We start from the raw sequence: 60,948 nt of genomic DNA, 5'->3' as shown, positions 1-60,948 counted from the left end.
ATTGCTACTATTATAATTGCTTTACCCATATATTAGCCTACCTTGATCATATAATTTAGTCACTTTCTCAAATAGCCTATCTTTGTGTGTAATAAGCACGAGTGTCCCTGAGCGTAAAACCAGTGAATTGAGTGTGTGAGGTCCTAAGCATATATTTAACTACTATTTGTACAATTATGAACCAAGACGGGAGAAATGGAGGGGAGATCAATGAAGCTAGGTGGAAAGAAGCACGAACGGGAGCTATTACTCATTTGAATCAAGTTATTAGTGTCTTGACAAACCGGATAGAGTGAATTGAAATAGCCTTAGGTAATTCTCAAGGAAACAAAGTAATCTTGAATGCCTTTTTGCTGGAAATAATCCTAGGGTAGGGAGAGATGTCGAGGGAGAGGAAGAGGCTGAAAAAGAGTAGAAAAATGTTAGCACAAAAAAGAATTGAGAGAGAGTACTTATATGAGAGAGGAGAAGAAAGAGGAGTCGGGAGAGTAAACCTGAAAAATTCAACTTTCTATGGGAGATTTGATTCAGAGGAGTATATGCAATATGAGAGGTATTGAACGTAAAATAGACTTCATTCTGAGGGCAGTCGTTCCAAAAAAGCCAGCTTATAGAGTCAATCCAACTGAGACTAAAGAAATTCAAAGGCAAGTGGAGGAGCTCATGGAGAAGAGCTATTTACGAGAAAGTTTGAGTCCATGTTCTGTATCAGTCTTATTGGAGCCAAAGAAAGATGAAACTTGGTGCATGTGCGTCGAGAGTCATCAACAAAATCACTGTAAAGTATCGACATCCTATTCCTAGGCTAGACGATATGCTTGATGAATTGCATGGTTCATGTCTATTTATAAAGATTGTTTTGAAATCTGGATATCATCAAATTAGAATGCCTAGAGATGAATGGAAAACAACTTTAAAAAATAAGTTTAGAGCGTATGAATGACTTGTTATGACTTTTGGGTTAACTAATGCTCGTAGTACATTTATGTACTTAATGAATAATGTTCATAGAATATTTGGAAAAATATTTTAATGATATTTTAATTTATTTGAAGATTTTGGTTGAGCATGCTAAATCCGTTTTGATTACAAACTAAATTTCATGCTAATTATAGTAAGTATAGTTTTTTCATCTAAAAAATTCAGCTCATAGTTGTTAAAATTGGAGTAAATTGGAGTAAAGTAGATAAGGAGAAAGTTAAAGTGATTAAGGATTTGCCAACACCAAAAATACAAGTGAAAGTTTGAGTTTTCATGGATTAGTTAGCTTCTATAAAATAGAGTAGGAGTAGAGAAAGTTAAAAGTCACGAGGGATTTGCCAACACCAAAAAATATGAGTGAAATTTTGAGTTTTCATGGATTAGCTTGCTTCTATACGAGATTTATAAAAGATTTTAGCATCGTAGCTGCAACATTGTATGATTTAGTGAAAAAATAATGTTGTTTTTTTTTTAAGGAGAAAGTAAGCAATGCACCATTAATTGTTTTGCCTAACTTTGATAAAACTTTTGAAATTGAATGCGATGAAAGTGGTTTTCACTTAAGTGTTCTTTTATTTTAAGATTGGAAAGCCCTTAACTTATTTTAGTGAAAAACTAAATGAGGAGCATTGAACTATGCTACCTGTGATCTGAACTATCCTACCCATGATAAAGAATTGTTTGCACTTTGATCATGAAAGTTTATCGTAAGGTCAAAGCAAATTGAACGGTAGGCAATAGGTAGAAGGTACAATCTCTTTACTCCTATTAGTGCAAAAATTCTTGGATTTGAGCATATTAAAGAATTATATAGAAATGACTAAGATTTTGAATCTATTTATCAAAAAAAAAAAAAAAAAAATAGTTTTGAAATATTGTTGGTTAGGGAACCTTGTTCTAGTAGAAGGGTTTTAAAATTTTAAGGGAAAATTTGAATGAAAAAATGGAAAGAAACCATATCTACAAATAGTGGGTTTGAGCCAAGTTTCTTATGAATCAAGCCCTATGTTTGTTGTTTGTAGTACAAAAGTGATTGATTAACCAAATATTAAAAAAAGGCTGGTTGTTAAACTGGCATGAAAGTAATGAACTTATATGAACAACAGAAAAAGAAAGCAACTTGGAAAAAGGAAACAACAATAATAAAATGAGGTCACAGAACGCATAAGGAACGAAAAGGAGGTAATAAAGGCTATTCCCTTTTCCTCTATTGTCTGCCCATTTCTCAAACCTAAAAGACAAAAGCTGTCGACAAACAAGAAATCATTGTCGTTTTGTTATTGGTTCCACAATTAATTAAATAATATTTAGAGTGGAAACACAAAAAACAGAGAAACAGGTTGGAAAGAAAATCTGGAAACAATAATTTTTATAACCAAATATTTCACTGTTACATACAAATAATAATATATTACTACAACCCCCCCCCAAAAAAAAAAAAAAAAAAAAAAAAAAAAAAAAAAAAGTCAACTGTCACTAAATGAAATTAAAATGCTGTGTTTTCTTTTATTAGTTTCTATAAATATCTATCGCGGCCTGCCCCAGCTTAGTACCCTGTAGGGAACTCGCAGTTTCCGTACTCTGCAACCAAAAAACGACACCGTTTGTCAGATTAAATATATAATACGGTTATATTTATTGAACTTTCAATTTGGTACTTACGGGGAGGTTGAGTAACGACGTAGGCAACACCACCAAAGTAGCACGTGCCACTCGCACGGCCCATCTTCTGGTAATAGCTATTGAACGCGTACGAAGCGTGTGCCTCAAGTGAGTTAGGATTGTAACACGTGGAACCTGGCTGAATCGCACCACAATCAGCACCCCCCTCTCCACAGGCATAATCCAAACCCTCCCGCAGCATCTCCGCCGCCGCGTTCCCATTAGCCACACACCAGGTATCCCCTTTGGACGGCGGCACCTGAGCCTTACTCCCGTTCATCGGCGTCGGAGTCTCACTCGCCATGTCCGCGAGTGTGAAAGGGATCTGATAAACCTCCTCCTCGTTGGGGTAAAACAAACCGTAATTTCTCTCAGAGGTGGGCCCCGGTTTCTGATTCTCATTGAACAACGCGAACAGAAAGACGTCCAATGGGTCTTCTGGTCTCAAGGGGGTCCCTCTCCCTGTCAGAACTCTCCTAACCAAATTGCCGTTATACGACGCCGCATTCTCCTTACTCGCTCCCACTTCCTTCTCCTCCCCTATCGACGGCCACCCAGTCTCCGTAACCACGACCTTAACGTCGTCGTATTTAAGCGCCATCATGGCGGCGTAAACAGCGTCCACTTGAGCCTCGAAAAGACTGAAGTATTTCAACCCATTGCCGGGGTCCACAACGCCGGAGTTCTCCCGGAAGAGAGCGTAGTCCAGAGAAATCTGGTCGGAGTTAGCGGCGTAAGCGAAGAAGGGGTAGGCGTTAACCATAAGGTAAGATTCGGTCTGGTGGAGAAAGTCGAGCATGGGTTTGATGACTGGCTCGATAAGGTCCGGTTTGAAGGAACCGGAGGAGGTCGGGTAGGAGGAAGCGAGGGCGGTGAGGGCAATGGGGGAGGAGACTTTGATGGAGTCGTGGAGGTTATATTTCTTTAGCGAGGAGTAGACGTTTTTCATGGCGGGGATGAGGAAATTGGTGGTGTTGTTGGGGTCGACAAAGACCTCGTTGCCGACGGCGACGGCGTTGATTTTGGTGGCGGGGTAATAATTAGAGATTTTGGATTGGACCCAGTTGTCGGTGAAGGAAGAATCCGCTGCGGCGGAGGAGAGGAGGTCGTTGGAAAGGGCAACAACGATGGAGATGTTGGAGTTGGAAAGGGCAGTAAGGACGGCGGCATCGGTGTCATAGACTTTGATACGGTGGATCCCTTGCTGTTTGAGGAGATCAACAACTTTGTCGGGCGGGGGAAGGTTGTCGGCGATCCGGCCGTAGTTAACCCCAATCAATCCGGGGTCTCCGAGAGCGGTGGCGGAAAAGAGAAGAAAGAGGAAAGGGGAAAAGGCGATGGGCATGATTAACAAGGTTTTGGAATGGGTTTCCCCCAAAACTGTGATTTTATAGAGAAGAAGAGAAATTGTATTTACACCGATCCTCACCGCCTTACTGATTGGTGTGAATTTGTTGGAGCCGTTTAGTTGTCTCCAGTCCTGGCATTTCGGTTTTTGTTGATTGATGAGCTACTTGCAACACTCATTCTCATCCATTCCCTTTTGCCCCAATTTTTTAAATTATTATTATTATTATTATTATTATTAAAATCTTTATCTCACCTACACATTTTCTCTCTCTATAATATTAATTGCATTCACATAATTTCCCTAATACTTTCCTCTACTAATTCTATTTAAGTCTGCCACTTTCAAATACTATATTTCTTTTTCTTCTTTGTTTTCTGTTAACATGGAAACATCCATAAAATCTCAACGCCAACAAGCCAATATTTAATTCAGATTAATTTTTGTAGTTTGTAATAGATTTTTATTTACTCTACTTTTTACGATATGGTAGAATATTAATATTGAACTCATGGATGTCCAAATGTTTATGTCTCACATCTCAACGAATACCCTTCTTATTTAACTTTTTAAGATTCGTGTAGGGTTGGCGCATATATTCATCATATAAACAAATACTATACACAAAATTTTACAATAATGATTTAAACCTTTATACGTTCAATTATATAAAATACATCTAAACTAGGATGAAAATAGAAAAACAATAAAGTTCATACATAAATTATGTCCTACACTAACATAGGCTCTAAGTAACGATACGCGTTCCAGAAAGAAAGAAAAAAAAAAAAAAAAGATTTTCGGCGAGGGTTGCTAAGAGAACGCACTATTTTCCCCAAGTTCCCACATTAAACCCTAGGGTATCTAAGTAGCTGCCCTTCTATTGAGTCATTGTTGTACGGTGAGAGAGAAGCAGTAAGATTGAGGTGGAGGATCGATAACGCCGCGAGACTTCGGTCATTTGCGAACCTTAGGTGGGAGCGAACCAACGCCGGGGTACGTCGGGACAAGGAGGACAAATGCACCGTTAGGGACAAATGGATGACGACGATCTCACCGGCGACGGCAGTCAGGTTCCGCGATTAGGGTTTGTCGGGACTCTCGGGCGAGGAAGACAGAGCAGCGGGCGCGGGTCGGTTCTTCGGGTATCTTGCGAGTTCGCCTCAGCCAGCGTACGGCCCGTAATTTTATTTTTTTAATTATAAGTACAGTTGGTGCTCAGTTGGTGCTCATCTGATCACGAGAGTATAGTTGGCGACCCTCAAGTGTTTATGTATCACTAATTACAAGTATCATGATACCGCTGAGGAGGATTGATAAAACTATAGATTGAAACCAAGCTGAGGCACAAGCAAGATTGAAGGCAACAAGTAGACAAGAGTGATATGAACCAAGACATCTCAATCATACAATATGAACTTGAAGAAAGTTGTGAAAAATGTTGTTCAAATTACCACAAGATAATGTCAAGTTCTATTAAAGTTGAACTCAAGTTGTAATTAATTTCACATTAAGAAGAATCAAGTCTTCATATATGTAACAAGGGATTCAAGATACTTCAAATGTGACGCCATTTATTCTTAGATGGTTACAAATTTACGATAGATGACTAAAATCTAGATTTCTGATGTTTTATTAATGTATTTTAAGTTTTAAGATTTTTTATTTATTTTTAGATTACATTTACATAATAACTAATTATGGTCATGAAGTATGAAGATTAAAAACTCTTCAAATGACTTATGGAAGGTTAAGGGTTTCATTTTGAGGCTATATAAAGCCGTTATATTTGTAAAGGAGAATTAAAAATGTAGTAAAAAGAGCATTTGTGTTTTTATTTAGCCAATGACTAAGTTTTTTTTTTTTTTTGTAATTCTATGCAGTTTAAGCTACATGTTTAGAATCATTCAAGCGTGACATGATCAATGTTGCTTGTGAAGTGATTTGAATCTCAAACTTGTAATCTGAATTTTACTTTCTTTTGGAGTGATTCCTTATCATTAGGGCTAAATATTCTTACCTTTCTTTTAGCTAAGGGCTAAGTTTCTTTTCAATTATATGTAGTTTAGGTTGCATTTTAGAATCATTCAAGCTTGACATGATTGATCTTGCTTGTGGAGTGATTCGAATCTCAAACAAGTGTTCTTGCCTTAGATGTTCAATCAACAAGATAATCCGCTTCCTTATCAAAGAATGCCAAAAATAAGCTTGATAAGACAGAGCACGACCCCAAGACTTAACCTTAAAAGTCGAGGATCTGGTATGAGTTTTAGCATATGGCTCTGGAGTTAAGTTCATTTATATGAAATATGAATGTTCGCCAAAGAAATGACTACTCACAAAAATCATGTTTACTCTTGTTGAACAAAAAATTTTCCAAAATGTACTATAAAGGAGAGACATGGTGTCACCTTTCAACCATTCCTAGGCCTTATGGCCTAAGTGAGCTACTATGTAACACATACGTGTATCGCAGCATGGCAAGCTTTACAAGACGAGTGTCTTGGGCATTTTCCTTTGAAAATAAGTTTTATGAGAATAGTATCAAATGGTATTGGAGCTATGACATTGCGCCCCAACTCCTATGTCAAAGGTTGATATGTAGACCTAATACCCAATACGGTTTCTGTAAATGGCTCGACATGGAAACAAGAGAGTCATGTCTCGATAAAAATCAGATGTTCAAGATGTCTCGATGATATAGTTGATTCATGAAGTCAATGTCAATAAGTGTTTTTGAGTGAGTAGCAAGGCTGGTGACATCACTTGGGATGACATCATGATGTATGAGCTGTGTTGTTGGGAACCTAGATGACAATATGATGACGAGATGAGATGCAGCATTACACATGAGAGACATTGGTCTTAGAGGCAAAGTCGAGCCAAAGGACTTGACCTAGGGACGAGACAAGTTGATTAGAGTTGTAGACAATTGAACATGCACGCACGAGTGACATGTGTGGCTGAACAAATTTAGATTCCGCATGACTTATGCTTGATTGGCAAATAAAAACTTCGCTTAAGGCCCAACGAAACCACAAAATCGAGTAAAAAAATGTAAAGGAGGCTTGAGTTTTCCTTAAGACTTATGATAAGCATGTCAAGATGAAGACACCACATGATTGAAAATGTACAATCATGATACATGGCATGTGCCTCGTATAAGATCGAACAGGGAATTTGAAATTTCTTGACAGGTTTCCTTTTCTCTCATGTTTGGTGGTCCAATTTTCTTTTCGCTTCAACCATTTTACCCCATGTAAGACTTTTTAGTTTAACTGGACATTTTTTTTTTCTTAGTCTTTGTGTTTGTTCTTAGGGTCTAATTTCACTCCTAACAATAAAAAGAAAATTAGAATTAGAATTTTAATATGAAAACTACGCTATATTCTTCAAGTATTCTTCATGGAAATAGATCGAAAATTAGAGGCTAAGTTTGAATGATATTCCGGAGAAAGGTGAGTAGAAACATCCCACGAAGAATGGAATTAAAGAAAGACAATAAACATATGGCATGGGTGTGGTATTCAAAGTAAACAACACTTTAGGCCAATTATGAATGATGTGGTTTAGTTTCATAAAACATGTTGCCTCACCAATTACTTCAATTCTCTAGAAATATTAGGCTGAGTGTTAGTATTTGGAGTATTGTGGCCTAACATGATGTTGTCTACACCCGGCTATGTCCCACTATTCATAACTTGGTCAATGCAAGACTACAAAAACTAATGGAAGAGGCCAAATAACTTAGTACCCTATGGGGTGAGTTAATTTAATTTGATGACTTTTTTAGCTAAAAATGATACTCCATTGATGTGTTTAGCTAAAAAAAGAGGTAATTTAACTAAAAAAATTACCATAAACTTTTCTTTTTCTGTTGCAGTGAGTCTAATACTAGGGTAGGTGATTCCTTTCTATCAATTACCGAATCTTAATCTAGAAGCAATAATGACAGTCAAGACCCATACTTCTTTTTTGGCAGAGCCGCGATAAAATCTATGGAAACACTTTTTCATGGTGTTTGTGGTACACGATTTGGCACGATTATGCATATAAAAATTTTTATACGGTTATATTTTGTCCATTACCTCCGGAAAACTAAAGCAACTTCAATCATAGTGCACAAAACTTGTTACATAAGAGAAAAAGAAATAATAAGAATAATAATGCACATAATAAAAGTTGGTGGACCTGTGTTTGTCAAATGTATATAAAAATAGTAATAAATGAAGTCCATTTTTCAAAAGCGTGTTTGTTGCATTGAAGACGTTTCTTTAATTATGCCAATTGACAATTAAACCATATTTCATATTCTCAACCATTTATTAGGGAGGTTTGTTGGTTAGCTTCATTCAACTATTTTATTTCTCCCTTCCAAAATCCACCAAAATCAATTTTATTCTAATTTTTAAACTTTAAATTACTAATTTAATTCTTCCACTCTCTCAATTTAATAACAATTAATATTCAATTTCATATCTAACAGTAAACTAATTAAGTTTAGAAACTTATAAAATATTTTCAAGTTTCTCTCTACGAAAAGATTTTCGTAGAAGATTGCATTTAAGAGGTAAGAAAAACGAGTTGTTTATTAAAGCTATAAGACTCTAAGAAATGGGCGATGAATTTGAACTTAAATTTCCAATTTGGTACCTACATCCATAATTGCAAACAAATAATGTGACTAGCAAACTTTAATAAATAAATAACTTAAGGATTACTATTCTTATTTACTATTTCTTAATTTTCCAAAGCCTTTTCCAAATTGTGTACAACTTTTATTTATTTATTTATTTATTTATTTATTTATTTATTTATTTATTTATTTATTAAACCCAATATCAAAATTCATGAATCTAACTAAACCCATGAAAAGTAAAGTCATAAGTAGAAATTGAAATCGTCTTATAACTAACATGTTTGTCTAAGCTAATACATGACCTTAGTTAATGGGAAAGAAACTATTTTAAAGCAATATCCATCACATTAGAAGTCGTCTCTTTCCTTTACTTGAAAAAAGTTTAAAAGTTGGAAAAATAATGAGTGTTTAAAAATCCCCCTACTCCTAAAGTCATGAAATGTAAACATATACCATATGTATTACGATTGTTGGTGGTGTAGTACTTCTCTATGCACGATTCTTGCTCATGGACTCAATATATGAGTTTGTTAATGCACCCTTAGCCTAATTGGTAGAGTATATAACTTGTAACAAAAAGAAAACTATTTTCTCCATATCCCAAAACTCACCACATGATTTCTCCTTGGAGCGTAGTCAATCGTCTTTTTACAGAACAACCTCTCGAGTCTTACGTAGACTCGGTCCGTGAAGAAAAAATCATCTTGGGAAGAGGCCATTATAGTAAGTCGATTTTTTAATCTCTTTTTACGTCTATTTATCACAATTTCGTTACAATCCTCTTAACTTAGCATTAGAAAAAATTACCAAAATCCATTGATATGTTCTAAGAAATTCAGTCACAAATATTTGTAAAAAGGGGATGAGAAGTAAAAATTAGCCTCGCTTCTAAATCTCAGGCTAAGAAACTGAAGATAATTTTGAACCTCAATCTCGCTGCCAGATCACCAAAGCCACAGGTCCGTGACCGAACAAAGCCAGGTTCTAGAGCCCAACTCAAACGTGCGTCTAGCTAGACCGATCCCGATCTCGGTCCAACAACATTTACAACTAAGTTTATTCATGTAACATCTGAGTCTCGATGAGAATTAATTACTAGATTTTTCTTTTTAAATTCGAATTCCATTTTATCAAGGATATTATATGCCATATTTTAATATGATGTAGAAGAAAAAAATGCTTACAAAAATGTTACAGTAACCAAAGAAAAATAAAAAAAAATAGTAAAAAAAATTAGAAAAATGAATCAAAGTGAACCTCGAGAACAAATGGTTATTATGATCTCTTTTCCGAACGAGGGGTTTGGATCATCCAAATCCATAAAAACAAAAAACGAAGAAGATTAAGAGGTATGAGTTTTAAGTTTTTAGTTTCAGTTTTCCTCCGAATTTGAGAGATTTTTTTTTGGAATTAAGATTTTTAATACAGAACAAAAGTTGAAGTTGAATCAGATCAGAAGGCAAAGTTCTTCTGACTATTAAGAACGATAAATTCACGTATTTTAATTTTATTTCTATTTTGAATATGATTATTTCTCTATCACATTTAACAAAATGGAATAAAAATAATTTTGATGGAAACATGGATTAAAACTCTATCATTTTGGTTAGTTTTGGTGAATGAACCAATTTAACTCTAGTTATGTAAGAAAAGATACAAAAATTTAAATAAATTAGAATGAAATGGCAAAACTAGTTGGATTCTAGAAATTGTATGCATAGGCGGCTAAGGAGAAGACACATGTTAGGTATAGAAGCGGTGAGTGCGTCCAGATGATCGTAGGACGTTTGTCATGTTTTGAGTTATGCAATGCATCTAATAACAAGCAATAATGCGCGTCAAGAAAATCCAACTTGACTTGACAACCAAAGCACGACCTGATGTAGAAAACTGTGACCGAATTGATTGCTTGACACTATCTGATTCAGACGCGCCTGTTTGTGCGCACCATGTGTCGCATAAGGAGCACTCGTCTCCTTCCCAAGCGTGTGTGAGGTGATATTTTTTTGTTCGTTCGATCTCTATTCAACTATTTTTCATTCCAATTTTGATACTCGCCATACTATGACTTGAATTAAGACCGGCAAAGAAATTTAAGGAAATATGGAGCTCCTAACATATGAAAAAGTTAGCTCAGGAAGGTACACATCATCCATGTAAGTAGACACTCAGACCTTTTCAAGCAATACTTGTACGGAACGCTAAAACTTGCTAGCATGCGAGAATTTCTTACCTTAGGTCACGAGAATATATATATTCAGGACTTTAGAAGGCCAATATTGGGTGGGAATGTATTGTATATATGTTATGGAAAATTACTGATATGCCTCTAGGATGAGATTTCAAGATGAATGTTGTTTTAAATGCTTTCCGTTGTGTTAGAAAGGAGGATGAGCTATTGTGATCAATGCTTCAAATGATTGATGAGATGTTATCTCCCCGTTGAGTTTGCATGTATGTTTAGTTTATGATTTTGGTGCTTTAGGTGATTAATAGGATTATCTCACCAATAAGCTTGCACGAATGTTTTGATTATAAATACTATGTTCTAGGTGATGATATGATAATCTCCCCAACAAACCATGCGCAAGAGAACCAAGTTAAAAATAGGGCGCTAGAGCTAGAGCGGTTTCTAGTAAGCCAATCACCTAAAGATAGGGAGCAGTGACAAAAGGTGTAAACCTATGTCTACCCAGAAATTAGGTTAGCTACGAGGAGTTAATCCTAAATGTCCTAGAAATGAGAGACGAGAATTAAACTGCCCAGACGTTCTAAAGAATCTAGTTGACCTGGATAAGGTAGCTCACCTGGATATTAAACTACATTCAAGAATCTAGTTGATCTAGAGAATTAAACTACATTCAAGAATGAATAAGGTAGCTCACCTGGATATTAGTAATATGAACGGTCACTCTAGTATTAGTACAATCAAGTTAGGTCTTGGCCGGTCAGGATAGTGCATAAAAATGTCTAAACTGCCCAAACCTTATTGAAGTGACCCAGGGTCTCCTGAACATGGCCTCTGTGCTATAAACCCATCCTGAGAGGAGCGTGAGACCACGAGATTGATATAATAGGTAGTCGACACACGGGCATCGATCCCCCAAAACTTAGACTTTATGATCTTTTGGGATGTGCTAGGTAACCGACCATATCGAGACCGTGACCCATGCACGCACCACTGTTTCATGTCCCACGACCAATCTCCACACTTAACCTGACTAGGTGACATTACCCATTTGAGCTAAACATTTGAATTAATTGATGTCATTAGGTGAATTAAGTTCTTTAATACGTCCTAACTCGATGTTAGAAAACTACGTAAATGGAGCTGGATTTCGAAGAGCTGGTCCAAGCTAACATCAAGGATAATTATTGACTCCGACTTACGCCAACCAAATAAGTGGTCTTATTGTTGAAATGCCTTCGAACTTGGCTAGATGACTTGCATGAAATATGAGTGACACATACCTTATGGCAAATTTACATGTCACATTCTAATGCTCGGTTTATGTAATGCTTACTATGATTATATGATGATATGAGTATTGTGTAATGTATATACTTTCAGTATGTTATGTCATTTATATTATGATATCATGTTCATATTATGCCTTGGAGACATCTTTGAGTCATGCATGATACTAGTGAAAGTGATGTCACGTATATGTATGCATGTTTTATAGAAAAGTGCATCATAACCATGTATTATATTTTTGAATTATGAGACCTCATGTATGTTGTATGTCATAAGTATGGGAGAGTTCTCTACTATGTCTTGTACAAACGCATATACAATGATATGATACACATTCCTTTCCTTCCATTGGTTTCTGGCAACGTGAGTGTGTGCTAGCTCCTAACTAGTTCTAGGGGTATGTATATGAGCTTGCCATGTGAGTTCCTGTGCGCATGCATGAACCGTGTATAGAAAAATACTACACAATAAACATTTCCATAAGATAAAATAGAGCCCAAAAAACAACCATGAAAAATAGGTCCCACACTAAACCATGATTGCAGGTGATTTCATTTTTCAACCCCAATAGTTAGACTATTTACTAAGTATTTTTAAATATTCATACCATGTTTTCTATTTTCCAGGTAAAGGTAAGATACTAATGTACGAATGATGACGTTGCTATGGAAGTCATGAAAATAATGTTAGGATAGTTGTAGTCATAAGTTAAGTTAAAGCGATGCTTTTCGATTAAGTATTTGTTTTATGTTACTTTTCAATTTTAAATGAATTTTGCGAAGGTTGACAACGTTTAAACTAAATTATTTTAAATAATTTGTTTTACACTTAGTAGTCCAGACATGCATGTAGTGGTGATCTTATTTTAAATAAAAAAGTAGGGTTGTTACATAACGGGAGAAATAATCCATTGCTACATGAGCATGCAAAATGCATAAGGTCCCATCACTTAAATGCTCAATTGGGTAATACTGACGTATATAAAATTTTCACACATTTTATAACTTTACCCTTTAATGAGATGTGAACCAGTAGACATTTCAAGTTCATGGTATCTCGTATAGCATACACAATCTTTACAAACGACACCAATGATGTGACGAGTATTTTTTTTTTTTTTTTCCTTGAGTTCAATAAATATATATTTAATTTTTAAAAGACTTTTAAATTATAATCTCATTTTAAGTTATCTTTCAATTTAATCAACTTGTTCATAAAAAAATAAAAAATAAAAAATAATTAAAAAAAAAACTTAATTTTATTTATGTAATATTTGAATTTTGTAAAATGGGAACACATTAAAATATTAATATAAAATATGTGTGATTACTACATGTCGGCATCCGTCCCTCAATCCAAAGAAAATTAGTTTAAGAGGAGAAGGAGTGGGTGTAGGGTTAAGGTCGGCACCGCAGCCTCTGGTGTTTGAAAAGTTTAAAATAATTGGATCACTTGGTTACCAACTTGCCTTTCTCTCTTCGGTTTTTCTCACCTTTCACATTAGCATATTTAATGCAATTTTAAAACAATTTTAAAACAATTTTCAAATGATGTCATTATGATGTATCACATTTTTTTCTTTCTTTGCGTCTCTATCTTATATTATTTGCTTGGATTACTTAATTTGAATATTTAAAACAAAAACAACATAATTATAAACAAATCGAAATCTAGTAAAGCCGGTATTGTTCAAGTTTATTACAAGCATGGAATGAGTTTAGGATAAAAATTTTATACAAGACATAAAATATCCAAAAAAATACACAAACGTAACTGTTGCCTCAGACAAATCTCCTCTCTGACCACCACGTAGCTCCCGAACGCCCTCCCACCTCTACCTACATCCAACAAAAACCTAAAAGAGAAAATTTAAAATGAGATAGGTATAAAATGATCAATAAGTAACATACTTGTAGGCTCTCATCGCATCCAATTTATGATATGTTTCCATGGGTTTTGCTCTAGAATTTAGAAAATTCGAGCCTAATTCTACAACTTGAGCTTCTAAAAAGACTTTGAAGTTTCGAGAGGTTCTCTAACATGTCACAGACTCTACCAGGGCCTAGAAGTTTTTTCACCGAGTTCAAGTGTCGTGGATCTGCTGGACGACGTATCTCATCTCTAGGGTGAACTAACTTTTATGTTCTTTATATTTAGTCAACTTGCATAGCAACAACAGTGAATGACCGATATCCTGGGTGGAGTGACTATGTCCATTTTCAATAGATAAAGACATTTGGTTGTCTTGACACACTATAATATCTAGCCAAAGCCTCATTCAACGATATTGCCCTTGTGCTCCTTCGCTTGGCAAGGAGCTAAAGGACTAATCGAGGCTGTTGCTAACATTAAGGGCGTACCATATGAGATAGGAGGTGGAGACTTAAGTGATACCGTAAATACTTGTCATGAATGTTCACTAGCTTCTTAAGGGCATCTAGGCAGTTTAAATCTCATCTCAAATTTTAAGGCCATTTGAGGCTAGCTCCTCATGACTAATCTAATTTTTAAGCACGAAGTTCTAGACCTTTGATTGTCGTTCCCAATCCTAGAGTGCTTGGTCAACTCAAAACATACTGACCTAGGTCAACGTGAAACTGCTTTAGCTCTAGGACCTTGATTTAACTTGATTCACTCATTCATGCTTTGTTAGGGAGATAACCCTATCAATTACCTAGAATACAAAATTCATAATATAAACATTTATGCAAGCTCAACACGGAGATAACATTCATCAATCACCAGAAGCATAGATAACAATATCTCATTAGAAACAGCATGCATCATATATTCTCATCCTAGGGTCACAGATCACAATGTCTCATTCTCCAAAATTTTTCTTCTAAAGTCCTAATCATGCATATGCTAATCACTTAATGCAAGGAAGGCTCGCATGCTAACATGTCCTAGATTCCTAATAAGTATTACTTGAAGAAAGCTTACTTGGCTACTTACTTGGGTGATGTATGTCTTTCCAAATCCGTTTTTCTACATGTTAGGATTCTTAATTTTGTAAATTTCTTTGCTAGGTCTTGTTTAAGTTAAATGAATGTCATTATTGAAATGGAGATGAAAAAAATAGAGAATGGGAGTTGAAACGGGTAAATAATTTCACCTCACACGCCATCAGGCGAGCAGATGGAATGAGGTCCACGCGCGAGTACCCATGTCATCAGGGAGGGTAGGCACACTCTTGCCTTGACACCTGGTGCGCTGGGATTGGGTACTTCAGCCTCCTATTCTTTGGTTGGAACCGCGCTGGTTGTAAGTCCATGGTTTTTCCTCGTGTCTAATATGTGTCCCTATTGTTGTACGACACGTGTCGTCTCTAGCACCCTGCGTGTGTCCTCTCTAACGTTTGTCACTCGACTTTTCTGTAAATGACTTTTCAAAATTCAATCCAAATGCAAAACTAATATTGTTTATTTAGCCTAAAAAATAATGTTATTTTGCTTAAATATTTCTATGTAGATGGAAGATTACTTTTACTTAATTCTTTTATTAAATAATAACTAAAAAGTTATTTTATTTTAAAAAAATTAAATTAAAATAAAGATAATAGTATCACTTCTTGGGGGAATTTTTGACTATTATTATAAATTGATAAACAAAAAAAATATTCATAATTAGATTAAAAAATAATAAGCATGCAAATAAACTTATAGATTAAAAAGAATAACAATACTAAATGATAAATTAACGTGTAAGAATTATTTGAAGATGGATAGTTGTATTAAAAAAATTCTAAAAATTGATAAAAAAAAAAAAAAAAGTTTAAATTTTAGAAAAGGAGGTGAGCAAAACCAGAAAAAGGGGAAATAAACCCTATATTCCCCACTTTGGCTTCTTCTTTATCCTTCCAAACCCGCAACACAGAACCAAGCCGAGAATGCCTGCAGCCGAAACCTATAAGCCTCAGCTCAACCTACACACTTGGCCCAATCTACAAACTCAGCCTGAGAACCCAAAGCCCAACCTATACGCCTCCGCCCAACCTATACACCCACCCACCCCACCTACAACACCCAACCTGAAACGGCCCAAAGCCCACGCCTCAACACCCCAGTACCCGTGTTGCAACCCGAAGCCACCTGCACATGTGTCGGCCTCTTACTGGACCATGTGGCACACCTGCAGCGAAATCACCCCCTCGGCTCAGTTGGCTTAAACGGCTCGGCTCGGCTCGACTCCACGGCTCAGAACTCGCTCCTTCGGCTCGATAAAGGAAAAGTTAGTTAGTCAATTTCCACCGTTCCAACCAACCCCAAGCTCGATTTGACCTTGTTTAAGGAAAATAAGGTCAATATAAGAGTAAATTTCTCAATTTAAATTTGATTGAGTTAAGAATTCTTAAATTACTAACGAAACCGGATGGATATTCTAATAGGAAATGACGACCGACGATAATTGGAGCAATTTCATGGAAGGAGCGCGAACATACTCAAATTAGGAAAAAAGCTGGCTAAGACCAACCAACTAAGTGGTCTCATTTGGTTATAATTGTGTGTTGTATGATGACACGTGCTCATCGCTTTGCACATCTCATAAGCCCATATATGCGCAAACTGTTATGGACTGATATGTATATGTTATGATATATGATTGTTATGTTGTATTTAGTGTATTGATATGTTTATGATATGATATGTTGAAGACATGCTTGAGATATGTTATGTGACTATTATGATATATGATATGTACATGATGAGAATTTTTATGTATGGAAGCATGAAAATGTTATGATATCACATTATGCGTGTAATATGAATGATATGATATGATTGACATGACACACAGTAAAAGATATGATAAAATATGTGAGAAATGATATGATATGAAGAAAATGCTAGTGGGGTTGTATTATATGATGATGAAAATGGACAAATGTTGGGACCTCATGCATTATTTTGTGCTCATGCATCGGGGGATACCCCTTCTCCTTCACGATAGTACGGATGCGTATGGTACAAGGCAGGAAACGATCATTATGTTTATCATAATGCTTCCCTGACGGTCGCTATTCCTAACGAGTGTCTGGCATCAACAACTACTAGAGAATACTCGCCCGACCAGAAAGGTGTCGAAGAGGTGTGTGAGCTGAGTGGTGAGTCTATACTCGCACATGTGGACTGTGTGTAGAGAAATTAAGTACACATCGAATTGCCTATTTAGGATAGCGAAAATAGACTCTTATGATAAGTCTCATTCATGAAATTATATATTATTGCATTTAACCCTAATAGGGGTGTCACTTATGGAGTATTTCTTATAATACTCAAGTCATGTGCTACTTTCATTTTTCAAGCAAAGGCAATGCTCCCTTGTACGACTGACTTGACATCGCAACTAGGAGACTATGACACATGCTTAGGGTAGTTTCGTAATTTAAATTTAGTAGACTATAGGTTAGAACATAATAGTTGTATTTTCATTTAGTAGCAATAGGTTAGTACAAGGAATTTTTACTCTAAATTAGTTTTCCTTATTTCAATTTGTATTTGTTTGTTTAAAGACCTCGTAATGACTCTAAATTTCCCTATTTAACTTAACACGTCATTACTATACATTTAATGCATAATTACTTTATTGAACTCTTTATAATTTCAACATTAATTCATAGCTCATTTATTACCTCGTGAATAAGCAAATATAAAGAAAAGAAAAGAAAAGAAAAGAAAAACAATACTGAATTAAATACCTTCTACTAATCTATATTTTATTAAATGAAATTATAAACCAACCTATCGATGCTATTAAATTTAAATACAATTCAACCTATACTAACTTCTACTATTAAATGCAAATACAATTCAACATATACTACTAAATTTTGAAATGCAAATCTATGCCATGCATTTGCCATGGTCACGGGATTTGCAATGCTTCTGTTGGTCTCATAGGGGCGCCTTGCCTTTATCTTAAAATGTAGAAGCACGAGGCTTGAATATTTTAAGAATACTCAGTAAGAGACCCCCTATCAGGTTATGCAACAAGAATATGCAAATACAATGACGGGGCCTACCATATCAGTCTAATATTGTAAGGATTCAGATTTTATTTTTTTAGATTTTATGTTTGAGATTTTATTTTTGTTGCAAAAAATGAAAAGATATTATGTTATGCATTTATTCTTGCTAGAAAAGGTGCGCGATTTTCGACAAGAAAATTATTACCTTAATGGAAATGTTATGAGACCCTTATATTCCTATGTTCAACCCTTCTCTTTCCTTAAAAACGATTTTTGTCTCCAAACTCCCTTCTGTGTCTGAGAGAATGGGAACTGTTGTTGTTCTTTCATGACTAGCTAGGGCTTTACCCTTCCGTAATGTAAATGTGTTGAGGCAACTAGCGGAGCCGATGCGAGGATCGGTGGGATGCCGTAGCTTTAAGAGAGAGGGGCGGAGTCTTCACCTATGCCTTCCCTTCTTTCATTGAACTAGGTCAAGCTACTTGCTTCTCTCGAACCTCGGTAAAGCATACATACATACCCGACAACACAGCCAGCAAGACCAACCAACCAAAGAAAGGGGGCTCGATCCATTCTTCAGTTTGATTAGAAAGGCTCAGGGGTTTTTGGCAACAAACAAACGACTTTCACCGAGAGTGTTCGAAAGGAAATTGTGTGGGTTGGTTTGCTGGTTTGTCAATGAGTTCTCAGAATCAGTGGGGTTGCTAATCCGGAGGGAGAATCGAGTGGAAGTAAGCATCGACATAGGGATCGTTGCGTCGAAGAAGGTAGACGGTCGGAATCGAAGAAGAGGACGCTATGTGACTGTCGTAGGAAACGGAGAAGACTGTGTAGTCGTCGGCGGCAGTGCATCTTCGATTAGGGTTTTCAAGGTCTTCCGGGTAAGAAAGATGAAGGAATCGAGTCGGGTTACTTTGGTCTCTAACCTAGCTAACAGACGAATGCGGGCTGCGCTCATTTTGGCCCAATACGAACCCAACAAACGCGTGTATTTGGCTTCGCACGCGTACCTCGTGCCAACTTTGTGTTACAATCGCACTCTTAATGGCAGCGGACTTGCGATTGTGCAGCACTCACTTTCCAACGACAAGTGAGCTAAGCCAATTCGTTCTTACGTCGCCTACGGCCAAGCGACGTATGCTCGAGCCTCTGGCCTCGGTTTAAGAAGAAGGTTTTAGAAAACGAGGGTAGAGAGAGATTTTGGAAAGAGAAATTTTGAAAGAGACATTATATAAGCAAGCAAGAGAGTAACAACAACGGCTCACAGTATATAACCTTTGGTTGGGAGAAGTTGACAACTAGTCATATCCCCCTATAGTACATTCTGAGGCATTTCATGTCTAGCAGACATAGACATGATTTTTCCAAAACGTCATACTTTCTAGAAATACAAAAGTAAAATACTAAAACATGGAAAGACATAAAGGGTTTGGCTTGTCATGGGCATGCGGCCATGGGCAACACGCCTTGGACGAGCATGACCGTGACATCCTCCCCCACCTAATTAGTTGACGTCTCTGTCAACCGACTACTTTCAAACCTGGCGATGTGGGTGGCGGCGAAGTCCAGATCTTCGGCGCGTTCCCAGTTGGTTTCCTCCGTAGGGAGATTCTTCCATTTGACAAGGAATTCACGAATCTTCCGTACAAGTCTTCCTATCTTCCTAACCCTGTCGGCTAGGATCTCCTCTATTTCTTTGGTGTCTCTTTGTTTCAGATCGATGCTTAGTCTAGTGATTACATTTCGTTGGTCGTCATCTGGGTCAGGGTGATAGGGCTTCAAGTTGCTCACATGAATTACTGGGTGGATTTTCATCCATGTGGGTAGCACAACTTTGTAAAAGGTAGCCCCGATCTTTTTAAGGACTTCAATCGGGCCTTCATATTTTTGAACTAGTCTCTGGTCCTTTCGGCTGCGAAATCTGATATGTTCTGGTCTCAACTTGATGAGTACTTGGTCTCCTTCTCGGAATTGGAAGGGGCGACGCTTCTTGTCCACCCACTTCTTCATATGCTTGGAAGCTTTCTCCAAATATGCCCGGGCTATATCTGTTGTCTGCTTCCATTCTCTTGTGAACCTTTGAGCTCGAGAATTTTTTCCTGCATAAGGATGATCAATAATATGGGGCAAGGTCGGCTGTCGTCCACTTACAATTTCGAAGGGGCTCTTTCCCGTAGACGAACTCGTTTGACAATTGAAACAGTATTGGGCGACATCTAGCAGTTGTATCCAGTTCTTCTGGCGAGCGTCGATGAAGTGACGTAAGTATTCTTCGAGCAAGCAGTTGAACCGTTCCATCTGTCCATCGATAGCTCGAGGAGATGTTTAAAGTCGTTCCCAAGAAGACGAATAACTCAGTCCAGAATGTGCCAATGAATCTACCATCCCTATCGCTGATGATGCTCGACAGAATGCCCCATAACTTTACAATGTGTTTGAAAAATAGTTGGGCTGTTAGTTCAGTCGAATAATTTAGGAGTGGGGACGAACGTCGCGTATTTCAAAAATCGGTCTACGATAACTAAGATGGCGTCATATTCCCCGACTTTTGAGAGGTGTGTTATGAAATCCAGAGGCACACTTTCCCAAGGCCTTGTTGGCACGGGTAGAGGTTCCAAGAGTCCCGAGGCTTTAGCTTTCTCGACTTTGTCTTGTTGGCAGATGAGGCACGTCTTGGTGTACTGCATGATGTCGTCTCGCATATTTGACCAAAAGTACCCCCTTTTGATTAGGGCATATGGTCGTTGCCACCCAGGGTGTCCGACCCATAAAGTATCATGACATTCCTGAATGAGCTCCTGCCTCAGTTCTCCTGTTCTTAGGACGTATAATCTGTTTCCTTTTGTCAGTAGAAGGTCTCCCTCGACCCAAAACTGTCGTGTCTTCCCAGCTTTGTCTAGTTTGACAACGACTTTGGCCGATGGGTCTTTATGTAAATGTTCTTTGATGATGTCGCGCATCGATCCATCGATCTTACTTGAGTGAATATGGGCTAACATGCACAGGGCCGCATATTCGCCCTTTCGACTCAGCGCGTTGGCTACTTGGTTACTCTTTCCTACCTTGTGTTCAAATTTGAAGTTGAATTCAACCAACGACTCCTGCCACCGAGCTTGTTTTGTCATCAATTTTGGTTGATCGAAGAAGTGAAAAATGACGCTATTATCTGTCTTCACTACGAACTGTGATCCCAAGAGGTACTGTCTCTAGACTTGTAGGCAATGGACCACAACCAACATTTCTTTTTCGGAGACAGTGTACCTCCTTTCAGCATCATTGAGCTTTCAACTTTCATAAGCGATAGGGTGGTCTTCTTGAATAAGAACAGTAAAAGGAGAGAGGGAGAGATTTGCTGAAGACTCGATGATTATTTCTCATTCAGTTGAATTCTTTAAATAACAAATTTAATGATCAGTTGAATTCTTTAAATAACAAATTTAATCATAAAAATAGAAAATAGTGGGCACAAACTTGCACCCAAAGTTGGCCAAAATGGCGAGCAAAAATTACGCTCTTCCATTCAACGAGTAGCGTGAATTCAGAATTTTCAAGAGTAAAAAATAACTAATGAAATCTAAGAAACCATAGCTTTTATCTAACACGATACACTTCTTGCAAAAGGATGGTGTGATGGGGTCAATCCAAGATGTCTATTACATACCAGATCTCAAGACCAACATATTGAGTATGGGGCAATTCACAGAGAAAGGTTACTCGATATTCCTAAAGGACCACCTGCTACACCTGAAGGATAACTAAGAGCATTTGGTTGCTCGAGTCGAGATAGGAAGATATTGAATGTACAAATTGAACTTAAGAAGCATACGAGAAAAGTGTTTGAGAGTCGCTGCACCAACAAGTGCACTAACAGACTCAGAAATTTTCGATGATGAAGATGAACCACGACAACCCAAAATGCGAAGTTTGCGAGATTTGTACGACACAACAGATGAGGTACACCTTGTATGTCTTCTGGAAGATGCTTAAAATATCAGCTTTGAAGAGGCGGTGCGAGACACGAAGTGGCAAACTGCCATAGATGAGAAGATTAAAGCGATCCATCACAACAACACATGGGAACTGATAGAAGTACCGGAAGGAAGTCAGCCCATAGGTGTGAAGTGGGCATTTAAGAAAAAGATGAATGCTCAAGGCGAGATTGAGCGGTACAAAGTGCGACTTGTTGCGAAGGGATACAAGCAAAAGGCGGGAATCAACTATGACGAAGTGTTTGCTCCCTTGCTAGAATGGAGACAATCCGATTGATTATTTTCCAAGCAGTCCAATTCAAATGGCCGATTTTTCAAATGGATGTCAAATCAGCATTCTTGAATGATGTGTTTGAAGAAGAAGTATATCTCAAACAACCTCCTGGGTACGTGAAAATTGGAGAAGAGAAGAAGGTACTAAAACTGAAAAAGGCACTTTACGAGTTGAAACAAGCACCACGAGCATGGAATACTCGTATCGACATATACTTCAAGGAGAACAGGTACAAGCAATGTCCCCACGAACATTCACTTTATACAAAGAAGAGTGAAGGTAATGTGATACTTGTCGCTCTTTATGTCGATGACCTCATCTTCTCAGGCAACAATGATGAAATGATAGAAGAATTCAAAAACACAATGACGCGAGAATTTGAGATGACGGACTTGGGCTTGTTGAAATTTTTCCTCGATTTGGAGGTTAAATAAGGAGAAACAGGTATTTTTATATCACAGGAGAAATATGCAAAGCAAATTTTGAAGAAGTACAAGATGAAAAATTGCAACCCGATATCAACACCAATGGAACCAGATGCAAAGCTCTCAAAGTACGATGAAGGAGAATGAGTAGATGCAAAAAGGTACCGAAGCCTGGTGGGAAGCCTTCGTTATCTTACATGCACAAGGCCAAATCTTTTATTAAGTGTCGACATAATAAGCTAGTTCATGGAGGAGCCAATTTATTCACATTGGAAGGCGTTGAAGCGAGTCCTAGGATATGTCCAAGGAACATTGTCACTTGGGTTATTCTACTCAAGAACAGAAGATTACAAGTTAGTTGGTTACTCTGACAGTGATTGGTGCGGAGACATAGACGATCGGAAAAGTACACCGGGTTATGTATTCTTCATGGGCAACACAGCATTTACTTGGCTTTCAAAGAAACAACCGATCGTGACACTCTCGACGTGTGAAGCTGAGTATGTGGCATCATCTTGGTGTGTGTGCCACGCAATATGGCTTAGAAATTTGTTGAGTGAGATGGAGCTAAAGCAACGAGGTGCAAGCGTAATACAAGTTGACAACAAATCACCAATTGAGTTGGCCAAGAAATCCAGTGAACCATAAAAGAAGCAACACATTGACGTTCGATTTCATTTTATCCGAGATCATGTGAAGGAAGGAAATGTGGAATTGCTGCATGTGGCAAGTTAGGATCAAGTTGCGGACATCTTTACAAAACCGCTACCCAAAATACTCTTCGACAAATACAAGAAGATGATTGGCATAACAGATGGTAGGAGCATTTAAGTTTATGGGGAGTTTTGTTGGAAATAAAGAGAAAAAAAAAAAAAAAGAAAAAAGAAAGAAAGAAGCAGTTATTAATTTTTGTTTTGAAATTTGAAAAAAAAAAAAAAAAAAAAAAGAAAGAAAGAAGCAGTTATTAATTTTTGTTTTGAAATTTAGTCAAAAGCCAATCGCATTTTAGTAACGCAGTGGTTTATGGATGAGAAAACGGTCATAGTTATGGTCAATTTTAGCCTTAGGAAAACTTATAAATAGGCTTTACTTCTGATAGCATAGCAAAAAAACAGCAGAGCAGAAAAAGAGTAAGAATTAAAGTACAGTGTAATAGAAAACACTTTTGAGAATTCTTTGTCTCCTTGTCTCTCCCCTCTCGACACCCCTTCACAGTTTCATGAGAGTTATCTAAACGAGTTAGTTTCAGAGCGAACGTTTATTTTCTACAAGTTAGTATCAGAGCGGCTTTTAATTTCAACAAATTGGTATCAGAGCGAATTTTAATTCTACGCTTTTGCCTACTTGTCACTACCCGATTTTCGAGGCTTCGAAAAACCGAACCGTGACTAAAAAGATGAAGTCGAAAACAAACAAAAGAAATGAAAAGTGAAGTAAAAGGTAAAAATACCATTTAATTAAAACAAAATAGAGAAAAGTTTTGTTTCAAATTAATAAAAACGAATTACAAATACAAAATTAAAATCAAATATTTCCAACCAGAAATAAAATTATGAAGAAAAATACAAAAGACTCCAAGAGACCGACAAGGGACTGACGCTCCGGAACGACCCCCTCTGTGACTGCACAGCTCTCGAACGCTCCTCCACCTCGACCGACACCTGACAAAAAGGTAGAAAGGAATGAGTATAAAAATTATACTCAGTAAGCCACCTACTTGTAGGCTCTCTTCGCATCTTAATTTGACAGGTTCCCACGATTTCCTAAATCAGTTCTGGGACATCTAGTTCTAATCTCAGTCCCTTGGAGGTTTCCCCTTGGGTTTCACCGGTTCATCGTCCTTTCATTAAACATCTAGAGGTTCCTTACGCCAAGCTAATATGGTCGGTATCTCTCTATGAGGTGCTACCTCTACATGGCTATCTGGGACTACATGGTATCTAGCCTAGGGGTGTGCTGAATACCCCTACGCCCATATAGTCCTCCTATGGGAGGCGCGACCTAACCCGTTCCCATGCAGCTAATGGGCTGTACGACGTGGGGACACATTTCCCATGCGAAATGGCTAATAGCAGTAAGGACTGATCAGGGACCCTTGGTCCTCCCACGAAGCTATAGATACCGTTCTCACGCTAGCAATCTATGAACACTCTGAGGTACCTTGTTGCCGTGGTAAACCGCTAAGTTCCTAGGGGAAAATTAAGTCTGGCTAGAGTGACATATAGCTCCTAACAGTAATCCCCTAAGCTTATCATGGAAATGGGCCCTAACAATTAACAGGGTGTGCATGCAACCGTCTTCTAACATCATAATATACAATTCATGCAAACTAGTCATACTGGCTCAACGAGGCGATGACCTCCATCAAGCACCCAGAGCATGAAGTTCGCGCTCAATGGGGTGAATTCGTCCATCAAGCACCCGAAACACGGCATACACAATTCCAATATAAATTAAACGCATGCATACATACGGCGGAAGCTTAAAGCATACAACAACACTCATGTAATTCACCCAATACAATCATAACAATTAATCTGACAAACAATTTATATGGAGAGCTAATCTGAAGCAAAACCACTAGCATGCATGCAATCCAAGCGAATCCTACAAGTATTTCTTCCTAAATACCGGGTGGTGACTTACCTGGTTGACGCATGCCCTTTTTGCTAGCGTTTCTTTGCCTGTGAGGTGTTAAAAAATACTAATTTCTCTAAATTAGGTCCCTATTCACGTAAAAACAGTATTAGAACTGGAACCGGGCCCAAACTGATGGTCCACGGGCGCTCACCCGCCGGCAATGCGCTGGGAGTGCGAGGTCACGCGCGCGGGAAGGCGCCAGTCGCAGGCCGCATGCGCGCCTACCACGCGCGCTCGCTTTCACGCAGTCGTGGGTCGCCCGATCCGGTCTGGCTTGGCTCGGCTCGCAGTTGCGGTTCGGCCTGGCTTGCAGGCGACACGTATCATCGCCTCGCTGGAGCTGCGTTGCTCCAGCCGACGGTCGACGCGTGTCCGGCGCCTGTCGCCGCCCTCCGCCATTCGCCGGCCGACCCTTTTTTTTTTCTCTTCTCTATCCTTTGAGATCCATAACACCGTCCCTTTTTCCGATTTTCATATCTTTCGATCCGTAGATCGGATCGATATGATTCCTTCCACAAAGTTCTAGATCGTGTTACGGACTACGTCCTAGTATTTTTTTTTGTAATTTTTACTTGACTATCGGACGAGTTAAGAACGTCGGAAGTTCGCTCACCGTTCTCGAACGACTCTAAGATCTTCGCCTTCGGGTTGAGGTCTCTGCCAAACTTCTTCATAGACCGTGCGTGAGTTGTTCCTGGGTGAATTTATCAAGATTTCAAATCTTGATTCACAAAGGAAAACTGTAGATCCGTTCAAGATCTTACCTCGCGGGTTTTTCCGATTTCTTGATGGAAAATGGGAATCCAGCCACCCACATTCTCTTTTCCCTTTCAAGAAAGGCTCCTTGCATCATGGTCTTGACCGGAATAGACTCCGTCGGTAGTTTTTTATGAGTCTTCCGGCCGTTTATTCTTCCTCCTCTCTCTAGGTTGTCTCTAACCCGTTTCTCTCACTATTTCTCTTTTGCAGGACTCTTGATGGATTTCATTTGGACCCCTTAGGTGGTTGGAGGGGCAAATTTACCTATTTGCCCCTCTCTCGACTTTTCCTTTTTTTTTCTTTTTCTATTTCTATTTCTCTTTCTTCGGGTATTACACGCAGTGCGCATCCTTGCTCTAATTTTCTATAATGCCTCGTTTTTAATATGGACCAACTCGGGTCCTATTAGTTCTCGTTCTCCTACTTCGTCCAAGTACATTGGGGATCTACACCGTTTTAATTCTTCAAACGGTGCCATCCCAATTTTTGCTTGGAAACTATTATTGTACGAGAATTCCATTTAATGTACTTTGGTGTCCCAACTTCCCGTGAAATCCATAACACATGCCCGAAGCATGTCTTCTAAGATTTTGTTCAACCGTTCCGTTTGACCATCATTTTGTGGGTGGAGGGCAGTGCTAAAGTCGAGGTAGGTACACAACGCTTTTTGGAGTCCGCGCCAAAAGGCCGACGTAAAATGTGGGTCTCGGTCCAACACTATTGATATTGGGACTCCGTGCAACCTCACGATTTCTTTCACATACAGTTGAGCCCAATTGTCTACTGTATATGTTGCTTTACCTTGTAGGAAGTGTGTCGACTTTGTCAATCGACCGACAATTACCCAAATTACCATGTAACCCTTTAGTGTTTTTTGTAAGCTTACTATGAAATCCATATCAATATTCTCCCACTTCCACTCTAGTATACTTAGAGGTTGTAGTAGTCTAGCTATTTTCTGACTACAGGCTTTTACTTGTTGGCACACTAGACAATTACTCACGTATTCTACGATATTCTTTTTCATACTTCGCCACCAGAAGTGTGGTTTTAGGTCTTGGTACATCTTCTTACCACCTAGGTGTATCGAGAAGGGTAAGTTGTGTACCTCGGTTAGGATTTCGTTCTTTATTTCACTCATAGCTGGAACACATAAACATCATTGGCATAACAGTCCATCGTCTCATAAGATAGGTACGCTCTTTTTTGTCAATTGAGTGAAAGGCGAGGCTATTCTAGCGAAGTCTTGGACAAACCTTCGATAGAAACCTACCAATCCCAAGAAACTTCGTACCTCGGGGCCGTAGTTGGGCGTTCCCATTTCGTGATGACTTCTATCTTGGTGGGATCTACTGAAATTTTGTCTTTAAACACTACGTGTCCCAAGAACGAAACATGTCATAGCCAAAAGTCACATTTGGAGAATTTGACATACAACTTGTTCTCCCTCAAGATAGTTAGGGCTTTTCTTGGTGTTCTTGATCTATTTTTGAGTATATTAGGATATCATCTATGAACAAGATCACAAACGTGTCTAGAAACTCCTTGAATATTTGGTTCATTAGTTCCATGAACACTGATAGGGCATTGGTGAGGGGCCAAATGACATCACTACAAATTCATAGTGGCCATATCTAGTTTGAAAAGCTGTTTTCCATACATATCTATCTTTAATTTTAATTGGTGGTATCTTGATCGAAAATCTATTTTCGAAAATATTGTTCTCTCTAAGTTGGTCGAATAGGTTCTCAATCCATATTGAAATACTCTATAAGTGGTGCAGCGAAGCAGAAGCCGCCAATAACGCATGCTACACATATGTAGAGCAAAGAGATAAAGTCTTAAAGGAAAGCTTTACAAGCTAATTTTTTATGTTTACCCATTTTTTCACATAATTTCTTTCTGATGTATTCAACACTCGAAACTCAGCACAATCGGTATTCAAAGGAAGTGAAGTCGAGAAAAGTGGATGAGAAGAAGAAGAAAAGGGACCAAAATCGCTACTGGACTTGCAAAAAGGGAATTCTCAAACATCATTAATTTTATAAAAACAAAATAACAAAATAAGGTAAATAAAAATTATTGCAAGTCTTAGCAATAGCATGGGTGGGATGAAATGGCAAATTAAGAAAGCTTCACGTGGTAGCCTCACTACGTGACACGTAGTTATTTGTAGTTTATTTCATCTTTATCACTTTCCCTCATTACCACCCTCCAAACAGTAACTCACAAAGGAAGATTACGATGACGATGATCGGTTTCCGCACTTGTGGGATCATCTTCAACCTGAATCCAATTCATCCGCTCCTTGCTTGTAGCACTGTTAAGGGTCATTGGCCATCTCTTCCTGCTCGCCGCTATGACAAACCAAGAACAGACGAGGAGAACCACCACCGCAGCGCTGAAAAAGGCACTGATCACAGATCCAACACAGACAGAGCTCCGTCCATGGCTGAGGAGTTCAATAGGATCGCGGATGAAAAGCACCTGAAGGAGGCCCCTGGTCGGAGCTCCGACAAACAATCTGAAACCTCGCAAAAAACTGCGTCTGACCAGAATTTAGACGACGGGCCTAATTACCGCCCTTGTAGTTGACCGACCAATAGTTTTTTTTTTTTTTTTTTTTTTTTTCTTTTTTTTCAAATCTTGTTGTATCTAGAAATAATGTGTACAAAATAAAAAAATAAAAAAACAAAAAAAGATCTCAATTCCATTCAAAATGTAATTATAGGTTCTTAATTTCTTTCCTTTCTTAATTACTTTTCATAATTTTATTTTTATCTCCAACATGGGATTCTCTATATATTAATCGAAACAAGGACAATATTTCTTAAAAACTCTTTAACACACCGCAACTAAACTTTAAAGTATTTATATTAAAAAAAAAAAAAAAAAAAAATAGAAAGTGCATTGGCCAAAGACCGAACCCACGACCTCGGTAATAGTAGTGCAGGGGCAGAAGTGCAAATGTGGAACACTCGCACGTGGTTGGGCAAAAATGCTTCATGCGGGTATCGAAGTGCAAATGGGCACTAATTTAATCCAAAGGAAATTCCAAATGAGTTGAGTGAGACTTGGGACTCAAACCAAGGGCGGCATGCGATTGAGCCAGAGACTGCTCGTGGGACGATTGTGTGTGGTTACAAGCATGTAGCTTCCACTATTCTCGCGTCAGGCACGTGAAAGAGAGTTTTGGAGATTTGACTTGCATTTCATTAATTTTTTCCTTCGATTTCAATGTTAAGTTTAATATGATTTGAATTAAGACTAGTTAATAGAGTTTTGGAGATTTGGAGCATCGAGCGAGCATGAATAGAAGTACCAAAGGCACACATAAACGAAGTAGCCATTTGAAATTCTTTCGAGGAGTACTTATAGGGATCGTTAGGTTATGCTAGCATGTAAGCATGAACGGCCTAATATAGCTAGAAAGTGCAGGTTAGGAATTATAATGAAATACAATAACAAGCATAATGTTTCTCTACAAATGTTTGATTTGGCCCTAGAAAGAGATTTTAGAATTAGAAGGAGATTTTAGAATTATACTATGATTTTTTCTATACTAGGAATTCTGACTTGAGAATAAGAACTGTACTTCAAATGATTGATTGATCCCCTCTTTGAGCATGCATGCATGATCTAAGACAAGAATAGGGTGCTAGAGCTAGGACGGTTTTACGATGACCAAGGTTATGATATTTTTAGAAATTCGAGCCCCACAAGACCGTGAAAGGTGACAAGAAAATGAAATCCTAATACTCAAAAAATCATATTAGTTTAGAAGAGCCAAAGATTTAAAATGTGAAAATGCCCTAAAAACCTAGTTAGCCTAAATGGCACCCAAGAAAGACTAAGCTTACCATGCTTATGGTAGTTGTAAACATTATTATAAGAGGTAGAACGTTCATATTTTTTCCTATTAAGATTCTTTTAGTAAGCATAACGTCTTAAAACTTTAAAAAGTGAAAGTTATGATATGTGGTTGGATTTGAGTTATACGTCTAAACATGGTGATGAGACTATTATAGGTCTTGGAGACAACAAACTTATCTAAGGAAGATTTATAAATGACATCCTAGAGAGAATGACTTCCAACCCCATATATTCGGGTACAAGATCTAACAAGGTACGTAAGGCCTAGTACTTGATTAGGAGGTACTCATGATCCAGCCTCTTGTGACCATAACTCTTGAAGCCAAGCAAGCCTCCATGTAGATCACGTAAGACAAATCACTTTATTCAGGTATGACAATCACTAAAAGGATTATGAACCTTATGAGTAGATTGTTACCAATTAGGAGTTTCGATTACTATGACATTATGAGAAATACGATCCACCAATCTTGAAAGACAAGCTATAGATATCTTGGTTGTAAATATTTTGATTAGAGTATTCAGGAATTAAGTCCAAGTTTATGGACTCTAAATGAACAAACGTCTTATGCCACTTATGAGATATAGGGTGAAGGACATTCCTTATGAAGGATTGTCCAACATATGACATATATATTATAGATCCTATAGATCTTGAGAGGAGCAAATGGTTAGTATGACCTTCCCATGAGTTTTCCTTAAAGATTGGACATCATGCACACAAGTTTAGATGGTAGAACTATTATGGTAGATCAGTGACCCTGTAAATCAAGGACAAAAGCAATTTGGTCGAGTTATAGTTTACTTTATAGCATTGTTTGTGGAAAGGATTGACTAGACGCGATAAGGGTAGGAACCTACCCTCTTGGGGTTACTAGTATAAGTATTAATCAGATTAGGTTTCTCATGCAAGGTTACGTAGGGAAATATTTGTGAAGCATGCACATGTAAGCATTTAATATCTACCTCAGTTGTAGCAGTTTTAGTAGATAATAAGTAGGTTAAGATTAGTAACATAGGCATGTCGTGAGAGATATTAGGTGTCAAATTTAGATTTCAAAGCCTTATCCAAATCTTAGGAATATATCATTACACTTACTTGTATAGGAAGTATCCTAGAGCTTAAAGAAAAGCTAGCCATCTCACAAAAACTCGAGGAGTTGATGTGCTCCAATGAGCTAGTGATGAGATATCTCTACAAGTGGAGGCCCGATTAGACCAGCCATAAGAAATTACAGGAGCTACTATTGGTTAACGCCACAAGCCTCATGGAAGGATTAATGAATCCCAAGAGGTCCTTATAAATGGCAAAGTGGCAACGCTCGCAAGCCTCCTGGAAGGATTAATGAATCACTTAGATGAGTCGGATAAGGTCCATGAGGAGAGACTTAGTGTTATGAAACTCTTAAGATTTGATATAACGACCTTGTTGAAAAACAAGACTTTTAGATCTCAATTATCAAAGAATCCCAAAAAAACGAGACCTTTAATTCTAAACTCGTGATTCAAATAACTTCACCAGAAATTTAATCAATACCACTTAAATAACTCTAACATGCAAGTTCTAACCTAAGAATGCATGATAGACTACCCACACAAGTTTCCATAATATCATTGTTGTCCTTTGTTACACACAACCACCAACCACCGACACAAGTTTCCATAATCATGATCGCCAGCTATGAGTACACTTGAAGGGTAAAAACAAAAGGATCATTCAATAATTTATTTTAAATAGTTCAGCAATTATTGAATCTTGTATGTATTAATATTCTGATGTTGTTGGCATATTTTAAGTATAAAATTGTCATAGCTCGAAAGGGAAGTCGGAGCAGAAAACGAATAAGACCAAATGAATGGCATTGGTTGTTGAATAAGTGAAGGCGGCTATCAGAAGCGTGGACAATTTCCAAAAATATTCAATATTTAAGCAGCCCATACAAGCTATTATGCCATCACATCTTACAAATCGTTAATCGTTTAACTAAAAGAATCACACTTTTTGTACCTCAAGTTTGGAAGTTAGAACAAATATTAATTATTTCTATAATTATTAAAATTTAGGTTAAATGTAACGACCCACGTCCCAGATTTGGATTGAAGCTATATGGTTCGATGAGTGAAGACTATGTCTAGAGACCAATCCCATCTCTTCTAGCATGATTGTTCTAACTCACTTGCATTAAAAATTCATTGAAGGTCACATAACATATAATTGCTCTACCAGAACACGCTTAATCTTAAATTTATTAGGATTGAGCCACCGAAAATAAAAGTATATCTTGTTGGCATAGATAGTAACTTTTAATGTTTGTAAGTCAATTTTAGCTATTTTATCTTTAAAATCGATTTTATTAAGATGTCTCAATTAACTTTAATAAAGGAGGGTACTTTATTTGACTAAAATAATAAATGATAGTTAATTATTCAACCAAACGACAATTAATAGGACAAGGCAGAGGCTTCCAAGGATTAGACTACCCAACGACAATTAATAGAATTGGGAGTAAGGGTGATTCCATTATTGGGTATTGGTGAAGCGAAGAATAATGGGGAGAAATGTGGAAGCATATTCTACTTGCTTCCTTCTCATTGCTTTGCTTTTTTCAGCACTTCTTGCCTCCTATCATCTCCTTCCATTTCACTCCTGTGTGTGTTCATAATAAGTTAATGTCCTAGCTTTTTTCAACTCTTTTCAATAATGTCTTGGATTCAATTTCTTTGTTCCCCCATATGCAGGGCGATGGCATTCCATGGCGAATTGGAGCCACGGGTTCAGCCGCACGACAACTGTTGTTCAGACGGTAGATGATACAAAGCCGCTTGAATTTGCCTTGGCAAGGCTAGTGAGAGGTACAAAGTATTTCTCTGTCCAATGATATTTAATACTAAATTATAGTTACCATATATATCATATTTAATATTTTATTATAGACAAGACAGTATCTTTCTATTTATTACTTTTTTCACATCGAGAACTTGGGTTATTGCAAATATTCTCAGCCTGTTCTTGAAAGTTTTAATTTAGAATCAACACTTACTTCCTTTAATCTTGTTCGTGATAGGAAAGGATCGTACCCAACTCAAAAAAAGTGGATTTTCGTGCCATTCAGATTTCCATTCCAAAGTTTGTTTGACACAAAACCCAGTTCGGATGAACAACACTGCCCTTCAAATCTACATCTCAACCAATCAAACTCAACAAAATTTCACTCAAATGTCAATTCATCCATACGCAAGACAAGAGGATAAGATGACACTACGAGATGTCACTCCAATTCAAATAATCCAACAAAACAAAACCCTTTTACCTGTTTGTCAATTCCTCCACAACCATCCTGTCCTCATCTTCTCCACCGGCGGCTTCACCGGAAACCTTTTCCACGAGTTCGATGAGACCATTATTCCTCTGTTCATCACTTCCTACCACTTTCGAACTCGCCTTCAATTTCTCATTACCGATTACAAACCTTGGTGGGTCCGAAAGTACAACCGAATTCTCTCGCACTTGTCCCGCTTCGATGTTATAAATCCAGAGAAAGACGGAAGTGTCCACTGCTTCACTGGAGCTGTCATAGGATTGAAATTTCACGACATTTTATCGTTGAATTACACCGACATTCCAGGAGGTTATTCCATGTCGGACTTTCGGAGTTTCCTAAGGCAAACATACAATTTACAAGTGAAGAACGTGACGGAATTGGGAGGTGGAAAGCCGGTGGTAATGCTGATATCTCGTCAAAAGTCGAGGACATTTCTGAACGAATGGGAAATGATTGACATGATGAAGGAACTTGGGTTCGAAGTAATCACGACAACGCCGCAAAGAATGTCGAATTTGGACAAGTTTTCGAGGGTTGTAAACTCGTGTAGCGTGATGGTTGGAGCACATGGGGCTGGACTGACGAACGAGCTGTTTTTGGCGGCGGGTGCGGTGGTGGTGCAGGTGGTGCCGTTGGGGCTGGACTGGGCTTCCACGTTTTTGTTTGGTCACCCAGCGGGTGACATGGAGCTTAAGTATTTGGAGTACAAGATGGAGGCGGAGGAGAGTTCCTTATGGGATACGTATGGGGAAAATCACCCTGTTATTAGAGATCCTGAGTCGATCTTTGCCAAGGGTTACTTTGCGAGTAGAGCGATCTATGTAGATGAGCAGAATTTGAAGATAAATTTGACCAGGTTTCGGGACACTATGATTCGAGTGAAGAATCTTGTCGGATAAAAAAAAAAAAAAACAACATCTTCTTTTTCTTGTTGAGTAACCTATGTCGGTGGAGAACTTTTCAACAAGTATTTGGACACGATTCTTTTGTGCTTTTGATCATTGGGGTGTGAATAAGAGAACAATGGATTTTAATTTAGAGAAGGTTGGAGATTAGCTGAGCTAAGGTAACATTTTTAGGGTTTGAAAACATTGAAATTTCTTTCATACTTTTGAATCATTCTCGTTCATTCAAATGAGAAATACAACTTTGATAAAGGAATTGAAAACTATCGAAAAAAAAAGAATGATTGGTCCACTCTAGTTTAGTTGGACGGGTTGATACAATCGAATGGAGCTAGCTGTTAGACGAACACGACTCTCCACAATGGTATGGTATTGTCCACTTTGAGCATAACCTCTCCTGACTTTGCTTTGGGCTTTCCTAAAAGGTTTCATAACAATGAAGATAGTATTCTCTGATTACAAACCCAAAATCATTCCCTAAATTAACCCACGTGGGACTTTCATCATCCAACACTAGCTTGAATTGTTCTAGCCTATAAAACCTCTTTCTAATCTAACGTGGGACTTTCTAATCTTCGACCGTGGTAAGTAGCTACTTGAATTTTTCATTCTAACTCTACCACATAATTATTGTAACACCCAAAAATATATGTATTTTTTTTATGAATAAATGAAGCAAATTTAGTTTCCATATGATCGAGAAGAAGTGATGATAGAAGTAGCAACAACTTACAATAAGAAAAGGAGTTTTTAAATTTAAATAAAAAATAAAAAAACTGGATTTTTTCTTTGAAAACTAGCTCTAAAGATGGAGATTTGGAAAAATATCTATGAAAATCTTACCGATTCTTTCTACTAACGGATTCGAGCAAAAACGAAATATTGTTCTTTTTACGAGTTCAAGTGTAAACTCAATTATTTCTAATGGCTACAGATGAAACCAATACAAATATTAAAATTTTGAAACATGCAATCATAACTAAAAAAAATTTACCATTTAAGTAGTGGCAACAAAATTCTCAAAATATAATAAAAATATCTCTTAACACTAAAATAGAAACAAAAATAAGAAATTTGGAGAGAGCAACGCATGTATCTTAGAAGGTGGAGAAGTGGATGTGCTTAAACGGTAAGAGAATGGCAAAACATTGCTTAATTTATTTTTCTTATTTTAATTTAAAATAATAATAATATCAATGAACGTCATAGATGGCAACTAGGAGGACGACGACGACCGGAAAAATGGCCATAATTTTTTTTTTAATTTTTTTTTATTTTGTTTTTTCAAATAATAATAATATTAATATTAATGAAACATCATAAGTTTAAATCATTTATTTATTTATTTTAAATTTTCAAATAAAATATTATATATATATATATATATTTCTTTATTTTGAAAACAATAAAACAACAAAACTATAACTCTTCCAAAACTTATTTTCACTATAAATTTTTCGTTTTAATCTTAATTTCAGTGATTCAAAAAGCGTACGAATCATCGTTCCGAACTTTATACTATGGACACTTCAAAACATTAATATTATTAGTAATTAAAAGCATGTTTGTTATTATCAAAACATTAATTAACTAATTAATTTGAGATTAAGGGCTAACAAGCCACATAATCTTGATCCACATTCTAGTTCTCATCCTTGGTTCTTGTTCAATCGAACATTGGGGCTCCATAGGGAGACGGTACTTATTATACTTATTATACACAAAACATTAATGAACTAATTAATTTGAGATTAAGTACAGTTAATCGAATAAGTCGGTAATGATAGGTAGATGGTACTTATTTCTGACCATGATCTTGTTCCAGGCGCGGTTGTCTATACATAAGTGGAGACTACCGTCCTTGTTTTGAAACAACATTGGGGCTCCATAGGGAGCTTTTGCAGGTCCTTCTTGCTATTCCAAGGATCGGTAGGGCTGCAGAATTGACAACTTTCATCTTTCTTGAGTCTTGTTGCCAATTTATGTTTAGCTTGTTTGTCTCAATATCGGTCATAAAGTTATGGGTGGCTCCTGAATCGGCCATTGTACTCCCCCTCAAGCTCTCAGTCTACCCCCTCTCCAATTCTGGGTGGATTGGATACATGGTTGCGAGTGCCTCCACTAAAAAAGGTTTGGCTTCGCTTTGCGTCTTGGGACTGTTCGTTGCTCAGATCAAACACTCGTTCAACCGTAGTGTAGGCCATGGAAAGGTCTCCTATGTTCTGTTCATATAGTTTGGACCTTGCCCATGACTTCAGTCCTTCTATGAATTGGAAGACCTTGTCTATTTCGGACATATATTTGTTGCAAAAGACTTAGTTACTATTGTTATGTTTTAGTTTCTGATTTAGTTACTGATAAGATCTTTGTTTTGACATGATATTATGCTCTCTATTATGATTTTATTTTTATCTTTTGTTAAGCTATAAATATAGTCATTTTTCACTTAATAAAGCATTGAATTTCCTTCCTTCTGCAAACTTATCTTCATTAAATTTATCCTTTTGGTATCAGATCCTTGTATCTTTCAGCTGCAGTTAAAGATGACTAAAGCAGTTTTGTTCAACCAACAATGCCAAAATTTGTTGGTCACTACAATCATTGGAGAATGTTAATGGAGAACTTTCTTCGCTCTAAAGAATATTGACAAGTAGTTGAGTATGGGATTTCTACTGTAGTAGATGATGCTGATTACTTAGATGAACAAAAGAAGGTAGCATATCAGAAATTGAAAGACTTAAGAGCTAAGAACCACCTTTTCTAGGCAATCGATCGCTCAATTCTGGAGACTATTTTGGATAAAGAAACTTCGAAAGAAATTTGGGATTCAATGAAGAAAAAATTACAAGGAAATACAAAGGTGAAATGGGCACAACTACAGGCTCTGCGCAAGAACTTTGAGACCCTTCATATGAAGGAAGGTGAGACTGTTTCTAATTTCTTTTCTCATATTCTCACCATTTCTAATAAAATGTGTTTCCATGGTGAAAATATGAGTGATGTTAGCATTATTGAGAAAATCCCGCACTCCATAACTTCAAAGTTTGATTACGTGGCTTGCTCCATTGAAGAATCCAATGATTTGGACATCATGACCATTGATGAATTGCAGAGTAGTCTACTGGTTCATGAACAACGTATGCAAAGACATACTGTGGAAGAGCAGGCATTGAAGATCACTCTTGATAGCAGTACAACGAGAACAAATCGTGGAGGTGGCACATTTCGAGGTAGAGGACGAGGATGTTGGAGACCAGGTTTTAACAAAACTCTGTTGAGTGTTTTTATTCTCATGACCTTGGTCATTTTCAGTGTGAATGTCCCAAGAAGAAAAAGGGAAAGAATCACAAGCTCATTTTGCTGAAACTTCTGAACCGCTGCTTCTCATGGCATATGTTGAAGAGATGGTAGAACAAAAGGAGGACTCAATAAGTTGTTTGTCTGAAATTGAAGCTCTAGAAGCTGTAACAACAAAAGAATTGCTTCTTATGGAACATGTTGAAAAAGCAACAGATGAAATCGCATGGTTCTTAGATTCAGGCTGTAGCAACTACATGTGTGGATCTAAAGAAGTCTTTCGGAACTAGATGAAGGCTTTCACAATTTTTGTAAAGCTAGGTGACAACTCCAGCATTGGTGTGATAGGAAAAGGATGCATTCAGCTCCAAGTTAATAACGTCTCCCAGGTTATCACAGAGGTATTTTATGTTCTTGAATTCAAAAATAACCTCTTGAGCATTGGTCAACCGCAGGAAAAAGGCTTGGCTATCATATTTCGTGATAACAGGTGTAAGGTCACGTACCGGTATGGTCACCTAAGTTTTGGAGGCCTCAAAACTCGACAATAGAAGCAGATGGTTCATGGCTTGCCAGAATTGGTATGTTCTAATTTATTATGCGAAGACTGTCTGTTGGGAAAGCAAAATAGAAGACCCTTTCTACGAGAAAGTATGTGGAGAGCATCAAGAAAAGGTATATTCTAACTTTTATTGATGATTTCAGTAGAAAATTATGGGTATTTTTCTTAACAGAAAAATCAGAAGCCTTCAGAATGTTCCAACTTTTCAAAACAAAGGTGGAGAAAGACACTGGGACAAATATTTTAGGTTTGAGAATTGATAGAGGTGGAGAGTTCATCTACTGAGTTTATTGAATTTTGCTAAAATCATGGAATACATTGACAACTCACTGCAGCCTACACGCCACAACAAAACGGAGTGGCAGAAAGAAAAAATCGAACAATCATGAATATGGTGCGAAGTTTGCTCACCAGTAGACAAGTTCCTAAAACTTTTTGGCCAGTGGCTGTCAATTGGGCAGCGCATATTCTCAACAGAAGCCCTATGCTTACAGTTCGAAACAAAACCCCGGAGGAGGCATGGAGTGGCATCAAACCACTGTTTCTCATTTTCGAGTATTCGGGTGTGTATCCTATGTTCATGTTCCATATAGAAAACAAACCAAATTGGATAACAAGAGCATAAAGTGTGTTCTTCTGGGAATCAGTGAAGAGTCTAAAGCCTATCGCTTGTATGATCTATTGTCTCGAAAGGTGCTCATCAGCCGTGATGTTATTTTCAATGAAGAGGAGAGCTGGCCGTGGGATGACAATTATACTGAAGCAATTCAAGCATCTCTTGACTGGAGTGATTTAGACGAAGATAGCCACCATGATGACAAAAATGAAGCCACAAACAACTCAGCGGGTGACATTCATGAAGAAAATTCAGAGCAACACACATTAGAAGAACACATAATTGTTGATTCGGTTATTGATCCCTTTAATGATCTTTTTGCTGTTCTTATTTCTAAACCAGTACACAAACGCTCTAGACACCCTCCATCTTGGATGCGTGACTATGAGAGTGGAGAGAAATTCTCTAATGATGATGATCAAGTTAATTTGCTCTATTTGTTGATCAAGATCCTTTAACATATGTGGATGCAGCAAAAAGTGCCAACTAGCGATGTCCCATGGATTCTGAGATTGAAGCAATATGAAAAAATGATACTTGGGATCTCACTGATCCTCCTCACGGTGAAAAAACAATTGGGGTAAAATGGGTGTACACTACTGAAGCTGAATTCATTGCTGCAGTAGCTTGTGCTTGCAAGCATATGGTTGAAAAGGATGTTGGAAAAACTCGATCATATCCTAGTTGGAGCTACAGTGGTATACTGTGATAATAGTTCCACTATTAAGCTGATAAAAAATCTAGCCTTGCACGGTCGAAGTAAACACATTGATGTTCATTTCCACTTCCTCGTGATTTAAGTAAAGATGGAACTATGATGTTACAACATTGTCATACTAAAGAGCAAGTAGCTGATATCATGACAAAACCTTTGACTCGAGTTGTGTTTAAAAAGCTACGCATGTTGTTTGGTGTCTGTCAAGATCTTGAAGTTTGATCTAAAGACTGTGTCATGGGTATAAGGGAGGGAATATTGCAAAAGATTTAGTTGCTATTTTTATGTTTTAGTTCCTAAATATCAAATCACTAATATGATCTTATGCCAGATCACTGATATGATCTATGACGCGATCTTTGTTTTGGCATGATATTTTGCTTTTTGTTAGAATTTTATTTTTATCTTCTGCTGAGCATTGTATTGGTTATAAATATAGTCATTTTCACCTAATAAAGCATTGAATTTCCTTTTTCAAACTTATCTTCATTAAATTTATCAATATCGAATGTCTAACATGAGTATTGAGAACTATTTGACATACTCTCATATACTCCATGCGTGTTTAAGATCTCGCAGCTTTCTTATGGCCAAGATCTCGATATTTTGTGGGAAAAATTGGGATCGAAGTTCTTGTTTTAGTCTTTCCTAAGTGTCTATTGTGCATCAACCCTCTTGGATATCTATGTACTTCGACTGCCACCACAATTTCGCATCTTCAGCTAGATGCATGGTGGCTAAGGTGACCTTTGCTTCTTCTGTCTCAGTGTCCACTGCCGTAAAGACTCAAGGTCAAAGATGAAATTCTCTAAGGCCTTGGAGTCTCAAACCCTATAGAAGGGATTGGTTTCGAAACCTTAACCTTGTTGGGTCGAGTTGTTCTCCCTATAGGGGTTTGATTTTCTACTGCCCTTATGGCAAGGTTCACTCTAGCGCTTATATCTTCCATTTCTGTCTTGACCACATCGAGGGTTGCCTTCACATCTTCAGATAGCTTAGTAACCATATGAAAAAGTACCTTTTGGGAGCTGTCTAAGCCATCGACTTGCTCCTCAATCAGGCAGCAGAGCTTGTTGAGTTGTCTCCCCGCTCGAAAACACCAGTCTTTGTGGTTTTTTCTTCTAGGTTCTGTTGAACATAACTCTTTGTGGGAAACACTTGCTCTTTTTATTAACACCAACCAATAAAAGATTACAAGAAACTTTGTAGAATACTACTGCACTCTATGCTTTGTATTTCTTGAGATGAAAACATTGGTAGGGTGGGTGGAGGGATATTTATAGCAATGCTAGTTTATTAAAAAAAATATCTAACTATTTATTCTTAAAATACCTAAATCATTTAGGTATCTCTCATTTTCCTAAAATATTTAGGTATCTTTGTTCCTAAAATACCTAAATTATTTTCCTAAAATGCATAGACAAATTGGTTTGATCTTATTGGGCTAGTGATGATATTTTAACACTTTTCCTCAACACTCTCCTCATTCGCTGCACCATGTTTGTTAAAATAAAACTCACTAATTTGTGAAGTAATCTCACACACACTAATGATAAGATGCTCCGATACCATTTTGTGAAAATACTACTCGCGTACTTGTGAAGGAGATGTCGAGAGAGGAGAGACAAGGAGACAAAGAACATTGATTTTATAAAAAAAAAAAAAAGCCTTTTCTATTGGTCTGTATTTCTTTTCTCTCTTTTCTCTGTCTTTCCACCGAAAGGATTAGGTATTATACCTTTTCTATCACTAGTAATAGGGTGAGAGAAATACTTATAAACCCTACCATCATTCCCTAAAAAACTGTAGACCTTTTCTTTCACTGGGATTTTCAAATTTGGTTTTTTCAAATTTATTCTCCTAACCTAACAAATTAACTACATTTGTCATTTTAAGTTTATTTCAACAAATCTCCTCCCATAAACTTAAATGCTCCTGCCATCTGTCATGCCAATCATCTTCTTGTATTTTTCGAAAAGTACTTTCGGTAGCGATTTTGTAAAGATGTCCGCAACTTGATCCTGACTTGCCACATGCACCAATTCCACGCTTCCTTCCTTCACATGATCTCGGATAAAATGAAATCGAACGTGAATGTGTTTGCTTCTTTCATGGTTCACTGGGTTCTTGGCCAACTCAATTGCTAATCCACATACTCGGCTTCACACGTCGAGAGTGTCACGATCGGTTGTTCCTTTGAAAGCCAAGTAAATATTGTGTTGTCCATGAAGAATACATAACCCGATGTACTTTTTCAATCGTCTATGTCTCCGCACCAATCACTGTCAGAGTAACCAACTAATTTGTAATCTTTTGTTTTTGAGTAGAATAACCCAAGTGACACCGTTCCTTGGATGTACCGTAGAACTCGCTTCAACGCCTTCCAATGTGAATAAATCGGCTCCTCCATGAACTGGCTTATAATGCCGACACTTAATGAAAGATCTGGCTTTGTGCATGTAAGATAGCGAAGGCTTCCTACCAGGCTCTGGTATCTATTTGCATTTACTCGTTCTCCTTCATCGTACTTTGAGAGTTTTGCCCCTGGTTCCATTGGTGTTGATACCGGGTTGCAATTTTCCATCTTGTACTTCTTCAAAATCTCCTTTGCATATTTCTCCTGTGATATAAAAATACTTGTCTCTCCTTGTTTAACCTCCAAACCAAGGAAAACTTCAACAAGCGCAAGTTTTTTATCTCAAATTCTCGTGTCATTGTGCTTTTGAACTCTTCTATCATTTCATCATTGTTGCCTGAAAAGATGAGGTCATCGACATAAAGAACGACAAGTATCACATTGCCTCCACTCTTCTTTGTGTAAAGTGCATGCTCGTGGGTACATTGCTTGTACCCGTTGTCCTTGAAGTATGTATCGATACGAGTATTCCATGCTCGTGGTGCTTGCTTCAACCCGTAAAGCGTCTTCTCCACCTTCACTTGCGAAGCGCTACGCTCCTGCTTACGAAAGACTACTTTCCAAGCTAATTACTGAAGAAAGACTACTGGGAGTGGGAATCAAGCTCCAGCCCTGAAAAAACTGCCCGAGGATCGACCTATGCTACTACCAAGCTCACCGCAAGGGATGGCAATAACTCAAACTTCGATACCCAAATTCATTCACCCAAAGACTGAAGACAGAACTAATCTCATTCTTTTTTATGAATTACTGCAACGCCCGAAGCAGAAAGCGAAGCTCCTCTGTAATGCCTATATATGTGTGTGAGTGGCTCTTTTTGGAGACTTAGCCCAATGGCTACCACCCGAAGTGTGCTAAGTTAGTCACAGGGAAACCTCATGTCGAGTAAAGTCTCCAGCATCTCCAAAGCGCTGGTTCAATTCCTGCCTCAAAATGAAAGGATCTACAGGGATTTTATGCTTCTCATCCATTCTTTGAGTGAGTCGGGTCATAGCATCGGTTGGCTTTTTCATGTATCGGGGTGGTTGTTCGAGGTAGACTTCTTCTTCAAGTACACCATTCAAGAATGCCGACTTGACATCCATTTGAAAAATCAGCCATTTGAATTGAGCCGCTTGAGAAATGAGCAATCGGATTGTCTCCATTCTTGCGACGGGAGCAAACACTTCGTCATAGTCGATTCCCGCCTTTTGCTTGTATTCCTTAGTAACATGTCGCGCCTTGTACCACTCAATCTTGCCTTGGGCATTCATCTTTTTCTTGAATACCCACTCCACACCTATGTGTTGACTTCCTTCCAGTAATTCTGTCAGCTCCCATGTATTGTTGCGATGAATTGCTTTAATCTCCTCATCCATGGCAGTTTGCCACTTCTCGTCTCGCACTGCCTCTTCAAAACTGATATTTTCAGCATCTGCCAGAAGACATACAAGGTGTACCTCATTTGTTGAGTCATACAAGTCTCGCAAACTTCGCATTTTGGGTTGTCGTGGTTCATCTTCATCATCGGATTTTTTTGAGTCTGTTGGTGCACTTGTTGGTGCAACAACTGATGATTCTCCAACTTCGATATTGACTTCCGTCGAATTGTTCCAGTCCCATTCGCTTGCTTCATTTACTCGCACATCGCAACTCACTATCACCATCTTGCTTATCGAGTCAAGTAGCTTGTATCCTTTTGTCTTCTCATCATATCCAATAAAAATATACCTTTTGCTTTTGTCTTTGAGCTTCATTCTTTGTTGATCTGGTATGTGAGCATAAGCCACACTACCAAACACTTTGAGATGAGAGATTGTAGGCTTTTGTCCGCTCCAAGCCTCTTGTGGTGTTTGATCATCTAACTTCGCATGTGGACATCGATTTTGTACGTAGATGGCACATTGCACGACTTCTGCTCAAAATTCCTTTGGCATCCTTTTGCTCTTGAGCATTGATCGAACCATGTCGAGAATGGTCCGGTTCTTTCTATTGGCCACACAATTTTGTTGAGGGGTGTACGGTGCAGTTAGAAATCGCCTTATGTCTTGTTGAAAATAAACTTAAATGAGAGAGAAAAAAAATAAACTTAGAAGAGAGAGAGAAAAAAAAGAAGGAAACAAGCACTTATTAATTTTGGTTTTTAAATTCAGTCGAAAGCTATATGTATTTTAGGAAAGGAGTGACATATGGTGAGAAAACGTGGGATATTTATGGCCATTTTTAGCGTTATGAAAACTTATAAATAGGCTTTACCTTTCATTCTAATATCAGAGCATAGAGCAGAGAGCAAGAGAGAGCAGCAAGACACCAAAAGAAGAAAAACAGCAAACTTGTTTGAGTTAAAGTATTATGTGTAATAGAAAAAGGCTTTTGAGAATTCTTGTCTCCTTGTCTCTCCCTCTTGACACCCCCTTACAGTTTCGTGAAAGTTATCTAAACGAGTTAGTTTCAGAGCGAGCATCTATTTTCTACAAGTTGGTATCGGAGCGGCTTTTAATTTCTACAAGTTGGTATCAGAGCAAATTAATTTTCTACATGTCTTACTCCTGGCAATACTCTATGAAAGCTGTCGAAGTATACTTGCCACTTCTATCAGATCGTACAACTTTGATGTGTCTACCAGTTGCCTTCTCCACCATCACTTTGAACCTTTTGAACACCTTGAAGGCCTCAGATTTTTCTTCCAGAAAGTAATCCCAAGTTTTTCGCGAGTAATCATGGATAAAGGAAATAAAATACCTCTTTCCGCTGAAAGACTCAGGGGTAATTGGTCCACATATATCTGTATGGATCAACTCGAGAGGTTGTTTAGCCCAAAATTCAGCCTTCTTTTGAATTGAGGTTCTCGCATGCTTGCTGAGCACACATTTTTCACAAAATTTTCCTTCAAAGTCCATGTTGGGTAGCCCATGCACCATATTCTTCTTCGCTAACTCATTTAGGCCGCCATGATGTAGGTGACCAAAGCGGAGATGCCACAGTGATGTCTTGTCTTCTACGTCGACTCGCAAATACTTTTCTCTTATGCTTCTTAAGTTCAGTTTGTACATCCGATTTCTTCTTATCTCGACTCGAGCAACCAAACGCCCTTGCTTATCCTTCAGGTGTAGCAGGCGGTCCTTTAAGAATATCGAGTAACCTTTCTCTTTGAGTTGCCCCATACTCAATATGTTGCTCTTGAGGTCTGGTACGTAATAAACATCTTGGATTGACCCCATTACACCATCTTTTTGCAAGAAATGTATCGTACCTCTGCCTTTGACCTCCACCTTTGACGTATCTCCAAATGACACATGACCATCTTCAATTTTTTGCATCTCTTTGAATAGGTACTTGTGATCGCACATATGGTTGCTTGCCCCTAAGTCGAGGTACCACAGAGTGTCGTTGTTGATGTTGTCTTCTTGAGCCATCAAGAGAAGACCTTCATTTGTTACGTCTTCCAAGGCTAGGTTGGTTGCTCCTTCCACTCTTTTTTTGACTCGGCAATCTTTGCAACATGCCCCACTCTGCCACAATTGTAACATTTGTCGGAGTTACAATCATTCGCATAGTGACCATATTTTTGTCATTTATAGCACTGAATGTTTGATCGGCCGCCTCTTCCTCGACTGCGTCCAAATCCACGCCAATTTTCTTGGCTTGATTGTCTCTTCTCCTTATAATGTCCTTCATTTCTGCTGCCTTGACCACCTCAACCATTTTTGCGAATTCCAAGACCACAACCTCTGTTGGAAATAAACTTAAATGAGAGAAAAAAGAAAGAAAGAAAGAAAGAAAGAAGTAGTTATTAATTTTGGGTTTTAAAATTTAGTCAAAAGCCAATACGTATTTTAGGAAAGTAGTGGTTTATGGGTGAGAAAACGTGGGAGAGTTATGGCCATTTTTAGCCTTAGGAAAACTTATAAATAGGTTTTACTCCTCATTGTAATAGCAGAGCAAAAAGGAGCAAAAAGAGCGAGAGTTAAAGTACAGTGTAATAGGAAAAAACTTTTGAGAATTCTGTCTCCTTGTCTCTCCCCACTCGACACCTCCTTCACAGCCTTGTGAGAGTTATCTAAACGAGTTGGTTTTAGAGCGAGCGTCTATTTTCTATAAGTTGGTATCTGAGCGTATTCTAATTTCAACAAATTAGTATCAGAGCGAGCTTTTAATTCAACAAATTGGTATTAGAGTCGATGGTGAACATGATGGGACAAATGTCGCTACCATGACTGACGAAGATGAACTATGAGAATTGGACCATCCAAATGAAAGCTCTTCTCAGTTCGCAAGACGCATGGGAGGTGGTCGAAGAAGGTTTCGAAGAATTGAAGAATACCACGGGTTATACAGCAGCGCAAAAACAAGGCGCTAAAGGAATTACAATCAAAGGATAAGGCAACATTATACATGCTGTTCCGGGCTGTTGACGAGTCGGGCTTTGAGAAGATTGCAAGGGCAACAACTTCAGAAGAAGCGTGAGACACTCTAAAAAAAGGTGTTCAAAGGAACCGACCGAGTCAAGCAGGTGCGTCTCCAGACTCTGTGTGGCGAGTTGGAGAGCATGAAGATGAGTCAGAAAATGTATCTGACTACATTACACGTGTATAGACTGTGGAGTATAAGGATCGGGCTGACTTGATGACTCTAAAATGACGGGTAAATTTTTCAACAAAATAAAACAACCCAAACTTAAAACATATCAAACATTATATCAAAACAAAGTTTATACAAAGTATTTTAAAACACAAATTAAAGGATGACACAAAAAGGGTTGAGGACAATGGGTGAGGATTGTCTATGGAACCTGCTCCAGAGTCCGCTCCCGACCTCGACCAACTCCTTATTTCCTGAAAAAAAAATTGAGAATAAGGAATGAGTACAAAGACTCAGTAAGCAGCCTACTTGTAGGCTCTTAATCGTGTCCTTGATATGCTAGGGTACCACACTTTTTCCTTTCATGTTCTTGTTTTTGTTCTTGTTCTTGTTCTTGTTGTAAGTTCTTGTTATGTTTCTTAATTCGTTCTCCAAGACACTCCCCTTAGGACTTATGGTACTAGACATAAACTTGTCATCCTGTGCCCGAGGCTTCATGCGTTCCAAGTGACACAGTCTTAATACCTATGCTCAAGGCTTCATACGTTCCAAGCAGCGTAGTTTAAGTCATAAACATGTAAGTTGTTATATACATTCGTGATCATATGAACCCATCGTAATAACTAGCATGAGTTATTCTAGAAGGTCATAAGTTCATAATGGGCTCCTTAGAGGGTTCTAGAAGGATCTTGAATCTTGACATGTTTTCTTTAGGCGTTTCCTTAAGTTCCATCTTGGCTTATGTTCCAAACTTGCTCCAACCAACTTGAAATCTTGAGCTTATCCTCGTGTCATATAAAATAGACCTTATAGGACATGGTTGGTGATTTGGAGCATATTTAGACCTTGAGCTAGGATATGACTTCTTGTTTCGTTTTCAGGAACTAACCCTTAGAGGTTGTCATGTCATATATCGTGTTTTAGTCTTGAAAACACTTTCAAAGTAACCCTTAGTTTTCTCCCCATGAGTGTATAGGTGACATTATCACAAACGTGGCATCCTGCTAGCATATCGTGTTGCAGGGCATCTCATTTAGGTGAGGAAAATAATAAGTCCATCATGACAACCTGCTCGTGGTACATATAGCAGGGCATCTCACCTAAAGAGGAATAGGGATCTCGTGGTACACTTCGTGATGGGAGATAATGGTTACTCCGAGCATGGATCCTAGCAACTTGTTAAGCTACCATCTACATTAACCTAGGTTTTTCCTTGTATTCTTGGGGATCCTAGGTTTATGCATAACGTCTTAGGTCAAGCTTGGAACTTAAAGGTTCTTCTTCGGAATAGCCCAACGTAACCTTGTGCACTTAGAATCTTATTCGCAACCAAGGGTACCTATGGGAAATCTCTTATTTCATGGGTACCTCGTTAGTCATCCTAGGAGGTAAAGTCATGTGGATTGTGATGTACATTTTTTCCCATATCTTGGTTTCGCTATCTAACGTTTCCCAACGACTCCCAAACTTCATTACCTTATACAACATCCTGAGATAAGGATTCATACAACATTTCATAATGCTGGGAGGTCATTTAAGGCTTAACCCGTAGGTAGTCTTTCTTAGGGGCATTATGGTCATTTTACCCCTAATTCTTGGTTTTGCTACCTAACGAGTTCCAGTTGCTTTCAAACTTCACCACCTCATCAATCATCATACAATAAGATCTACTGTAGAGTTTCATAGCATTTGGAGGTCATCTAGGTCATGAACCGTAGGTAGATATCCTTAAGGGCATTATGGTCATTTTGCCCCGTTTCTTGGTTTACCTACTTATCCTTATCTAATGACCACCAAATTCCATACATAACCTTAACATGATATATTATCTCAGCATTAAAATTTCATAGGCATTAGAGCTCATTTAGTAGTTTATCTTAACGTTCCTTAAATCCCGAGTAATTTGGTCGGTTTAGAGCCTTAACTCATGGTTCTTTGGATTTTTCTTTCATATATCCTTGTGTCATACTTGGTTTAGGGTTCATATGAAAATCCAAGCAATTCCTACAAGTATTTCTTAAGAAAAGTCTAAGGTGGCTACTTACCTCATCGTCGATGTTTGGGACCTCCGTTCTTGAGCTTCCGGTATCCGAATTACTTCACATTTCCTTCCATAGACTCCTTATCGTGTCTAGTTTCTGGAACCATAAGGATTGTCATAAGAATCGGTCTAGAAGGGGGTTAAAAGTGAGAAACACCAAGGGAAGGTCAGATTTTGGGCTGACTTGGCCGGTTCAACTGAACCGGCCACGTCATCGTCTTCTTCCTCTGGACAGGAAGAAGACGCGCGCGTCCTTTGCGCTGCCGTCTGAAAGTGGTCTTCCACAGCCCCGATATCTTTGTTTCTACCCTTGATTTCTTCATGAAACTTAACGAGGGTATTACAAGGAAGAGCTTGGGATTGATTTCATACCTTTTCATTGATCATATCCTAAGATATTCGCCGCCAAAGTTCGTCCAAAATCATTTTCCTCGCCGGAGCTAAAACAGGGGATTTCTTATCGGGTAGCCGATTCTAGGGGTTTTCAAGGCCCGATTTCTTCATGGAACCTCTTCCATATCCTTTCCTCATGCTATAGGAATTGGTTTGGAGGAACGTCTTTGAGTGTGGAACCTTAATTTCCAGAAATTGTTCTCGGTATGCAACTCACCCGAAATGCTGGATTTTCGATCTCTTGGTCATCTTGTTCTACGACGTTTCAGCTCTCGATTCCTTTATAGAACTTGTGGGTAATCTTGTTTAGAAACTGTAGGAATAAGTTTGAGGAGGAATGGTGGAGAATTGCTCTCGAATTTGGAAGAAACCCGAGAGTATGAGACTCACAATCTAAACGCTCATAACTCTTGAATGGGTGCTCGACCTTGCTCGAGTCTTGTTCCATACTGTTGCCCCTACTTCATAATTTATAGGAGAAGCTTAAACCGACAATGAAAGCTCTAGAATCGTCATGATTCAGAGATTGAAGTTTCTGGATACTTCGTCAAAAAATCCACTCCGATCAGGGCTTTACCGACTTTAGTTTTGAATACCAGCCGTTGGATGTGATGATCTATCCGTTTTCTAGATCTTATCCAAATTTGGGGAAGATCCAACGGCTGAGATTTGAGTTTCGAGAGATATTTCTCAGATGGTCACTGTAGATGCTCTGATTCTGATCAGAGGGGCATTTTCGTAATTATCCATTCTTCCAGGGGTATTATGGTACTTTGCCACTTTCAGAATATTTTAATATTATTTTTTCCTGAAAAATCCATAATTTTTCTAAAACTCCTTCATCTCATGTTGGTCATTTTTCCCTTCTTGAGCATCTTAAAATTCCTTCTAGATAAAGAACTAAAAATCTGGGAAGATCCTTAATAATTAGAAAAATGACATGGAGAATCAGCTAAATCAAAACGAAGAAATGTTACCCGAGACGCGGGTTGTGGAGAAAATCTTGAGGTCGTTAACAGACAACTTCGAGAATGTCATATGTGTCATAGAAGAGTCGAAGGACCTAGCGAAGTTCACAGTCGATGAGCTTGCCGGTTCTCTTGAGGCACACGAGCAACGTAAGAAAAGGAAGGAAGAGCCACTCGATCAAGCGCTTCAGATGAAGGCATCACTAAAGGATAGAAAAGTACTCTCTTCACAAAATTTTCGAGGTAGAGATCGTGGAAGTCGCGGGAATGGTCGAGGTGGTCAAGGCAACACTTACGAAGAAAACTATGAGGGAAAGAGACTGTCGAGCCAAGCAAATTGGCGTGGAAGAGGACACAATCAAGGGCGTGGTCAAGGATACAATTCCAATATCCGGTGCTATAAATGTCAGAAATATGGTCACTATGCAAATAATTGTAACTCCGACAAATGTTACAATTGTGGCAGAATGGGTCACTATGAGAGAGATTGTCGAGCCGAAGAAAAGGTGGAAGAAACCATCAACTTGGCCTTGGATGATGCAACAAATGAAGTCTTCTCTTGATGGCCCAAAACGAAGAGCCGAACACAAAAGGAGACGGCGGCGCGAAAGATGATGGTGGTAGTCTTGAGGTGGTAGAAATTGTTAGAAATGAGGTGATGCACAGCGGGTGTGGCAAAATTGTAATAGCGGAGACGAGAAAATCGAATAAAGATGAACAACCGAATAACAGAGAGCTCGAGCTCGAAGAGAAAGTGCTCCAATGGCCGGAAAGGAAATTCGAGGAAGAAAGAAGAAAGAGGATGAAAATTGAAGAAGAAAAGAAAGAGTTGGAAACAAAAGTTGAAAGGTTAGAGAATGAAATGGTTGAGTTGACTAAGAGTTCCTTCTATCTAAAACAGGAAAGGAAAAGAATGAGAAGATAATCTCCAATCTTACGAAGAAAGTTGAAGAAGGTGTGGAGAAAGAGAAAGGCCTGTTCATGGAGATTGAGGGTCTAGTGGACGAGCTAGTGAGGGAGGAGAAAAATATAGAAATGCTGACTCAATAGAGAGACTCACTCGATGTGGACCAGAATCAAGTTCAATAGGAGGTAGTGAATTTACGACATACGATTGAGACACTCACTCGTGATAAAGCTGAACTGGGGGATGCAAAAATGCTGGCTATTAATGTCGTCGTGGACTTGCTAAGGGAATTAAGTAAACTGAATGAAGCCATGATGTCTGAGTCAAGCGTGGCTGAGAACGGGAAAAATAAAGAGTTGGTGTCTCAGATGGGCTGTTCTCGAGAAGATTCAAATGAAGTCTCATCAGAGAAGGACAACCTTATTTTTCCGCTCGAGGAAAAGGAGAGAAAATTGAAGAAACCACGATTGAGCTTGAGAAAACGAAAACGGCGCAGGTGGAATCATTGAATAGAACATTTAAGTTTTTGGGGTTGTTTTGTTGGAAATAAACATAAACGACAGAGAGAGAGAGAAAAAAAAAGAAAAGAAAGAAGTAGTTATTAATTTTAGGTTTTAAAATTTAGTCAAGAGCCCATACGTAGTTTAGGAAAGCTGTGGTTTATGGGTGAGAAAACGTGGGATAGTTATGGCCATTTTTAGCCATAGGAAAACTTATAAATAGGTTTTACTACTCAGGGTAATAACAGAGCAAAAAGAAGAAAAAGGAGCAAAAGAGCCAGAGTTAAAGTACAGTCTAATAGAAAAAGGCTTTTGAGAATTCTTTATCTCTTTGTCTCTCCCATCTCGACACCTCCTTCACAGCCTCGTGAGAGTTATCTAAACGAGTTGGTTTCAGAGCGAGCGTCTATTTTCTAAAAGTTGGTATCAGAGCGTATTCTAATTTCAACAAATTAGTATCAGAGTGAGCTTTTAATTCAACAACCTCTACCTTGGAAATTTTGAGAGTAGAGTACCTTTTCATTCTTGATTGATGCCTTGGTTTGAAGTGCTTGATCGAGTGTTTCCTCCTTCTTCTTACGTTGCACGTGTGCCTCGAGAGAATTGGCGAGCTCATCAATCGTGAACGTCGCTAGGTCCTTTGACTCTTCTATCGCACATACAACATTCTCGAAGTTGTTGGTTAATGACCTCAAGATCTTCTCCACAACCTGCGTCTCGGATAACATTTCTTCGTTTCGATTTAGTTTGTTTACCACAGTCTGTACGCGCATAATATAGTTAGATACATTTTCTGACTCCTTCATCTTCATGCTCTCCAACTCGCCACGAAGAGTTTGGAGACGCACTTGCTTGACTCGGTTGGTTCCTTTGAACACCTTTTCTATAGTGTCCCATGCTTCTTTTAAAGTAGTTGCCCTAACAATCTTCTCAAAGCCCGACTCGCAATTCCTTTATAATGCCGCTTTATCCGCCTTATCCTTTTATCGCAATTCCAATTTTTCGGAACAACATATATAATGTCGCCTTATCCTTTGATCGCAATTCCTTTAACGCCTTGTTTTGTGCTGCCGTATAATCCATGGTATCCTTTGGTTCTTCGAAACCTTCTTCGACCGCCTTTCATTTGGATACTCCAATTCTCGTAGTTCATCTTCGTTAGTTGCAGTAGCGTCATTTGACCCATGCCATCGGCTCCGATACCAATTTGTTAAAATAAAACTCACTAATTTGTGAAGTAATCTCACACACACTAACGATAGAATGCTCCGATACCGCTTTGTGAAAATACTACCCGTGTACTTGTGAAGGAGACAAAGAACACTGATTTTATCAAAAAAGTTTTTTCTATTGCTCTATATTTCTTCTCTCTTTCTCTCTTTTGCTCTCCGTTTTGCTCTGTCTTTACAGAAAAAGGATTAGGTATTTATACATTTTCTATCACTAATAATAGGGTGAGAGAAACGCTCATAAACCCTACCATCATTCCCTGAAAAACTCTATGCCTTTCCTTTAACTTGACTTTTCAAATTAAATTTCCTAACAAATTTACTAAAGATAACATTTTGCATTTTAAGTTTATTTCAACAATGTTGAGCAGACAGCGAAAACTCTCATGTTTGCCAGTATTCAACCATTTTGTAAACAAGTCTGCCACTTGGTCATCTTTCTTGATTTGTTGCATCTCGATTTCTTTCTTCAGGGCTTTCTCTCTAATTTAATAGTTGTGTACCTCCACATGCTTTGTTCTAGAATGAAACACCAGATTTTCTACTAGGCAAATCGCTTGGTGTTAGGATCGCACAACAACGCACACGCTCGATCTAGATGAACACAAAGAATAGGATAGAGAAAATTGCAAGGAGAACTCTGGCTAAAAAGATTTTTTTTATTGATGACTTTAGGTATGTACAACAAGAGAGAGTACAGAGAATAGAAAGTACATTTTCAAAACTCTACCGGACCAGATATATATATGGTTTAGTTTACTATATATAGCTTTACCAGATTTAGCCATCTATTATATATAGCTTTACCGGATATAGCTTTACCATATATAGCTTTACTATATATAACTTTACCAAATATAGCTTTACCGGATATAACCGTTGACCAAGCTATAAATAAAGAGCACCATAACCTAACACTTGGTTGTTGCAATGAAGTGGTATTAGATAGTCAATTTTTTTGTGTCAATCTTCTGTCAAGAGTTTCAACCATGTACTTTCTTCAGCTGCTCTAGCTGCTGCTCTGTACTCTGCTTCTCTAGTTGACAATGATATTGTTGGTTGTCTTTTGCTACACCCAAAAAGTGTTTTCAAACCGAGCTTGAACACATACCTAGTGCTTGATCTTCAAGTATCGTGATATTCTGCATAGTCAGCATCACGGTATCCAACTAGCTCGCAGTCTTCACTTCTTTTGTACAAAAGACCATAATTGATTGTACTTTGACATTATCGTAAGATCTGTTGTGCCTCATCCAAATGAGAATTCTTCAAACTTTGCATGTACTGACTAATGACTCCAACTTCATTTTCAAATTCATTTGGTTGGTTCATGTAGATCTCCCCTGTCCAACTCCCCATGCAAGAAAACATTCTTTCATATCCATCTGCCATAATTTTCAATATGTATTTACCACAAGTACTGAAGAAACCTGCACGATAATGATATTTGCCACTAGACTAAACGTTTCATCATAGTCTAGTCCATATTGTTGAGAGAACCCTCGAGCTATAAGTCGAGCCTTGTATTTCTCGATTGATCCATCCAATCGACGCTTTATTTTGTAGATCTACTTGCAAAAGATGGATTTGACACCTTCTGGTCTTGGCACTAGTTCCCAAATTTGATTTTTCTTCAATGCTATAATTTCTTCTTCCATTGTCTGTTGCCAAGTCGTATTTTGCGATGTTTCTTCATACGTCTCTGACCCTTTAACTTTGTCTTTTATAATAGTTGTATTGACATATTTTGGATTCTTTCTGATCGTCTGAGTTGTTGAGGTCCCCTTTGTTTTTCACTAGGTTGGATTAGTTGAGTCACTTCTTGCTCACCAACACGAGTGTCACTTGGATCTTCAGGCACATCAACACTTCCTTCTTCAAGGGTCACCCTACTTCCATTGCGTCACTCTAACCATTAGTCATGTGGTTTGAGTATCCTGAATCAATGATCCACTCATCCTTGTAATCGATATGTCTTCTCATAATTTCCATGAGCGCTAGTTCATCTTCTTCTATGACACGTATTGCCTCTAAATCCCATTCATCCTCCATCTCATTTTTGGATGTTGCCACATTGCTTTCAATAGATTTTTTCTTGGACCAACAATATCTGGACGTGTGACTTTATTTTTCTACAATTGTAGCAAATACCTCCAAGTCTCTTCACTTGAGAGTTATTGTTTTCGTTCTTCAGAGCTCTCTCTGGTTGTGCACTTCCTTCATGGCTTCTTCCTTTGTCACTATTTTTATATCCACATTTGTAAACGACTTATTGTTGCTCCGACTTTCACTTGTGTAGAATGCTTCTTCTTTACCTTGTAATGTGATCCTCTCATTTGTTTAGCCATGACTTATTGACTGGCTAGCAAATTTCTAAACTCTACAAGTGATGGTTGAGCAGGCCATCCTTGTATAGCAATCATGAAACTTCTATATTCTGTTCGCAATCCGTGGATAATGATCCTCTTCATTCTAGCTTTTCAAATGGTGGAGTCAGGTCTAGTTTAGTAATCTCTTTGCAGATTGACTTGACTTTGTGAAAGTACTGAGTAATCGTCATATCACATTATGAAATTGATAACAGCTCGTTCTCCAGAAGTTGTAGTCTCCTATTATTCTTCTTTAAGTACAAGATCACGAACGTGTCCCATGCTTCTTTCAGTGTCTTGTCATCCCAAGTATACTCTAACATCTCTCCTTCGATTGTGGTTTTCAAGACAAACATTGTTTTGCCTGCTTTGATTCTCCATTTGCGCAAGGTGCCGTTAAATCCTCCTATGACAACATTGTTTCACTCCAACCAACGGTCTCCCAAAGGTCACGTGCTTGTAAATAGGACATCATGCATGTTTCCCACTTATTGTAGTTGTTGCTATTGAGTTTCTTAGTTCCTCCAACAATTTAGAAATCACTCATTGTGTTGGTAAGACCTCAGTAATACCAAAGAAGCTCTTTCGACACAAAACTTGTAGAGTCAGAGACTACTCACGACACAAAGAAACTCACTCACTAATAATTTCAAGAATCGTTTATGATGTGGAAGATCAGACAGAGTTGCAACCACAAAGCATACTAAGAGTTCCAAGAAATCAGACAGCCTACACTGACCTCACTCTGATACAAGATTGTTTAACACTGCTTTTTGTGAGAAAGACTCGCACTTTTTGTTAGCATCAATCGAGAAAAGATTACAAGACACTTTGTAGAATACTACTACACTTTGTGTTTTGTATTTCTTGGGATGAAAACATTGATAGTGTGGAGGGGGATTTATAGCATAGACTAGACAATTTATTCTAAAATATCTAACCATTTATTCCTAACATACCCAAATATTTTTTCTAAAATATTATGTATCTTTCCTCCTAAAATACCTAAATCATTTTGCGTGAAATATGTAGGTATCTTTATTCCTAAAATACCTAAATCATTTTCCTAAAATGCATAGACAATTGACTCATACGATTATTGGGTTTGACCTTATTGGGCTAATGATGATATTTTAACAGGTTGTCAATTCGATACATCCGTTCCTGAATGGACAACTCATCTAATCGACCTTGTCATCGAGTTCTTTCACCCGCTCGTCTAAGTACCGAATATTGTCGGGAACTTCCCACAGGTATTGCATTTTTTCTTCTATGTCGACTAGTCGGTTGACGTAGGACTTATTCAACATGTTGGTCGTAGCCATGTCTGTTGAATCACTTTTGGAGCCAACTTGACTATGATACTAACTATCACAATTGCACTTTTCTTGTCAACGGATTTGGCGATTGTGCAGCACTCACTCTCAGCATTGAGTGAGTCAAGCCAACTTAGGATCGCGTCGCTTATGGCCAAGTAATATATGCTCAAGCCTCTGGGCCTGTTTTGAAAAGAATATTTTAGAAAACGGGGGTAGAGAGATTTTGAAAATGAGTTTGAAAGCAAGATTGAGAGAAAGATTGAAAACGATGTTATATGACTATAAGCAAAAGGAAACACAACTATTTAAATAGCATATAGATTTTCAGGTAGGGAGAATTTAACAACTAGTCGCATCTCCAAATAATACATTTTAAGATTATTCAGGTCTGGCAGACCTATATGTGATTTCACCGAACGGTCATACAAAATCTAGGTGGGAGGAGTTGACGACCGGTCGCATCCTCCTATAATACATTATGGGGAATTTCATGTCTACCAGGCGTAAACATGATTCTGCTGAAACATCATACGCTTAGAAAAGACAAGAAGAAAATTATAAAACATAAAAACAGTAAATGAAAGCAATAAATTGATAAAAGGCAAGGGTTTTGGCATGCAACTGGCATGCGACCAGTTCAAGACGCCTTGGACAAGTATAACTGTGACAACCAGATCATGGATACCATTAAGAGTTTACAAGTAGGTTATTTACTGAATTTTATACTTATTCCGACTTCCTCATGTCTTTCAGGTCCTTAAGAAGAAGCTAGTCGAAAATGGGAGTAGATTTGGAGCAAGTGTTATACAAAGATGCATGGTGTTTTCAATTGTTTTAATGTTTTAAGTTGTTTTGTTTAGTGGCCAAATGTATTAAAACTCTAAAAAAATTGATTTGTAAACAAAATGTATTTATGTTTTATATATTTTGTCTATGAAAAAAAAAAAGAAAAGAAAAATACCATCATATTTTCAAGTTTTAGTTGTGATTCAAAAATTTGGTTGTGACACTACACTAGCCCCTCTTACTCTAACCCCTTGTGAATTTTCTTTCAAGAGTCTTTCGCAAGGCTTGTCTTGGTCTAGTGGTCGAGTCATAGTTAGAACAAATTTTTTAGTCAATTTGATCTCTATATTTACTTCAATATGTATTTACTTAACCATTGTATTTAAAATTTAATAATAATAAATTTAAGGATGATCCAAACTTCCATGGTTGGTCTAATGTGATTATTCCCTTTAGAGAATTCCTTTGTTTCATAAGTGGAAAACGTGATGACCTTATTTGATTATAGTTAACTAGGTTGGACTCATTCTTGTATTTGAAATTTGGTATCTAATGGTTATTTAAGGCCGTTACAATCGATGCTAACAAGTTGCATTTGGAAACTAGTTTTATATCGAAAATTTTACTTGTTCTCTTCTTATTTTATGAAAGACGACTAGCTTGGTTAAAAAAAAAAAAAAACAAAACAAAACAACTTTCTTTTTGTATGCGTGTTTAATTTATGTAAGAAAGTTTGATAATGACCTCTAGTTTAGGAGGAAATTTAGTAGTGTTACAGTATTATTAAAATAATTTTGAGAATTACATTTTCAAATAAGTTTTAAAATTAAAAATATTATTTTATAAGCAAAGTCAAGTGTGCATTTGAGTTATTTCTTGAGTTTATTCAGGAATTTTATTGTCTAATTTAATTGTGTATTGTGCCTTTTAATTGTAGGACTGAACTGCAATAAAAAAAAAAAGCCTTCGGTATAAAAGCTTTATTTTTCAAATGTGATTTTTTGCTCTAGAAAAAATAAAAAATTAGTTGTCAAAGTAGGAGTGTTTTCTTTTTTAATGGCTCACGATTTGAACGCTTAACTTTAAAACCATTATCAAGTTTTCCTAATTTTGTATAATGCCTTTTAAAAAACATATAGATTTTGTTTCTATTTGATTGGTTTGAAAAATCAATTGGTTGGTGGATCCAAGACTGTGTAGTTATCTCGTGAAAGTCTTGTGTCACCCACATGCTCTCTGTCTCCCTTACAAAGTCGTGTATTTGATAATATTTTCCAAGATCCCCAAGTTTTAAATGCCTCACAGCTGTTCCTAAAAAGACATATAAAATGGGTGTGTTGGTTTCCAAACCAGGAGCTCAGTATTGATTTGGTTTGAAGAATGGCAACCTGTTTGATGCAACAAAAGGGAAGTGGAGAGGAAGCAAATGGGGGGAAGAAAATTGTAATAACCGGAGTGAGCCAAGGATTGGGACGAGCATTGGCGTTTGAGTTGGCAAAACGAGGCCACACTATAATCGGTTGTTCCCGCACCCAAGACAAGTTAGATTCCCTTCACCAACAACTCTCCAATTCTTCCTCACTCAATCATTTACTCCTCAATGTTGATGTGGTATGTCATTACCCCATCTCTTTGTTTATCCATACATATGCTTTCATTTCTTCATTAAAACACCTGAGATTCTGGGTTTTAGAGGTCAGATGAGAGCGTTGAAACCATGGTTCGTACTGTAATCCACAAATTTGGCGCTCCAGACATAATTGGTATATGCATATTACAACTGTTTTTCTTCTCTCTTCTATATTTCCATTTAAGAGCAACCCATGAGAATTGAGGCTCTTTTTCTTTTTTTGTACAATAGTAAACAATGCAGCTACAATCAATAAGGAGAATGCCAAGATTGGCGACATTAGTAGAGAAGAGTTTGATGATATCATTGACACAAATGTGAAGGGGACCGCTAATGTATTGCGTCACTTTATTCCTCTTATGATTCCTAGAAACCAAGGGATCATTGTGAATATAAGTTCTCTATTTGGAAGGATGGGAGCTCCGCTGGTATGCATATACTATTTTGCCCATGTGTTTAGTTTAGTATTCAGTGAGTTGAGTATGTTTTTGTGTTTTGGTTTTTAAGGTTTCACCATATTGTAGTTCAAAGTGGGCGGTTGAGGGCTTAAGCAAATCGGTAGCAAAGGAGTTACCAAATGGAATGACAGTTGTGGCATTGGATCCTGGCCTTATATACACTGAAATGCTTTTGTGTAGCCTGGGCAAGGTCGCTTCTAACTACCAATCTCCCCAGGAATGGTATGGTTTTGGTAATAAAAATGAATAAAATTATACGTATTTAGGTCATGTTTATATTCAGTTTCATCTTTTGTAAATTGTGGTAGGGCTTCCAAGGCGGCTTCAATGATTCTAAATTTTACAAATGCTGATAATGGTGCATCTCTCACGGTTGAAGACCCAGGCACTCTGCCAACCTAATAATTTCTCATACCCTTTTTAGTCATTGTCCTTTGGAAAAGAATCTCAGAGTAATGTATTTGACACAACGTGCAATTTCATTACCTTAGCTTCTTTTGTATTATTATTGAACCTTTATTATTGAACCTTTCCATCGTTATTTCCTTCCAAATGCTTATATATTTCTACTTTTCCGTGTCTAGTAATAACAGCTTTTATTTTTTAAAAATCTTTTATTCAAAAAAATTAATATCTTATACACGCTAGAATCAAAGATCTAGAAGCAAGAGTCACTCCACAATCGAATTTGATCAAGGTTTGATTGATGTCCGAAGCAAGAGTCACTCCACAATCGAATTTGATCAAGGCTTGATTAAATGACTCAAATACAATGTCCCACATAAATGGCATGAAACTTATGAAACAACCAAAATAATACTAACTGTAAAATTCTCAATTTGAAAACTAAATTTCATTATCTTCAAATACTCACTAAAGAAGTTAGTGGCTATGATCTACTCTTGTTACCCTTTAAATCTCCACCAAAAAAAAAAAAAAAAAAAAGTTATGGACAAGTTGACAAGTAATTTCCAACCATTTTTCCACCGTATGAAATAATGAAATTAAATTAATAAATAAAGTTTTTTAAGAAATAATGAATTAAAATAATAAATAAAGATTTCTAACAAATTATCAATCAAGTGCAGCTTATAGAAACTTCATCCGTTACTTGAACCGTGCACATATTCACTTTAAAGCTCCAAATGGTCCTTCCACAATCGAATCAACTTGTAATACATGAAATAATGGTTGAACCGAACCTATCAAATTTTATAGGTGAATAATGAATGCGTGTTGAATCTTCTCGGCCTTGGATCGTGTAATAAGTCCACTTAAAATATTTGGAACATTTTGATCCTTATCAACTTCCCCCTCTTAAGAAGGATTCGTTCTAGAATTAAGAAGATCATCACCTACATAAAAAAAAAAACTAAAGTTAGTAATATTGAAAGTAGAATGTACTGAAAATTCTCCTAGAAGTTCAATTCGATAGGCATTGTTATTAATTCTTTCAAGAACTTGATAAGGTCATCATACCCTCTTGGATATTACTTTGTTTTCCTTTTGAGATGAGTATCTCTACTTGCGAAATTGTATCAAAACCCAAGTCACCGAGTTGATAATAATTTTAATCCGTCCTTTGTTAATTCTTGAAACAATTTTGAAATTTTGTTTCTTAATTCTCTCTTTGGCTGCTTCACTTACAAAAGTATGAGAAGGAATAAGAAATTAATCAAAAGATTTAATGGATTAAATCCATAAACAACTTCAAAAGGAGAACCATAAATGGTATTATGGAATTGCTCTATTCTATGTAAATTTACAAATGACAAATATTCATCTGAAGGCTTAATATTCTTAGAAATTATAGCCGTAAGCAATGTTTCTAATGTTCTATTAACCAACTCAGTTTGCCATCAGCGTGAGGCTGACATGTAATTGAAAACTACAATTTGGTACCTAATTTACCTCACAA

The 60,948-nt window shown here is 37.7% G+C and overlaps 3 protein-coding genes, 2 long non-coding RNA genes and 1 pseudogene across 5 annotated transcripts; 3 read left to right on the top strand and 3 right to left on the bottom strand.

Moving 5' to 3' along the window:
• Window positions 1-2,321: 2,321 nt before the first annotated feature.
• LOC111784205 (glucan endo-1,3-beta-glucosidase 12) lies at window positions 2,322-4,126 on the bottom strand. The gene is made up of 2 exons (XM_023664988.2): window positions 2,644-4,126; window positions 2,322-2,562 (listed from the first exon to the last, which is right to left on the bottom strand). Exons 1-2 carry the CDS (start codon window positions 3,986-3,988, stop codon window positions 2,528-2,530), a joined length of 1,380 nt encoding a protein of 459 aa, XP_023520756.2. The 5' UTR covers window positions 3,989-4,126; the 3' UTR covers window positions 2,322-2,527.
• Window positions 4,127-23,010: 18,884 nt separating this feature from the next.
• On the top strand, window positions 23,011-23,412 carry LOC147791478 (secreted RxLR effector protein 161 pseudogene; annotated as a pseudogene).
• Window positions 23,413-24,254: 842 nt separating this feature from the next.
• On the bottom strand, window positions 24,255-26,348 carry LOC147791477 (uncharacterized). The gene is made up of 3 exons (XR_015422093.1): window positions 26,169-26,348; window positions 26,018-26,098; window positions 24,255-24,425 (listed from the first exon to the last, which is right to left on the bottom strand). It is a non-coding gene; the product is annotated as an uncharacterized LOC147791477 (long non-coding RNA).
• A 6,204-nt stretch (window positions 26,349-32,552) lies between these two features.
• LOC111784208 (alpha-1,3-arabinosyltransferase XAT3-like) lies at window positions 32,553-34,527 on the top strand. The gene is made up of 3 exons (XM_023664990.2): window positions 32,553-32,685; window positions 32,776-32,889; window positions 33,102-34,527. Exons 1-3 carry the CDS (start codon window positions 32,586-32,588, stop codon window positions 34,256-34,258), a joined length of 1,371 nt encoding a protein of 456 aa, XP_023520758.2. The 5' UTR covers window positions 32,553-32,585; the 3' UTR covers window positions 34,259-34,527.
• An 11,996-nt stretch (window positions 34,528-46,523) lies between these two features.
• Window positions 46,524-49,290, bottom strand: LOC147791476 (uncharacterized). Its single transcript, XR_015422287.1, has 3 exons — window positions 48,844-49,290; window positions 48,476-48,568; window positions 46,524-46,684 (listed from the first exon to the last, which is right to left on the bottom strand). It is a non-coding gene; the product is annotated as an uncharacterized LOC147791476 (long non-coding RNA).
• An 8,970-nt stretch (window positions 49,291-58,260) lies between these two features.
• On the top strand, window positions 58,261-59,599 carry LOC111784214 (NADPH-dependent pterin aldehyde reductase). The gene is made up of 5 exons (XM_023664995.2): window positions 58,261-58,553; window positions 58,636-58,705; window positions 58,804-59,000; window positions 59,080-59,252; window positions 59,339-59,599. The coding sequence occupies exons 1-5, from the start codon at window positions 58,323-58,325 to the stop codon at window positions 59,430-59,432; spliced, it is 765 nt and encodes a 254-aa protein (XP_023520763.2). The 5' UTR covers window positions 58,261-58,322; the 3' UTR covers window positions 59,433-59,599.
• Window positions 59,600-60,948: the final 1,349 nt, after the last annotated feature.

The sequence above is a fragment of the Cucurbita pepo genome, chromosome 8 (genome assembly GCF_057944985.1).
Source record: "Cucurbita pepo subsp. pepo isolate OVF chromosome 8, ASM5794498v1, whole genome shotgun sequence".
In the NCBI taxonomy this organism is placed as follows: Eukaryota; Viridiplantae; Streptophyta; class Magnoliopsida; order Cucurbitales; family Cucurbitaceae; genus Cucurbita; species Cucurbita pepo.
The sequence above is the reverse complement of the archived record's forward strand: the minus strand, read 5'-3'. Positions and strand labels throughout refer to the sequence as shown.

Coding starts and splice junctions, on each gene's coding strand:
- LOC111784208 (XM_023664990.2), top strand. CDS start 32,586: ATGGGGAGAAATGTGGAAGCATATTCTACTTGCTTCCTTCTCATTGCT. Junction 32,686..32,775: donor TCTCCTTCCATTTCACTCCT/GTGTGTGTTCAT, acceptor CCCCATATGCAG/GGCGATGGCATTCCATGGCG. Junction 32,890..33,101: donor CTTGGCAAGGCTAGTGAGAG/GTACAAAGTATT, acceptor TGTTCGTGATAG/GAAAGGATCGTACCCAACTC.
- LOC111784205 (XM_023664988.2), bottom strand. CDS start 3,988: ATGCCCATCGCCTTTTCCCCTTTCCTCTTTCTTCTCTTTTCCGCCACC. Junction 2,563..2,643: donor CGTCGTTACTCAACCTCCCC/GTAAGTACCAAA, acceptor TTTTGGTTGCAG/AGTACGGAAACTGCGAGTTC.
- LOC111784214 (XM_023664995.2), top strand. CDS start 58,323: ATGGCAACCTGTTTGATGCAACAAAAGGGAAGTGGAGAGGAAGCAAAT. Junction 58,706..58,803: donor TGGCGCTCCAGACATAATTG/GTATATGCATAT, acceptor TTTGTACAATAG/TAAACAATGCAGCTACAATC. Junction 59,001..59,079: donor GAAGGATGGGAGCTCCGCTG/GTATGCATATAC, acceptor TTGGTTTTTAAG/GTTTCACCATATTGTAGTTC.